A 72,089-nucleotide genomic window follows, 5' to 3' on the forward strand; every position below is an offset into this window, starting at 1 on the left:
ACAAGCTCTCTGCTCCTAAAACACCCAGCAGCAGAGCTCTCGGAGGATAACACAACTATTCTCACAGACGTACTCAGCTCTTATATCACGCTAGGCTCCAGTAAGCCTTTCTGCATCCCCCCTGCTCCATCAGACTGGGATACTGCTTTGTATTCTTTGCAAACTGTGTAAAAAATGAAATATCAAGGCTCTAAGCACATCCAAAAGAAAGGGCTGATTTTTTTTCAATGATTATTTTAGATCATGTCATTTTAATAACAGCTTGTCACTTTGGGTTTTGAGTTTAACCTCTTTTGTCAATCTGAACTCCTGGCTCTGAGCTTGTTCTTTCACACCATTAGCAGTAGATTTAGAAACATTTTCTATCTTCTGGGGAAATAATATTCTTCTTTAAACTTTAGTGGTCTCTGGATGGACAAGGAATACCCGATTTCTAATATGTCTGCCCCATTGAATGCCAGTGATTAAAATCAAATATTTCCCCTTAAATCTTTCTCTGTGTGTATATGTTGTTGTTCTGCAAAACAGGGGCCATCATGTTAAAATAACCATCAAACCAGTGTGGTTCTCTTTTACATAATAGGAAGCATTTTGAAACAACAGTAATACATCAACTAATGATATCAGGCTTCATCTTTTCTTTTTTTATCCATAATATAATTAATTCTTCCATAATATAATTAATTCTTCCATAATATAATTATCATCCATAATATAATTAATTCTTTCTAGCAGTTTATTCTATTTGTGAGGTTTAAAAAAAACTGATTTCAAGAAGCAAAGCAAATGTTGCCCATTTTAAGGTCTTACCATAATGTTTCCCAAAAAGAGTTACATTGCCACGCGGTGTTTACAATCTCTTTGGGAATGCATGCCCTCCGTGATTCAGAATGATTATAAATAAAGTACTTCAGGTTGAAATTTAAGATGACTTTTGTGGATTGACAAATTTATAAAATCCTTAAGTACCCTTGTTTTACTGTGTTTAAATTTCCAAAGCTCATCTTTCTTATATGAGGTAAATATCTTCTAAAAGTATAAGTTATTAATTATTATTATTCTTTGAGCATCTCTCATTTCAAAAGAATTTGTCTTTTTATATGTAGCCTGCCTTATTAATTCATAAGTATAAGTAAAAGATAAAGGCCTTCAGTCCATTCTTTGTTTCCATGATGTTTTTACTCTATTATTTTGTCACTGTTTATCAGGTCTCTTGTTTGATTTGTCTGTGTGGAAGGCATGTGTGCGGGCCATGTTATTTGTCTCTTTTCCTGTGCAGTACATTTTGTATTAAGAGTACTTTATGCGTGTGGCATCAGTCACCTTGGCCTAATAAATGTTTTATTGAACAGAGCTCTCACATTCATAATCCAATTTAGAAAATAGCACTTTTGAGATTAGGCATGAAAGTGGAATTTCACTTTCACTGCTCTGGGTTTAGTATTTTGTTTTGCTTTTTTCCAATTCCTAAATTATAAAATTCAGGCAAAGAGTGTTTTTGTTTGTTTGTTTTACTGAAGAAAGTGTGTGTATGTGTGTGTGTGTGTGTATATTAGAGAGAGAGAACAGTTTTGTAAAACTATGATCAGGGTAAATATTTTTAGAATAACAAATAGTTATTCTAGTAGTTAACAGAACCCCCAAATATTAGAAATGAAAGTTTTGGACTTTGTACCGGTTTATATCATGATGCTACCACTAAATATCTATGTTTTTTCCACAAAATGAAATAATTTCTTATATTAGGTTTTCCCATCAGTAAGTGGGGATATGTCTCATAATATTTTTATGAGTCAGCTTGACATAATCCATAAAATTACTTGTCACAGTGCTCCCCAGGTTAGTCGTTGTTAATAACTAATATTACTTTCATTCATTAAAATATTGTAAGGGAAAAGATGCTGGTAGTTTTAAGTCCATGTGAACTTCTCTTTTTGTTAAGGAAGCACAGTGATGACTAAACTTCATTGCCAAGAATAATACTATACTTTTGATACTTTCCAGTGTTGGATTTAAGTCACATTTCTTACCTGAGCTGAGACAGAAACATTACGTGATCTCTACAGCGCCAGTGCCTCCTGAGCGGCAGGCCTTTGGGTCAGTGTGTTGATAGGAAGGTTGTGTCCCTGAATAGCTCAGTAGAAACCGGTGCAGAGGTGGATCAGCAACGTCTGCCAAGTCAAAGGGTCTGAGGCAACTCCAGTTCTGTGTGTTCACTGACTTTGTTCCAGGCATGGTTCTTTCTTTTTTAGTTTTTTCCCCATTCCAGGCACTCTGATGGAAAAGAGAAAGATGTATAGCAGCTAAGTAATTACAAGTATTCTTGAATTCCTCCTGGAAACAAAAACAAACCAGAGGAACAAAAACAAAATGCAACATCATTTCTACCTTTATCATTTTTAAAATGCTAAATTTTCCACACTCAGATAATTTTTTAGGAACCACAGATATTTCTTTTCTTCACAACTGAGATGCCCACTTCCAGAGTAGAATATTATCTTCTAGTTTACAACCCAGCAACCAGGTTTTTTGATTACTGGGAAGTTACCTTTTCTCTTCTGTCCTTCCTGTTTTGTTGTTGTCATTGTTTGTTTTGTTTTTGATTTTTTTTTAACCTAAGGGGATCTATTTCAGTTCTCTTGTTCTTCCCTCAGTATTTTAAAGGCCTTGATCCTCTGCTGTTTTAAGATGTGTAATGTCTTGAAGGGTTCTCTAGCCCCATTGTCTGTTATGGTTAGTTCAAAGTTGGAAGTGCCTATTTATGCTCAGTTCTTTCCCCTTGCTCATGCCTTCCGGGAGAACATTCTACTCATGTAAACCTGGTGCAGCTTGACAGGGATATCTCTTAGCAGACTCCCACAACCCTCAACTTTAGCCAAAACTACCCTTTTCTACTTTGCTTGGCAAAGACCCATATTTATTAAGAATTTAACACGTAGGTACACACTCACTTTATTAATGAGGATCTTCAGGATTCTAGCCTATCATGGTATTTCCCATGTGGTGGTTCAAACATGGTATTTCAAAGTTCCTCACAGTTTGGGTGTTTGGCCACACCCCGTTTTATGGCCGAGTTCTCTACCCCACAGATCTCCCAGGAGTGAGAACAGTCTCTAAGTCTCTGTCAGATGAAAGGCTCGTTGCATTCTGATGTCTACTTTTGTTATACTTCTTTGCATCAGTAGATCTCTGAAGAGACTTTTTAAATTATCATTTGGGGGGCTTCCAGCCACGATGGAAGCATAGGGAGATATGTTTCACTTCCTTACACAATCAAAAGAAGGATAACAACCAATTTAAAAAGAAAACAAAACAAAAAAAAGACACAACTGCCAGAAAATCTAGCTGTATGGAAGTCTGACAATCAAGGAGTTAAAGAAAAAAGATTCTTCCAGAATGGTAGGAGGGGCAGAGATGGCAGCCAGCATGAAGAGGGCATGTGGCAAGGAGGCAGCTGGTAGACCGGGCAGGCAGGCAGTGGTTGGTAGACCAGGTGATTCCACATTTGCATGCAGATAAAGTGGGAGGAACAAATGGGGAACAAAACAGACCACGCAAACCAGGGTTCCAGTGCCAGGAAAATAAAGCCTCAGCACCTCTGGCTGTAAAAACATGAGAGGGTTGTGGTGGTGGGAGAAGCTGCCAGTCTCACAGGAGAGTTTGTTGGAGGGGCCCACGGGAACCAAGAATGTGCACACGCTCACAGAACTGGGAATCAGCACCAGGGAAGCACCTGAAAGGATGCAGTTCACATGTGGGAAGCAGGGGAGTGATGGAAAGCAGGGTGAAAGCTGAGCAAGCAGCACTGTTCCCCTTGCTGATCCTTTCCCCACATACAACACCACAACACAGCAAAGTAGGTTGCCCCTCCCTAGAAAATACCCAAGGCTCCACTCCTTAAAACATAACAGGTACACTGAGACAAAGAAATATGGTCCAAATGAAAGAACAGATCAAAACTCCAGAAAAAGTACTAAGCGGTGAGAGTACAGACAACCTATCAAATGCAGAGTTCAAAATACTGGTAATCAGGATGCTCACAGAAATAATTGAGTATGGATGCAAAGTAGAGGAAGCAGTGAAGGCTATACAAAGTGAAATAAAGCACAAAATACAGGGAACCAACATTGAAGGGAAGGAAATCAATGATTTGGGACAAAAGGAAGAAATAAACATTCAACCAGAACAGAATGAAGAAAGAAGAATTAAAAAAAAAAAATGAGGAGAGGCTTTGGAACCTCTGGGACAATTTTAAATATTCCAACAACCAAATCATAGGGGTGCCAAAAGGAGAACAGGAAGAGCAAGAAATTGAAAACTTACTTGAAAAAATAATGAAAGAACAAGCTGGTGAAGGAAATAGACATACACGTACAGGAAGCTCAGAGTCCCAAACAAGTTGGACCCAAAGTAGAACACATTAAGACAATCAAAATTAAATAGCCAAAGATTAAAGATAAGGAGAGAATCTTAAAAGCAGCAAGAGAAAAGAAGAGAGTTACTTCCAAAAGAGTTCCCATAAGACTATTAGCTGATTTTTCAAAAGAAACCTTGCAGGCAAGGAGGGGCTGGAAGGAAGTATTCAAAGTGATGAAAAACAAGGACTACAACCTAGATTACTCTATCCAGCAAAGCTATCATTTAGAGTGGAAGGGCAGATAAAGTGCTTCCCAGACAAGGTCGAGTTAAAGGAGTTCATTATCGCCAAGCCCTTATCGTATGATATGTTAAAGGGACTTGTCTAAGAAAAAGAAGATCAAAACTATGAACAATAAAATGACAACAAATTCACAACTTTCAACAACTGAACCTAAAAAAACCCCAAAAACAACGAAAACAAACTAAGCAAACAAAATGGAGATCACATGGAGGGTTACCAGTGGGGTGGGAGAGAGGGGAGAATGGAAGAAAAGATACAGGAAATAAGAAGCATAATTTGTAAGCACAAAATACAGGGCAAATTTAAGAATAGTATAGGAAATGGAGAAGCCAAAGAACTTAATATGTATGACACAGGGACCTGAACTAAGAGGGGAATGGAGGTACTGGGTGGAGGGGGATAAAGGGAAGAAAAAAAATGGGACAACTATAATAGTGTAATCAATAAAATATACTTAAAAGTAAAAACAAATTTGAAAAAAATCATTTTTATCTTGTTTAATTTTTTTAAACTGTTATTAAGATGCATACAGTGATCTCTTCTGAATTCCTATGTCGGACATTAAGGTGTGCTCTACCGCCATATATATTACGGCTGTGCGTCCCCGGGTACCAGGTTCAGCTGAATGAATAAGTAAGTGAATGCATGCATGAAAGAATGAAAGATGCATTACCTCGTGACCTTACTCAACACTTAGGCTATCCAAAATACCTCAGAGTTTATATAATTATCTTCAGTTTTAAAAGCACATTTGTACATCTTAGTATACTGAAGTAATATTAAAACTAATGTTTATTGAATCTCAACTCTGTGTTAGATGCTGGACAAAGCACTTTACACAGATTATCTCACTGGGTCCCCATAATCTGTGTGTCTTCCTAATTCTCACATTATGGAGCAGGAAAATGAAGAACACGGATGTTAAACAGAGGTAACAGAGCTAGGGTTTGCAATTATTAAGTGCTAAAATACTGCACCTCTCTTATCTGTACATTCTTCTCCTCCGAAGAAAATTGTGTGTGTGAAAGATGTATATGTATTTTGAACTAGAAAGTAGGATTTTATATCATTCATTCATAATTCAATTTTTAACAACATACTTCTAACTTCTATGTACCCAAAAAATAGGCTTAAAAAAATTGTATGACACCATTGAGAATAATGACTGTCAAAATATTCTAAAAGTCATGGAAGTCAAATTTAAATCATACCCTGGGACTTTCTTCATTGTAATTACATTTTAACATAATAACGTTTTCTTTCCCCACTGAAAGAAGCAGAGGAGACTGGGATTACAAAATGAAGATTGAATTTCTGTAGGTATAAGCTTTAATATTTAAAATGTCATAGCATAGAATAAAACACTAATATCATTATTGAATATATTTATTAGAGATTATGTTTTTTCATTTTCCCTATCATGTCATTGAGTTAGAAAAGTACAGCATGTGCCCATAGATTTTACTTAAGCGAAAACACTTGGTTTTGATCAATGGAATTAATCACCTCTTAACTGAATGAAACCTTCTGGGAGGCAGGATTTAGGGGAAAAGAAAACTGTATGAGAGAAATACATGATACGTCTGCTAATTTGGAAATTTGGAATGAAAACATGGAGGATTTCCATGTCACATAATACAGGCTCCATACCTATTGCAATATTTTATTTTTACTATAGCTTTTATCTATACCTTATTTGTCACTTGCTATTTTATAAATATATATCTCCCGACCTAAATATATACTACCTGTAGAAGACGGCTTATCTCCCCTGTTTAGCATAGTTTCTGCAGCACAGTCTATCATCTTGCATATGGTAGATGCCCAACAATGTATACAATGAATGAATTATGTGTACAAATGCTGTAACATAATACTATGCATGTAATTAATGTTATGTTAAATAGGAACCACTCCTCTTTTTCTTATAAGATCCAAAGATTGACTTTGGTATGTAAACTATTACTAATCAATTCAAAAATATATAATGTTATAGAATGAAGAGGTTTATGGATTGAGGACTTTAATTCGGTGTGCAAAAATTGTTATGAGTTTGTTGTCATTTTAACATTCATGGTTTTGATCTTCTTTTTCTTAGACAAGTCCCTTTAACATATCATACAATAAGGGCTTGGTGATGATGAACTCCTTTAACTCGACCTTGTCTGGGAAGCACTTTATCTGCCCTTCCATTCTTAATGATAGCTTTGCTGGATAGAGTAATCTAGGTTGTAGTCCTTGTTTTTCATCACTTTGAATACTTCTTTCCAGCCCTTCCTTGCCTGCAAGGTTTCTTTTGAGAAATCAGTTTATAGGCTTATGGGAACTCCTTTGTAGGTAACTCTCTTCTTTTCTCTTGCTACTTTTAAGATTCTCTCTGTATCTTTAATCTTTGACATTTTAATTAGATGTGACTTGGTGTGATCTTCTCTGGGTCCAACTTGTTTGGGACTCTATGTATTACTTTCACTTGCATGTCTATTTCCTTTGTCAAATTAAGAAAATTTACATTATTATTTTTTCAAGTAAGTTTTCAATTTCTTGCTCTTCCTCTTCTCCTTCTGGCATCCCTATGATTTGGATGTTGGCACTTTTGGAGATGGCCCAGAGTTAATTTTTTAGGATTCTTGTTTATTTTCTGTCATTCTGTTCTTTTTGACTCTTTATTTCTTTCTTATGTTCCAAATTGTTGATTTGAACCCCAACTTCCTTCCCTTCACTGTTGGTTCCCTGTGGATTTTTCTTTATTTCACTTAGTAGAGCCTGCATTTCTTCCCTTATGCTTTCGCCATACTCAGTGAGTTCTCTGAGCATCCTGATCACCAGTGTTTTGAACTCCGCATCTGACAGGTTGGCTATCTCCATTTTGTTTAGTTCTTTTTCTGGCGTTTTGTTCTGTCTTTTCATTTGGGCCATATTTCTTTGTCTCCTCAATTTGTCTGCCTCCCTGTGTTTGTCTCTGCGTATTAGGTAGAGCTGCTTTTACTCTCTGTCTTAGTGTACCTGTTAATTTGTATGGGGCAGAGCCTTAGGTAATTGCCAGGATAGGGCAACCCAATTTATTTACTTTGTGGCTCTGTATTTGGGGGAGGAGTCAGAGAGGAGACACTGCTGCTGCATGGATACTGGGGGCTTGCTTGGCACTTGTCCTACTTCCAGTAACTTCACCCACTTCCCTTATGTGACTGGCACACCCTAGCTGTTGCCCTGGTGTTTGTTCCCAGAGTGGGTGGGTTTGTGTACGTTCTAGGACTGTGCAGGCCCTTTAAACAGACTCTCCTGAGAGACTGGCAGTTTCTTCCTCTACCCCAACCCCAACTGGGTTATAGCCAGAACTTAGGAGGTTTTCTTTTCCTGGTGCTGGAACCCGGGGCTGTGTGGTCTGGCCAGGGTCTGGGATCTCTTGCTCTCTAGTTATCCTTCCTGATTTTTATCCACCACACATGAATGTGGGACTGCCCATTCCACTGGCCACTGATGCTGCCGCACCTCCGCCACCTCACCACTGTCACACTGCATCATCTCCACGCAGCTCCCCTACCTGTCTGGATGATGTAGTTTCTTTAAATCCTTGGTTGTCAGGCTTCCATACAGGTTGATTTTCTGGCAGTTCTTGGTGTTCTTTTGTGTTGAGGTTAGTTGTGATCCTTTGTATGGTTGAATAAGGAGATGAAGCATCTCTAGCTATGCCTCCATATTGATCAGAAGTCCTCTAGTATTCAAAAATAAGTCTGCAGCTGGAGGGAGGGCTCATTAGGATAGTTAACTTTGGTTATTTCAACTAAATAATTGGTAGGGGGAAAAGTAAAAACCCAATTGTAAACTTTAAGTGGCAGAGCATTGCCTTATTTGTTTTCTATCACGGAACCTAGGACTGTGTCTGAAATACAGAAAGTAGAAAGTAAATAGTTGTTTACTCTGCAGGGACTGGTGGGTATGTGTGTGTAGTTTGTGCATACATGCTTGTAATATGTAACGAAAAAGAATCAAGTTACCATGAAAACTATGTGTCCTTATCCAGTCATTGTCCAAAACCAGAGAGAGAATCTGTTTAAATCATTGCAAACACCTCTCATGGCCATTCCCTAGACCCTTCCCATCTTACTTCTAACATCGCCCCAACAATATCCTTAAATTCAATACATCATCCAAATGGATTTGAGAAGACAGACTAATTTTAGTCATTTTATTATAATTTTAATCTAAAGCAAACAAGACACCAATACCAAATAATCAGAACGTCCAGAAAAGCACCATGAAACTTGTATATCATTGCCTTTAATTTTGGATATTTAACCTGAAGAATAAAATCGATAGTGTACCTTCTGCTAATTGATACACCAGAGAGTTGCAGATCTCAGACAGTGTCGTTAATAATATCCCGCCAGCAGTTCATGGCACGATCGTTAGTAGCAATGCACTTCACACTGAGGAGCCCTGACAGCATCCGTCAGATTGTGCCAGCATTTCCGTTCAGAGTCCAGTGTCTCCTGTTGAGTGCACAGATCTGGACAGAATGCAAGAGGGATCTGTCACTGTTCAAATTGCTACTACTGGGTAATATGTTAACTGATGGTATTTTCACCGCCCACATTGAAATAGTTCCAGGTGTAGAGAGAGGCCAGATAATACCACAAGTAATTAAGATAACAATTGTTTTGTTTCCTCTTTTTCTACATGGACTGAATTAGGTAGGATAGGCATATTAAGAAAATTTTACAATAGTAGTCTACCTTGTTTTTTACAAAGGCAGATTGTGTGTGAGCTTTTCTAGGAATAGATTGATTTGGTTGACATCTTCATCTTAGTAACAGAGTTAACCAATTGGAGTATTTATAATAGGAGCAATTAACATGTTTTAGAGATATTTACCAGTCATTAAAGATCTTTCTTGGCTGGTAGCTTATGAAATATTTTTTAAAATTAATTTTTGCTTTTATATAAAATAACCATTCAGATAAAATTATATCTCAGCTTCTCAATCTTCTAGTTATTAATATGAAAAGCTACAAGTCTTGGCTATGCTGCTTTATATTCATTTAATTTGCATAAAGTTATACAAATTGGGGGGGGATTTGCATTCTAGTTTAGTATACCAAAGTGAAGTGTGCTGGCTGATGTGAGCTGTATTTTTCCTCTGATAACATTTTATTGTACCTCAATTGTTCTTGTTCCTGAAAATGGAAATGCATAATATGTCACTTTCCAGTTTATAGTGATATTGAATACATGAAAAAAGAGCTATATAAAAGTTTTTTGCTCTTAATAAACCTTTTAATGTTGTTTATTAACAACATTTAATAAACTTTATAAAGATTTATATACCCAACTTAGGAGCACCTAAATATATAAAGCAAATTTTTACGGACAGGCTCCACAGAGTACATTCTAGTGAACTCAGCAATAAATAAGAACATTACAGATACGAGGAATGAGATGCTGTAACTAGGTAGACCTATAAAGCAGTATGAAATTGGTGTCAAGGATAGTAAAACGCAGAAAGATGTACCGTTGGACACAGTTCAAAGAAAACAAATTGAAATTTACAAGTGTCAAACACATGAATAGCAAATGAGCAGGAATTGACTAGCTACTTAATACCAGTGATAAAGGAAAACATGAAATGGACATTGTCAACTCATATTTTTCTCTTATTTGTAAAACTGAGATAAGCTTACGTATTATAAAACACCCATGTGCTAAGGATACGCAGTTCAGAGTTTTCGTAAATGCATATACAGGTTTAAGTACCACAGCAGTTAAGATGTCAAATTCCCACTGCCCCTCCCTTCTTGGCTCACAGAGGCAATCCCTGTTCTGATTGGTGTCTCTTTAGATTACTCAGCTGTCATGTAAATGGCATCAGAATGTATGTAGTCTTTTGCTTTGAATTCTTTCACTGAACATTTAAGAAAAATATTCATGTTGTTGTGAGAGTCAGTAGTTTGTTTCTTATAATTTCTGAACAATATTCCACTACATGAATATGTCATAATCTGTTTATTCTCCTGTGAGGAACATTTGAATTATTTCAAAATATTGCTTTTTTGAATAAAGGTTGAATGGCCATTCCTTTAACTCAGTCCTTTACATGGATATACTTTTTATATTTTTAGAAATAACATGATGGAAGTACTGCATCATACAGAAGTATATAGTAAATTCATTGGCATTTCTCTGATGATTAATGGTATTGACCATCTTTTCCATGCTGATTAGCTTATGTCTTCTTTTACATAGAATATGCTTAAGGTCTTTTTGTTTTTGTTCATTTTTAATTGATTTGTTGAATGTTCCTACATATTCTGTATACAAGTTTATGTCAGAAATGGATATGTGAATATTTTTTTCTCAGTTTGAGTCTTACTTTTTCATTTCCTTGAATAGGATCTTTTGATCAGTGAATTGTTTTTTATGAAGTTCAGTTTAGGAGTATTTACTTTTATATTATTTACTTGACTATCCCTCTATGTCTTTGTTTTGGAGCCATAATTTTAGCTGAAATATTTACACCTATGTTAATTTTTGTGTATAATATAAGGTTAAGCCCCTCTTCTTGCAGAAGAGTTAGTTAATGCGGAATCATTTATTGAGTTTTTCTTTCCAGTTGAGTTGAATGAATGTCATTATTAAATATTTTACCATAGAGTGTGGAATTTTTTTTGTTTAATTGAATTTTTTGACCATTCTATGTCAAGACTACACTCTTTTCTTGTAGCTAATAGTAACACAAACTAATGTAGCATTAATTCTCTCACCTTGATCTATCATTACCAGTTTTCATATATTTCTATATAAATTATAGTATTGGCTTATGAATATCTGAAAAAAGTATGCTGAAATAACTCAATTTTGAAAGAATAGATGTCTTTATAGTAATGAGTCTTCTAACCAAGGAATTTGGTATACTCCTCAAAATATATATACACCTTAATTATTTTCTTTCAACAATGTTTCAAAACTTTTAGTATAGGAATCTTTTAGATTTTTCTTTAATTTGTTCCTATCCATTTGACATTTTTATATTGTTACAAAAACTGTTGTAATTTAATATAATTTTTGTTTCTAATATTAAATAAATATTTTTAAAGAAATATAATTGACTTTTGTATATTGATTTTATATTCTTACACCTTTATAAATTTGCTTTTATACCTAGCCAGATTTTTTTTTGTAGAGTTCTTTAAAGTTTTAACATGTATAGTCATGTAATCTGCAAATAACTCTTGGCTTAATTCTTTGTCTGTTATATTTATGTCTATTATTTCTTCTTTCTTCCCATTTGCCTTGTCGAATTGATAAAATCCTCCAGTAAAAATATTAAATAGAAGTGGTTAGGAACTATAGCCTCACTTCACACATACAGAGCAGGTTGGAGGGAGGGGACCTGAACATGTTAAAAGAGTGGGAAGTTTGTAAAGGGAAACTTACTCAATGTTAACACCTTTCTACACAGACGATGAGACTGAAATCTAGAGAGAAGTGCTTTCCAAATTCCCTCCAGGTGTTTAGTGCAAGACAAGGACAAAGTCTGTTTCTTTACCTCTAGTTTTTTGTTTTTGAATGTGTAAGAATGTTTGTATATGTTAAGTACTCTGTCAAACCTTAGTATCCCATGAAATTAACCATTTGAGGAAATTATACATTTTCTTAATAATGTTGTAGCCTAATGTGTGTTTCCAATTAATTAATCAACTAAAGTACAAAGAACATTATTTTCAATATACTCTAAGTAGGATGTTATAATTATTGATTAAAGAAGAAACATCAATTGATTATTTTGATATGGCTGGTTAGGTGTGGATTAAATTCAGTAATCTTTTCTGAATTACACAGTCTTAGAATAAGCAGTAGAAACGATGCTCAATATCATGTGTCGAGAATTACTATACTCCCATTCACTTAAAAAGTGGAATTGTCTTTTGACTCAGCAATTGCACTGCTGGGATTATATCCTAAGAATCCTGAAACACTAATTCAAAAGAACCTTTGTGACAGCATGGATGGAACTGGAGAGCATTATGCTAAGTGAAATAAGCCAGGTGGTGAGGGACAAATATCATATGATCTCACCTTTAACGGGAATGTAATGAATAAAAGAAAAAAGCAAACAAAATATAACCAGAGTCATTGAAATTAAGAACAATCTAACAATAGCCAGAGGGGAGGGGAGAGGAACCAGTGGGGAGAAGCATTTTCAGGAACTACTATAAAGGACACATGGACAAAACCAAGGGGAGGGTGGAAGCAAGGGAGGAAGGTGGGTTTAGATGGGGTGGGGAGAAAATGCAGACAACTGTAATCGAACAACAATAAAATAATTTAAAAAAACCAAGAAAACAAAAGAACCTATAGTACATAGCTATGAACCAATGTCCATAGCCGCACAACTCACAATAGTAGACAAGTGCTGGAAGCAGCTTAAGTGTCCATCAATAAACGAGTGGATCAATAAACTGTGGTACATTTACATAATGAAATGTTATGCAGCAGAAAGAAAGGAGGAGCTCTTACCCTTTGTGACAATGTGGATGGAACTGGAGAGCATTATGCTAAGTGAAGTAAGCCAGGCAGTGAAAGACAAATACCATATGATCTTACCTTTAACTGGAACCTAATCAACAAAACAAACAAGCAAGCAAAATATAACCAGAGACATTGAAATTAAGAACAAACTGACAGTAACCAGAGAGGAGGTGGGAGGGGATAATGGGGGGAAAAGAGGGGGGTGTTTCAGGAACATGTATAAAGGACACATGGACAACACCAAAGGGGGGTAGGATGGAGTGTGGGAGGTGGGGGTGGCTGGGGTAAGGGGAGGTGGTGGTGGGGAAAATGGAGACAACTTGAACAACAATAAAAAATTAAAAATAAAAATAAATTAAATAAAGAGTGTTTTCATTTAGTTATTGGACATTTTTAAAAATAGCTGTTCTGAAGTATTTGTCAGATAATCTCGGTACCTGTGCCATCTTGGCGTTAGCCTCTATTGATTGTCATCTTTTCCATGTGCTGTGTAATTTTGGCTTAGCCTGGATATGTTGGGTACTGTGTTATGATACTGTAGATCTGGGATAAACCTTGTGGTAGAACACTGATACATTGTCTCCCTTTCTTTTTATTTAGAAGACAATCCATGGGGTTGAGTTCAGCTCAGAAATTCTGAACAGGTCTCAGCGGCTTGTGGGTCCAGTGTGAATTGAGTTTTCAAAGATCTTTAGGGTGCTGTTCAGCTCTTTGCCCTATGTGCTACCCAGGGACCTATCCGAGAGTTAGACTCTGGTTTTTTCATCTCCAGTAGTTGAAATATGCGTATGCTGTTTAGGGTCACATATGCAAATGTGAGCACAACAGTTCATACAAAAAGTTAAATGCCTGGTTTGATTAGCACCTCTCTCTGCATTCTCAATAATATTTTTGGGTTCCCTGAGTTCTTTTTACGGGCCCTCTGTCAAGACAGCTGGTATTTTTAGTTGATGAGTAAAATAACAGATATTGTGGAAAAAAACTATTCCCACAACTCCAACTTAGTAAAAGCCATTGTCACATATCGAAAACAACTATTACAGTATCACCATTTCCAGATTTTTCAGTGCAAACAAACCTTAAATAAATTTCTGGTAAAGAAACATCAATAATAGTGATAAATAAAGCAGCTTTGTATATTATTAGAAAATATTCATTTAAAAAATATGTTTTAAAGGGAAACAAAGCAGTTTTATGCAACAAGTTGACTTATTCTGAGAGGAATAAATTAATCCCTTTAAGTAGAAAAAACGCTGCTGTATTAGCCATCATAAAGATTTGTTTCTGCCTGGGACACAGTGTCACATTAGGTGTCAAAAGTTGGTTAATGGGATGATTCTATGTGTGAAATCCAGAAAAGTGACATTACTCAACCTTGTCTTCTCTAAACACTTTATTTATTACAGTGTAATTCAACTGAGGTAATAGTTTATAGTGTCCTAATAATTAAATAGCAAAAAATGGACAGTTATTTCAATGTTATTTTCTCATGTATCTCTTTCACTATTAGAAAATTGCTGTAGTTGAAAATATAGCTCTGGCTTAACTTCTAGTGTTAAAGTTTAGTATGTTGAAACTAACAGAAACCCACAATTAATGTCTGTGTAATTCAAAATGAGTAACTTATGGAGAATTAACTGCATATTAGTGGTGAAATCATATGGAAGCTAGTTTTTTTTTTAAAGATTTTATTTTTTATGTTTTAGACAGAAGGGAAGGGAGGGAGAAAGAGGAAGAGAAACATCAAGTGTGGTTGCCTCTCATGCACCCCCTACTGGGGACCTGGCCCGCAACCCCGGCATGTGCCCTGACTGGGAATCAAGCCAGCAGCCCTTTGGTTCACAGCCTGCGCTCAATGCACTGAGCTACACCAGCCAGGCTGGAAGCTACTTTTGTTTGTGTTGTGTGATAAAGAAGTTCTCTATTGTGACATAACTATGCACTTTTGATGTGGATTTGTTTTAAAGCATTGCAATCAATGACGATGTCATAATTCCTGGGAAATAGTTCATTTGCCATCATACACAAATGTAACCTATTCATATCCTTTGATTCTGTTTTGATAGAATATTAACGAGCTCTTAGAAAAGGTGGATAGCAACTTTATATGAAGGCTAATAGCTTGGAGGATAGTTGTGAATGATACATAATGAGTAAATTGTTTTCTTTCAACTAGCTTGAAAACTGTGCCTCAGTGGGAAGTATGCTCTTCCCAAATAGAAGTTGGAACCTCCAAGGGTTTTATTTCACATTTCATTTTTAGTCTAGGTGTTCTAGCTATTTTTAAAAAATAGTTTTTATAAAATCTCTAATGTCTTGGTACTGTTTTTTATAAAGTACTTTCAACAGGAGTCTGGGAGATGGGCAGTGGCACTGTTTAAAGTAATTCCTTTGTTTAATTGATGATGATGCTAGAGTGGGCAGGCTGGAATTTGGTGTTCAGTAAGGTGGCATTTTATTGTCTCTTCCGGGTTCACAGGGTAGCATTTTACTTATCTTTAATATTTACTATCTTCAATGGAAATCAATACCAACTGAAACTTTATAAGGTATTAGTTAGAATTCAGGTATAACATACCACAGAAACATTATACTTTTACATGACTCTAGCAATAAGAATGACAAAATAAAATTAAGTGCTTAAGCCCCAAGTCAAGGAAAAATAATTGCTCAAGTAGCATATATTTTGAGACATTTGATGGGAGTTGGGAAAGAAGATCCGTTGTTTCTCTTAAATATGTGGAATTGATTTTATGCATACATAAATAAGAATTTAGACTCGAATACTAGGCTCTCGTCCAACTGGGTTTCTGTAGTTCTCCATTAAATCTGCTTAACCATCTTTTTTTCTGTCCAAAAGAGATGCGCATGACTTTGGCAAAGTAATTAAAACCAATATTCTTTCTTTTTCCACTGCTCTATTGCTAGGGACTAGACTATTGCCTGGCACATAGAAGGAAATTAATGAATATTTGCCTGAGACATTCACTGAAAACGTAAGTTCAGAGGCCTAGGTTAGATTCTGAATTAGTCGCTGAAATTCTTTGAGCATGCCTTAGTCCTAACATGTGAAAAAGGCATATAACGTTAGTGACTGTTTGCCAGCTGTATTTTACAAGTGCCCTGTGTGCACCGCATCGATGTTTTTATTTGAGAGTGTTTGGGGGAAGCTATAACAAGCTATGAATATGAGGTGATACTTTCAGAGATTACACTCACATAACTTGTACATACACAGGAAATTCATTACCTTCGTTACATAGTTTGTTTGTTTCTCCTAACCCAAAGGCATGCTTATTGATCTTAGAGAGAGAGGAATGGAGGGGGAGAGAGGGGGAGAGAACCATCGATGTGAGAAACATCAATCAGCCATCCCTAGTACAGAGCAGAGATCCAATCCACAACCCAGGCATGTGCCCTGACCAGGAATTGAACCCGTGACCTCTCCGCTTACAGGACGATGCTCCAACTAACACCAACCTGGCCAGGGCCTGCGGGTTTTTGTTTTGCTATTCATTCTCAGTTCTACCTTACCCCTCAAAGAGGTGTCAACTGGGTTTAATAAACCAAATGCTTTAGAGAGAAGTATATTTATGATAGTAATGACACAAAGATTACTTATTTAAAATTGTTTTGAGTAATACAATTTTTATGACAGTAAATTTGAAACTGATTCAATACATTGTTACATCCTTGGTATAATTAAACATTTTAATTTAGTTTTATCCCATAGTCAAATCATAGCCATAGACATAACCTAGCTGTGTTTCTTACATGAGCCAATGCTGCGAAGAAAGCACTAGACCAACCGTAAACTTCATGATGGTCAAGAAAAGAATTTAGCAACAGAAACAAAGCCTGCAACGTAGTTTTGGCTTGGCACGTAACTTGGCCTGTGATCCTGTGCAAAATAGTCCTATTTTTATGCTTTGCTTGTATTTCTCAAACGTGCTCAATAACTCTGTCTCTTAGAATTTTACAATACTCTTTTAGAACCTCATGTGTTAATATATATATGAAAATATATAACATACACATGCATCATATGTATATGCATGTATTATATATGTGCGTGTGTGTGTGCATGTTTTTAAGGGAAGAAAAACAAAGGGCGTAGCAGAGAGCAGACCAGTGCCCACGGCGTGCAGTGATCACAGAGACGTCTCTTCAGTGTAGCAATATTTGAACAAAGGAGGGTTGTTTTCCTTGCCACTAATCCCACAGCTCCCTCCTCAGGCCACGGGGTGTTAGGAAACTGCCTGGGTACCCCTCACCTCTGTTCCCACAGCTCACCCCTCAGCGGAGCCAGGGGCAGCTCTTGCTCTCAACACACAAGCCCACAGGCCACCCTGTAGCAGTTACACGGACATCAAAGCAAGAAACTATAGAGGAAAAGATGACAGGTCTGACTTTGATAATTTTTTCACTTAATGAAAGAAAAGCATTTTCAACATTTAAAAAATATAAAATGGCAAATTTGATAAAACACCATAACAGATGAAATACAAAGGGTTACTATTCTTTCATATATAGATTTTATACTCATTAATAAGAAAGAGAGGAGCAATCCAATAGATAGTGAGGAAGGATTTTTCAATCACTAGTGAATTAAAAAGGGTGATTTAAAATAGTGCTATATCTTTTCAATCCTACTTACTTGGCAATAATTCTAAAGATGTAGATTAATTTTTATGGGTAACTATGTGAGATAAAAGGCTTACTTTACACTCAGAATTGCTGTCTAAAAAACTAGTTATGAAAATGCACAAAAATGACCCACCAGTTCAATCAAAAAGTATACATGTTTAGAAAATAGTTGTACAAGTAAGCATAAATCTATTTTCAGCATATTTATAGCAAAACTTTTGTTTAATAGCTATCAAAAATACCAATTGGATGACCTAAAATAGAAGCATAGTAAACTTTTTTTTAAAGAAATAATACAAAGCTGTTGAAAATGATGATATAAATGTATATTGTTAATGTTGAAAGATGATAAGTGTATATGGGTTGGATAAAAAGAAAGATAACTTAAAAGAAGCATGAACTATTAGTTTTATTTCATAGAGATGTTATTTTAAAAATATTTGTAGTTATTTATACATGGACAAAAATATATAAATTTTAGAAGGCTTTATACTATGTTATTAACAGTTCTCTGTGATTTGAAATGATTTTGATTTATTTTATTTTATTTTTATTCAGTTACAATGGTCTGCATTTTCTCCCCATCCCTCCACCCCACCCCAGCCAGTCCTACCTCCCTCCCCCACCTCTACCCTCCCCCTTGATTTTGTCCTTGTGTCCTTTATAGTAACTCCTATAGACCCCTCTCCCCACTATCCCCTCCCCACTCCCCTCTGGCTATTGTTACAATGTTCTTAATTTCAATGTTAAATTTATACCTTCTTATAAAGCCTATAGTATAAGAACAATAATATATTACTTATCCTAATAAACACATTTTTAATTTATAAAAACATAGAGTAAATTTACATCAAACATAAGAAAAAACATAAAAGATCATAAGATTCAGGAAAAAATATACTTTGCTCTTACGCTCAATGGTATTTTGACCTCATTTGCCTGGGATGATTCTCTGTTTCCTAATTGTTCTTCTTTGTTCCCTCCCTTCAATTTACTGTTTCTGTCTGTCAAAGCAGAGCATCAGGTATCATGCCAGCTGGGAAGGAGGAGCCAGTTTAAAGATATCACATGGGTTTTGAAGTAAAGCAGATATGAGTTGAAATTCTAATTACATTACTTTCTTAGTGTAATAAGATGGACTAACTTGTGAGGGTCTCAGTTTCCTCAGCTTTATTATATCAAGCTTTGAAAAATAATATGTGAATTATAACCTGTATAATGTTTTAATATTTGTCATAGTTGGCCACTTTGACAAGTTCTTATTTTTGTTGGGATGAATCTTGTTAACAGTCTTCATTTGAAAAACAAATTTTAATGGCCAGATTTTTAAAAACATAATTAAAATAAAATGTTATATCAATGCAATAATAAAGTAATCTCTTTATTTCAAAATCATCAACATGGAATATATTTACTACTCTAATATTTATAGTGGCAGACTATTGAATGGAAGGAAAATCAATTGGCTTTTAAATCTCCCTATTACATATTAAAAAGAAGAAGATATATAGGTTAGATTAGACAAATATTCACAGATCATTTTCATTTTTTCAATATTTATAGCATTTAATAGAGAACTAAAAATATTCAATGTCAGAAGTAGACTATTACTCTATAACCATATCAAAACATCTAATATATACTCATTTTTTTAATAGAATGTTGTGGAGGTACTTAAACAGGAATAAAATACTGATTTATGCACTATACCTTCTTGCCATACCTTTCAGTATAAAGTATTCATCATGTATATTGAAGCAAATATTAAGTAAAATGCAGCTTTGACATTTTCCAATTGGTATTTAAACACCACACTTATTTTTTAATTCAATTTTCCAAATGCATTTATTTGCAAATGAGTCCAATTTTTCAATGAATTTTAATTAAAAATAGTATTTTAGAATTATAGTGTTAAACATCTTATAACCATTCAATAAGAATTTGAATTTCAGAGTCTTTAACAACTATAGAGAAATTCAAAGAAAAATGAAGCACAAAAGCTAATGTCTGTTGTTCGTATTCATCACTACATGCACTGGTATTTACTTTTGGAGATTAAAAGATTGGAAAAGTGATGGTCATGTAAATGAACTCCTTAGATTATTCGGTATAAAATCTTCTCTGTTAGTCTCCTATACAATATAGTGATTGCCTTTCAAACGCTTCATATCAAGCAAGCTTTGTGTCTTTAATAAAGAGGAAAGTTAGCAATGAGAGTAATTTTCACTTGTATGTCAGATTGTGCAAATATTTAGAGAAAGAAAGAAATGAGGCCGAAGGCTCAGTGCAGAAATTCAATTGTAAGGGGTATAAAATATTCATGGAAGAGTATGGGTCCTTAAATGGAGCACCTGTGTAAAGGCACATTTCAAGACCTATAAAAGAAATATCATCTGTGTCTTTCACGTTATCTTTGGAGTAGAATGAATGCTGGAGTAACATGTTTTTGAAATAATACATTTAGACTAATGGATTGCCTCTCCCAATTCTACACTTAGTTAATTATCCAAACACTAATTCTAGTTGTTGTTTTTTTTTAATCCCTCTTTGGGTTTATTTTTGCCATCTTTTCTTAAATTAAGGTACAGTAGACACATGACATTGTATTAGCTTCAGGTGTACAACATGATGAGTTGATATTTGTATTATCAGAGCAACCCAATAGGTCTAGCTAACATCTGCCACCATACGTAGTTCCACCTTTTTTGAGTGTGCTGATTTTTTTCTTACTAACTGGAGTTACAGTCAGTGCAATCTCAATCAAAATCACATGAAGCTATTTTGCACATATTGCCAAACTCATTTAGGCAAGGCTCCTAAAATAGGCTTCACAATACTCTAATGAAAAAGAACAAAGGGAGACACTTCACACCAGATTTCAAGTCTTACTATAAAGATACAGTAATCAAGACATTCTGATATTGACGAAATACTAAACATGTAGATCAATGCAACAGAGTAGAAGGCGCAGAAATGAGCCCACCCATAGAGTGAACTGATGCTTGAAAAAGGAGCAATTACGACTCAATGGAGACAAGATAATCTTTTCAACAAATGGTGCTGGGAAAATTGGATAGCAATATGCCAAAAAGTGAACCTAGAGAAGGAGCTTAAATCTTTCAGAAAAATTAATTCAAAACTTAGAACTAAATGTAAAAAATGCAAAACTATAAAATTTCTAGAAGTAAACATTGGGAACATCCAAATGACTTTTGACTTTTATGAGTTTTCAAAAACAACATTAAAAGCATAAGTCATAATGTAAATAACATTGAATGTTATTCAGGAATAAAAAGAAGTTTCATATCAAACTACTAAAATTCATGGATAAATCTTAAATGAGTATTTCTAAGGGAAAGAAACCAGCCTGCAAAGGTTGTGACTCTAATTGTATGGCTTCCCTAAAAGGACAAAACAATAGGATGGTAAGATTAGCAGTGGACGGGGTTTGGGAGAGGAGGGGTTGTTTGACTAGATGAAGCGTAGGGAATTTTTCAGGGCAGTGAAACTATTCTGTAAGATACTGTAATAGTAAGTATATTACACTATGCATTTGTGAAACCCGTATAATTTCAGAGCATAAAGGGTAAACTTTAATATGTGCAAATTTAATAAGAAGTCATTTTGGAATTTTGTGGACCTCAAAGATGGAACTCAGAATGTGTTGAGACAATGTAACTACATTAGAAATGTAAGAAAAACTGACTTAGGGCCAAGGGAAAAAGGCACTGCCGTGAGTAACTTTGGAAATGAGTGGAGTCTGTTAGCCTAAAGAGGAAATAAACTGACATGAGAATTGTGTTACAGTTGATAATTTTTTTTTTCTCATGAAGATGGGTTAACTCTTCTGATACCACAAAACAAGTGCTTAATTAAAACATTAAGTAAATGGATGGCAGTTCCTTGGAGCCAGTTTTCTCACTGTTTTGAGTGGAGTTTATAGGTAAGCAGGAGCAGAAGGCTAGAATGGCCCTGTGGTAATGTGCTAGCTTGGACGACTTCTGTCTCCAATACACACTTAATAACCTTGCCAATGCCTCAGTGGCAATATATTGCAATATTATCATGGTATCAATACCTTTTAATTTTGAGACTCTCAAAAGGTCTTGATTAGCAGGAAGTAAAACTAGTCTTAAAGAAATACTTTTATTGTGTGTTTATTATTCTTCACAGTTTTGTTAATAATTCAGTGGTATATAAGCTGGGCGATTGTGTTTCAGGGTCTCAGATGAGTTTGTAGTAAAAATGTTAGCTGGAGCTGGAGTCATTTGAAGATTTAAATGGGCTGGAAGATCTGCTTCTAGGTGACTGATTCAAAATCCCTGGCAAGTTAGTCCTTGCTGTTCATAGGAAGCTTTGGTTCCTTGAAATGTGCACCTTTTTCTAGTACAGTTTGAGTATCCTCATGACTTGGCAGCTGATTTTATATAGAGCAAGAAAGTGATCTTAAGTGACTCAAGAAAGCAAGCCAGAGGCTACAATGACTTTTATAACCCACCCTCAGAACTCAGACCCTGTCATTTTTACCATATCTTTCTGGTGACTCAGGTCGCCTTATTTAGGAATGGAGAGGACGACATGGGAGAAAGTAAGAATCCTTGGGGATCATCTTAAGAAGCTGCCTACCACTGTAATTTTGATCAAAATTCAAATTCAAGTATTCTGATTCCAGAACTTATAAAATCTGGATCTTCAAGTACCACCTATGTGATCTTGGTTAAAATATTTCAATTCTTTGAGTTTTAATTTCTCATTCATAAAATGGAGATGTTAAGAGTAGCTCCCTAATAGAATTATTTGGAGATCTCAAAACTGAAGTTGCTACCAAGAAAACTTGGTGAACATCATAGAACATTAATCTGGAGAATTTAAGCTAGTGTCTACCTCTCCATTCTTCACTAGTACCATGAATTTAAGGAGAGAATGCTAATAAATGAATCAAACATATGGAATGATAACCTAAGTCCATTGGAATCATGCTTCAGCTACCTGGGAATATCAGAGACCTGGAAACACTGAGTAAAGAACACTAGAACAGGAAAATAGATTCTGTGATTTACTGATAAGTGGGATGTGAAGATTCAGCTACTTTGTATGTTTGATCTGCCACGTGGAGCAATTCTCAGTGTAAATTCTGACTCCAAGGGCTACGTGTGGGAATCTCTAAGAGCAGCGTGACATTGAATTCCTAGACTTTTCCTTTCCACGATGGGCTTTTACTTGTTTTGTCATGGCTTAATAAGGACTTTATTCAGATTAGCCCCTTAGAATCACATAGATACTATTATCAGTCTTCCTATTTCAAAGTTTAGTAAGAAAAAAACCCCAGAAGTTAATGAATTTGTCAAAAAATCCACAGAGGATCTCCAAGGACCACTAGTATCCTGAACATTTTAGCACGGCAAGTTGATATGAGGCTTGTCTTTTGAAAATATGAATTTTAATATATACTTTTCTAAAAGATAAAATTATATATAGATTAAATGAAAATGTCAGAGATTTTATGAAGCTTATAGTTAATGAGGGGACCCCTAAGATATGCCAAATATTCAAAAGAATTTGAGAACCCAGGCAGTGCTAGAATATGATTGCTGGCTGGGTACAAAACCGGTTTATCCCAAAATACCATAAACTGTATCGTTAGAATTATTTCTTCCAGTGGACAGAACCTATTGCATCTTTACTAAATAAAAATCCAACATTTAACCTTTTACCGCAAAGTATTGTAAATTATACCAACAATACAAAGTCAATCAATAAAAAACACTCAGGAATTTATTTTTGTTCTTTTTATCTTTTGAATAATTTGAATAGTTATTGTGATAGTCTTTGTAGAAAGACTTTTTGTGAATTTTGTGATAGTCTTTGTAGAAAGTACATTTCCTAAAGATAGACATACCGACCTAATTTAGCCTTAAAGGGTTTTAGAAATTACATGAAGTGAGATATTATAAGTGAAATGGATTTATGCTAAAAATACAGATGCCAGATTCAGTTATTCCTTATAAATTTTTCTTTGTGAAATAAAACTATCTTTTGTTTATTTTGATGACATAAATTATGTTCCCTTATAATAAAACTGTCCCTTAAATCCCAGTCACTGAAGCTCATAGACTGAGCTCCTCTACTCTGCAGAGACAGCCCCACAACCCTGAAGCCTTTATCAAGTAGTGCAGTCTTGTCTTTCCAGTAAAATTAAAGTGTATCATAGCCTTCTCCAAATGTCTTGACATGTATCCATTTTGTACAGTGTGGATTTTTTGAGTTCTCCTTTGCAGTTGAGGAATTGTCACATTTATATATTTTTATAGCTTCCATTCAAGTAAATTATTGATTATTATATGCTGGGAATGTGTTATTAAATACACATTGGAAAAACCCATAGCATTTTTGCCAATTATTTTAGTGCTGTGTACCAAAAGTGACCGTTGCTAACAGAAATACTCTCCATAAGCCCCTGGGTTGACCTTATGCTTTTCTATTTGGTGAATAGAAAGGTCAGGGCCCAAAGGCAATGTCAGCACTTGACCAAACAAAAAAAGAATAAAGAAAGATATGTGTAGTAGACTAACTCCTTGTTGACAGAACTTTTCTATGCCCATGTGAAAGAGACACCGCCAGCCCTCTGCAAATGTCAAGTCCAGGTCTGATGCTTCCTGACAAATGAAGAGTAATACTTAGAATTTTTAAAAAATTTTAAGAAGGTTAAGTTTTTATTTGGACCCTTTGCATATCCTCTTTGCAAATCACCCTTCACTTCTGTATCCTTATTCATTGTGAACTTTCTACATGCCAAATATGAACAACTATAAGCTAAAAGCCTGTAAGGATCGGGCAGGAAGTAAAGTAATGGTGTGTGTGTGTGTGTGTGTGTGTGTGTGTGTGTGTGTGTGTAGGTTGGGCTTTGAGAGAAACTGGAGGGCGCATGCACGGTCCTAAAAAAAGATGTGAAAACTTTCTTTAGATTTTTCTGATTATGGTCATATCTCTTTGTGAGCCAAATGTTGCCATAGATTTCCATTACTCAAGAAAAACTAGAAATCTAAATTCTAATTGCAATAGCCTCATTTTAAAAATTGGCCTAATTTTTATTAAGTAGTTGGCAAACAAAACACGTCTGACCAAATATAGATAGGCCTATATTGATCTTATATCTTGAAACTATTATTTATGGCTATAACATGTGTCAATTTAGAATCATATTTATTTTTAACTATTGCAAAGAGTTGTAAAATTTATTTAATATTCAGATACCAGAAACAGGATTTGAAAATGAGCAAAAATTAATTTATCACAAAAATACAATATTTAAATTATTAAAATAAACTCATCTATAAAAAGTGCCAAATTATGCCATAATTTGTAATTAAAAAGTAAAATAAAAAAATGAAATATGTAATTCATTCATTTTTAATTCATTTAATTAAAAATCCTACTCAATGAGGACGTCGGTTAAGGTATTTGATGATGCTGTCTAGTAGTATAATGTATCCATATGCTTTGACTGATATGTCCCCATCAATTTAGGCAAAAATCAAATAGCCTGGAATCTCTATTAACAAAGCTTTGCCACTCAGAGAATTCACTGAGGTCAGAGTGACCACTTAAAGTGAGTAAGTCATAGGAGAAAGCTAATGAGACCAGATTTCCCGGAATTTCTGAAAGAAAGCGTAAGTTAAAGTGCACAAGCGGCTGTTTTAGCTTGCGCCAGGTTGCAATTACTTCTCATCACCAGTTCCTGTTCCAAGAGTCACAACATCCTATAATATTTTGTAGATTTAGTTTTTCCTGACTCGGATTCTGGGCCAAATCAATTAACCTATCAAGTCTGAACATCCCCATTTTTTTTTAAGTGTCAGAATGTTACAATTTCTAGCTCCCATTCCTGAATAATCATTAAATGTATTTCACAGGAAGTAGGTGATCCTGTTGGTAGACACCTGCCTCCTCTGGGAAAATGAGCGGTTCCTGCTCACAGGAGAAATGTAGTTTGGGCTAGACCTCGAAATGCACTGATATTAAAGTAACAAAAATCTCCTCACTGCCATATCTATACCTCACCCCTCTACCGATAAAGTCAGATTTTGCTTAAAGTGGTCAGGCACCTGAATGACTTCATGGGAAAGGAGTTGGAAAAGGCCCAACTGATAATAAATTCCTAAATAAGTCTGTCTACCGAATGTCCTTAGTCTCCTCTTAAGAATCTTAAAGCACTGTTTATGATTTACTGTGTTAATTAACTAAATACTCAATAGAGAAAAATAATACAGGGTAGGACAAAATAAGCTTATAGTTGTGAGTATGTGAAACAATTTATTCTTGTATTGTTATTATTTTATTATTTTCCCTACAAACGACTGTAAACTTACTCTTGCCCCACCCTATATAGTAAGATATAAAGAAGAAATTATTATGACCACACAACTTACACATAACCTGTGAACAAATTATCAAACGCTAAGTTAAAGCAACATAAATTTATTAAAGTTATGGAAGTCAAAAGACTAAAGTGAGTTTGGAACTTGGTATTCTTTCTGGAGATGTCAGAGGAGAATCTTTGTCCTTGCAAATCTACCTTTAGAGGCAGCCTGCGTAGATTGGGTTCTGACCCCTTTCTCCATCTTCAAAGCCAGCAGCCTAGCATGTTCTCTTCTCTCCGATCCCCTGCCTCCCTCTCCTAAAGCCCTCGTGATTCCATCCAGCCCACCTGGATACAGTAATCCAGGACAGTCTGCTCAAATCAAAATCCTTAACTCAGTCTCACCTAGGAATTCCTTTCTCCATGTGAAGCGGACATAATAAGAGGTTTTGAGATTAGGACACTGACGTTTTGCGAGCCACGCAGTGCACAGCATAACCCCATTTTCAACACCTGCTGTCTTTTTTCCTTGTTATTATAAGTAACAGTGCATTGGACAACTGGATGCGTCTACATTTTTGTTTTTCAAATAACTTTAAAAAAATGTTTGTTTCACTTCCAGAGTAAATCTTTAGAAGTATATTCAGTAAAAAGTGTGAAAAATTATGATCTTTAAATAATATTTTCAAATTTTTTTAAACCTACACCAATTTATATTTCCCACAGCAGTGCATGAGAGTTTCAAAAATGACATGTATAAAGTATAACAGAGGTTTGTGTTAACATTTGAATAGGTGAAGATGTGTTTTGTTAGTGAATCCATTACTGTCCACAACTATTTCGTTTTCCCCTTTCATAAACTAGTCCGTGGTTACTCTGACATGTGCTGTGCTGAACTGATTGTGATTCACGGTGTATCCTAAGTTTTCTTTTACCTCCATACAATTCAGAGGCTGCCTCTCCTGACTGAAATTCCCTTTTACTCTGAAGTGTCAGAAAAAAACCTGATCACTTACCCTTTAGGTCTGTTTGCCTTTCATTCCCATTAATAGCAAAATTAGTACTATTTGGAAGACATCTTCAAATTTACAAAAATCGTTTGCACCCTATTACGTACTTGATTTTGAATACTAAAATTTATAGATCTGCAAGTTTTTAGATGATGCTCCAGATAAACTAACATTTGAATTTAGGAGGAAAATTACAAGGGAATGTTATAAATATTATGCACTATGTTACTTTTTTAAAAGATTTTATTTATTTACTTTTTTAGAGAGGGGAAGGGAGGGATACAGAGAAGTAGAGAAGCATCAGTGTATGAGGGATACATCCATAAGTTGTCTCTTCCCTACCCCCAACCGGGGACCTGGCCAGCAACTCAGGCCTGTGCCCTGACTGGGAATCAAACCAGTGACCTTTTGGCTTGCAGGCTGGCACACAATTCATTGAGACGCACCAGCCAGTGCATACTGTATTACTTTTAACTTTGCCTTTACTCCATGGTGATAAAAACTTTTCCATTAAGGAATGACATAGCTGTTTAATTTTTATTTTGAAATACCAGCAGTTATATATTCACAGAAAGTCACAACAATAGCACAGAGATGTCCTATGTGCCCTTTGTTTTTATTTTCCAGGGGTAATGTCACACGTAACTGTGGTACATAATCAGAACCAAGAACTGACGTTGGTACGTTGTGATCATGATTACGGGGTAAGCTGGGTTGTATATGATATGGTTATTGGGCTTGGAAGTACATTTATGGAAATAAATGTAAATAAATAAGTACAAATGGATGATTACTTCTGACTTTGTTTATTTTCAATGAAGTTCTTATAGTTCTCAAATTGTATTCTGCAGACAAAATTCACTATCATCATATTTTCTCTGGAATTTCTTCATAACTAATTTGCAGTTGTGAGCACTCAATATTAATATTAAAGCACTTCATAGATATTAAAGGAGGTGCTGAGGAAGTAGAGAGCCCTGGGTATATTAATCAATAACCCTTTGAAAATAGTTTTTAAATCTTTTATAATTTATTTTTATTTTATTTTTTGAATTTATTTGGATGATACTGATTAACAAAATTATATAGGTTTCAGGTCCACAATTCCATAATACGTCATCTGTACACTGTGTTGTGTGTTCACCACCCCAAGTCGAGTCTCCTTCCATCCCCATTCATCCCCCCTACCCTCCTTTACCACCCCCAACCATCAATCCCCACACTGTTGTCCATATCCATGACTTTTTTCTCAATCCCTCCACCACTCCCACCCAGCCCCTAAATGACACCTGCCCCCACCACCACAACTGACAGCTGTCAGCCTGCTCTCTATGGGTCTGTCTCTATTTTACTTGATAGATCATTTTGTTCATTAGATTCCACATATGCGTGAAGTCATGACACTTGTCTTTCTCTAACTGGCCTATTTCACTTAGTATAATGCTCTCCAGGTTCATCCATGCTGTCACAAAGTCTAAGATTTCCTTCTTTTTAATGGCTGAGTAGTATTCCATTGTGTAAATGTACCACTGTTTTTTTACCCACTCATCTACTGACGGGCACTTGGGCTGTTTCCAAATCTCGACTATTGTAAATAATGCTGCAATGAACATAGGGGTGCATATATTCTTGCAAATCAGTGTTTCGTGTTTATTGGGATATATTCCCAGAAGTAAAATCACTGCGTGGTAAGGGAATTCCATTTTTAACTTTTTGAGGTAACTCCACACTGCTTTCCACAGTGGCTGCGCAAATCTACATTCCCACCAGCAGTGCCTTAGGGTTCCCTTTTCTCCACATCCTTGCCAACACTTGTTTGTTGATTTATGGATGGTGGCCAAACTGACAGGTGTGAGGTGATATCTCATTAAGGTTTTAATTTGCATTTCTCTGGTGACTAGTGACTGCACATTCAAGATATGAATATTCAATTCCAAAGGGTTCTCATCTGATATGCCTAATTTGATAGTTCTCATTTGAAAATTTGGCAACATCACCATCTCTCCAAGAGAAAAAAATTGTAAGTAAATTTTTTTCTCAATTTAACTAAGAAAAACTAGTAACTCTTATTCAAAATATAATAAAATCATGATTTGAAGAATATCTTTCTGATCAGTGAGGAAGCACATTATTTGATCTGTCCTCACATGTATAATCAGAACAAAAGCTGTATTTATTTGTGGCCATCATATCTTTTGGAGGCACCAGTGACCTCAGGGAGCATCTTGATTTAAATATGAATGTCAAACAGGTATTTTTGCCTCTTCCTGTATATGCTAAATTCTTCATGAAAAAATGTGAAAAAGAGATAAACTAGTTTCTAGTTCTCAGACATTTTACATAAAAGCATGCAAAAAGATAAATCATTGCCATAGGAACAATGATAAGTTAGGAGAAAACATTCTACATTATAATTATCTTTGTAATAAAAGGTCTACTTTTTACTCTTCATAGAAACACTATCTTTCTCTTAAATTTACTTTCCCCTATATTTTTTTAATAACAGTACCTGAACACTTTTAAAAAACCAACATTATAAAAGGACTATGGCTTTTCTGGAAACTTTTTGAGGATACGTGTTAGTACATTATTTTATTTAAAAATACATTTTTAATATCGACTGTATGATAGACACTGTGATTTATAATGTGAAATATCACAATCTGATTTGGATTCTCACTATTCATTCCTCTTTACCCTACAGCTTAACGAGATAACTTGAAGTTCAAATATCTGTCACTTTTCTGTGTAATAATCACTCCTTGCTTTTGTGATGTACACCTCAAATCCAAGCAGATACACACACCCACAAACACGCACACCTACTTCTCCTTCAGCAAAATTGTTAGAAATAAAAACATGTTAATTATAGTATATAAGCGGTGATTATTCCAGATCTATTAATCACTAGTTTTAGATTGGATGTGATTTTTGTGACAAATCACAGCTATTTGTAGTTGATTATTATGTGTTTAATGATATTCTTAAGTATAGAGCTTAGATAACAATAAAAAAATAGAGTTTATCTAAAATAGTATCCAGGATAATTGAAAAAAAGGAAAGATATTACTTTTCTAGAAATAAGAAAATAGATTTTTAAGATTTAATGATGAACAACTTTCTCCAAAATAGAGGCAGACACACACGCGCATGATTTTTATAGGATAATTTAGAAATTAGCACATGTTAATGGTGGAGTACAGGGTAGACATTCATTAGGTTTCTTTAGTTGTTTAATATTTATTTATTTATTTATCCTCACTCGAAGACATTTTTCCATTGCTTTTAGAGAGAGGGGAAGTGAGAGAGAAAAAGAAGCATTGATTGGTTGCCTTCCGAATACACCCCAACCAAGGGTTGGACTTGTAACCTAGGCGTGTGCCCTGACTGGGAGTCAAAACTGCAGTCTTTTGGCGTATGGGACAACACCCCAGCCAACTAAGCTACACAGGCCAGGCATATTTTTTTTTAATTCTTAGCTTGAAAGGGATCTCTGGGATTTCAGAGGTATATTTTAAGTACCTGTTATGTGCTTAATAATATTCTAAAACATATTCAGACAAAAATCATGAAACAGAATTTGCCTGCAACGTATATTTAGTTTATTCTGAGATAAAAATCAAGCCCTGTGAAATGAATAGTGAAAATAAGATTTTATATGGAGTCATAAAACATATTGTTATAACCAATAAAGAACAATCACATATCACCTGCTTCGATCCCCGCCCTTACTCACATATAGTAGACTTTGTCTCTACGGTCATGCGGCAAGATAAATGAGAAAACAGACCATTTAGTCAGCAAACAGAATCTTAGGAGATTTTATTATCTACAGATAATCCCCAGTTCCTGGATTTATGTAAAATTCCCAATCAAATCTCACTCAGTATGGGTGGGGGCTTTTTACCCATGTCATAAACTTTTAATTTACGTAAGCTTCTTCAATACCATTCCAATTCTACATACTTTCTTAACACGGAGCCTTCACCACCTCAGGCTAATTTACATTTAAGCCTGGGGGATACAGGTTGTATAAGGGGAAGGGCATGTTCTTTTCTAGAACTGCATGATGTGTATAGGTCACAGGAATCTTACTGCTCTATGTTATTTTCCCCCTTATTTACGCTAGGTTATATCAATGAAGACAGCTTTGCTCATTCTCAGTTTCTTTTACGTGCTGTAACTTTGCTTTGCACATACTTGTCATTTAATATAATAAATATTAAAAATGAAGGAAATAGGCCTACTTCATTTCTGAGTCCTCTTCAAAATTGTATTATAATCATTGTCTAATTTTAGAACGTCCAGGCTCTCATTAATCATATCATTTACACATTTGGTTGTACTAATTAAAAGTTTAATAATTTGTCAAGGGAAATATAATTAGCTAAGTGAAAACTTTACAACTTACTCCCAAGGAGGCCTTCTATTCTTTTTCGAGACTAAATCTTGATTTCCTCAGGGATCATGGCTGTAATAAGACTTCTAAATCCCACTCACATTAGTTTCTTCTGGTTTAATCTACAATAAATGTTCCGTCTGTATAAGCTTTTAGCAGCCTAACAGGTTGAACATACTTAGCTTTTGGCAATCTAAATATCTTAGGTCATTTTCACTTTGAATAACGCTATATTTCTGTATATTCTAACATGTATTAGTGCTGTTCTCTGAAATCATACTCAAAGTTATTATAAGGCATGCTCTGCTTCATACTGACTTTTGGTTTGATTTGGGGCCTCTGAATGATACACACTGAGGTGAACGTGTTGAAGAGCACACTACTTGTAGAGCTGAAATACTAATTATTGATAGTGAATGCTGACTCCACCAGTGTGCTGTTGCCGATAAAATGACTTTATGTGCTTTAAGTAAAAAGTCGCTAATGGAAAATTTGGGTGATCTTTCTCCATCTAAGGAGGTTAATTTTAACAGTACTGAAATGAAATAAAAATTGTAAAAAAATGACAAATTGGAGTTTATTGAGAATGGCATGATTAAAATCTACCTGGCAATGCCTTACATTTGTGTGTGGGTGCTCGTGCATGTGTGTGACATATATATTTTTTCAAAGTTTGCTTTATAACTGGAATAGATATATACTCTAATAATTTCACTACTTAGGACTCTACATGGAGAATATTTTCAAAGTGTTCTCAGATTTATCAAGTGATATTTATAATCAGTTAATGAGTAACTTTGTAGAAAGAGCCGGCATTTCTCAAAATAAGGTAATATAAGATAATAGTTAAGGAAAATACATCCATCATGAGATCAAATGAAATAATTCAATTAAAGTGTGCGACTTAAAAATTAATAAAAGGCCCTGACTGGTGGGTTTGGGCATCTTTGTGCAAACCAAAAGGTGGCTGATTTGATTCCCGGTCAGGGCACATGCCTGGGTTGCAGGGCCAGGTCGCTAGTTGTCCCTAGCTGAGGGCATGTGAGAGGCAGCCAGTTGATGTTTCTCTTGCCCATAGATGTTTCTGTCCCTCTCTTTCTCCTTCCCTTCTCCTCTCTCTAAAAATAAATAAATAAAATCTTTAAAAAGATTAATAAAAAGACAATGACACTTAGGGAACATTTGTTATATATTAACTTACAACTACTACCACAGTTATCATGAAATACAATTTTTTAAAAAGATTTTATTTATTTTCAGAGAGAGGGGAAGGGAGGGAGAAAAAGAGGCAGAGAAACATCAATGTGTGGTTGCTTCTCGCACACCTCGTACTGGGGTCCTGGCCCACAACCAGTCATGTGCCCTGACTGGGAATCAAACCAGCAACCCCTTGGTTTTCAGGCTGGCATTCAATCCACTGAGCCACACCAGCAGGGACACAAAATACAATTTTAAAGAGAGTTATCAAAGGGTGAAAAATATAACCATACCTATAGCTAAAAAAGACATAAATTCATTTCTGAGAAGTGATATAAATTTGAAAATGGAAGCATATAAAAGTCTGGAAAGAAATTTATTGAAGTCTTACTAGTGGACACATCTGTAAGCTCACATACCCATTGCTATCTTATATATGGTTCACTGTGTTTTTCAATATTTCCGGAGAAAAATAGGCATTATTTTTTAATTAAAGAAAAGCAGTTTTATAATTAGAACCTAAGAACACCATGATGCCTACAATTCAATATTATTTGTTGTGTCTCACACTGTGATAATTTACATTGATTTTATCATTCAGTTCTTACAAATTATGGCATTTACAACATATTTAAAACATATTTTTCTCCTTATAAAAACCTTATAAAATGAATGTTAAAGAAGATAACTTGTTAAGATAACATTGTAGTGAATTTAGGGTAGAAATTAAATTCTGGCAGCATTAAATTTGCCATACATATGATGGAAATGTAAAATAGTATAACCACTCTGATAAAAAGTGAAAATGCAGACAACTGTAATTGAACAACAATAAAGTAATTAAAAAAAATAAAATAACAACAACAACAAAAAGGTGAAGCAATTTCTGATATTGTTAAATAGTTAAACATATACCTAGCCTCTATTACAACCTTTTCACTCTTAAGTGTTCATTTAAGAAAAATAAAAACATATGTTGATGCAAACACTTGTATGTGGATATATAGCAAGTTTATATTTAAAAGCCAAAACCTGGAAATAATTCAAGTGTCTATCAAAAGGTGAATTGATAAACAAATTGTGGTTATTCATGCAATAAAATACATTCAGCATTAACAAGGAATGAATGGACTGTTGATATACACAGTAAGTAGATGAATCTCAAAGTAATTTTACTGAAAGAAGACAAAAATTCTCCTAAATGTACAAAATCCATAATTTTATTTACATAAAATTCTACAAACTCTAAACTAATTTTTAGTGATAGAAAGCTGATCAGTAAAAAAAAAAAAAAAACACAACTGCGTTCAAAAATTGGAAATATTAGGTTCCACTTGTAGGTGAGATTATATGATATTTGTCCTTTGCCATCTAGCTTATTTCACTTAGCATAATGCTCTCCAGTTCCATCCATGCTGCTGTGAAGGGTAGGAGCTCCTTTCTTTCTGCTGCATACTATTCCATTGTATAAATGTACCACAGTTTTTTATCCACTCATTTACTGATAGGCACTTAGGTTGCTTCCAGCACTTGGCTATTGTAATAAGTGGAACCTAATCAACAAAACAAACTAACAAGCAAAATGTAATCAGAGACATTGAAATAAAGAACAAACTGAGAGTAACCAGAGGAGAGGGAAGAGAGGGATAATGGGGGAAAACAGGGGAAGAGCCATCAAAGAACATATATAAAGGTCACATGGACAAAGCCGAAGGGAATAGGTTTGAGGGTGGGAGGTGGGGGGAGTTGTAGGGAGAAAATGGAGACAACTATACTTGAACAACAATTTTAAAAAAATTATAAAAACTAAAAAATAAAAAAATAAAATAAAACCAAACTAAAACAAGATTCAATGAACAGAAAAAAAAAGAATTGGAAATATTAATTTTTTTGTTTTCACTTTATTTAATAGGACATCAATTTCAATTAAACAACATTTATATACCTACCAAATTATCTTCATTTAACTATGAATAATTAGTTTTCTTCTACACTGTTACGGGAAAATGCAAACTATATTTTGACTTTAATTTTGTTCCCATTCAATATAGCATAAAGAAAAATGTGACAGGAAAATATTTTGAAAATATTTGTCTATTAAATTATTTTAACTGATTAGTAATAATGAAAACTATTTAAAATCAATAAGCAGATTTTAGAAAGGGGTAAGAAGAAAATGAGGGTGAGTGTTCAAAGACTGTCTGTTGCTCATCCAACCCAGTACTCAGCGCATTTTTTAATGCATTGTATATTATTTTATTTAAATGATATAAAGATTTCTAGAGTAAATAATGCTTTTCCCCACCGTTGACCATGATGCAAATGAGGAACAAAGTACATATTTTTAAATGCAATGGAAATAACTGGTTTCAAGTCATATACCAAAGCCAAATAGAAACTACAGGGTAGAAAAGGGATAGTACGGCAATAAGAAAAGAGAGAAAACTGAAGTTTTCTTTATGATAAGGATGATAAGGAAATTTCAGAAATGCCCTTCTGAAACCTTGTCTTTTGGTATTTACACATTTATGAAATCCTTCTCAGTTTGTGTTTGGGCTGTACCTGACCACTTGCTTTTATCAAAAAGAAGAAATTAAAAGTCAAGGGATATCACCTTTCTAATTGGTAACAAAAGTCTATTATATTCCCCTTACTAGAATTCCCTCTCAAACTTACTTGCATTCTCCCTTGCTCTCTTGCTTGCTTGCTTAAATGAGGCTATCTGCCATCTTTTGAAATGGTCCATGGACAGTCTCAAGTGGCAAAAAGCTTAAAATGACCTCTGTCCCATGGATTCTGAGCAATTAAGGACTTAATCCAGCCAAACACTGGAAACTGAATCCTGACAACCACCATGTGGGCAAACTTGAAGTAAAACTTCCCCAGTGGAGACTTCAGATGCAACTGCATCCTTGGTTAACATAGGCATCCAGAGGCACTGTGCCCAGTTTCCTGACCCACAGAAACTTTGAGGTAATAGATGTTTGTTCTTTTAAGCCACTTTGGGCATATGTATATGTTATGCATTAATAGATACACTAGATAACTATTACAATAAGGAATTAAAAAATATGAAAATATACCTTAAATATGTAATCATCTAATTTTAGTTGAGGTTATGATATGTGATATGTTTTATTCAACCCTGTTTTTACTCTATGGTCTTAAATTGAAACTTTGCCCTCTTGTAGTACTATTGAACCAATTTTTGTTTTCATACCTTGAGCAATCAGCCTTGTCTTGCAAGGCAGTGGCCTCAGTGGAAGTTATTATATTTTCCTAGGGAAGAACAGGGTTAATCTACTAAATTGGGAGTGGAAAGGCTGCTTTTGCTTAAAAAGAAGACCTACTAGAACATAGGTGCTCAGTGCCTCACCTTCATCAAAGTCTTCCCACGAATCCCCATTCAACTTTCAGGATTCCATTGCTGTCTAATTCATGCCTTCATTTTAAGGTTAGACACCCTGAAAGGTTGGGTATTTAAGTTGTGTTCTAATTCAGTCACTCCTAGAATGAAATTCTGGGTTTCATTTTTATCAGTCTCAGCCCTATAGCTATAGGAGATAAAGTTTTCTGTCTACACAGAGGTAGAAGGAAGCTTTTAGATCATTTACGTCAGGGGACCCCAATTTCTGGGCCACGGACCAGTACTGGTGTGGGCCTGTTAGGAACCAGACCAGACAGCAGGAGGTGAGTTTGAATATAATGCTCTTGAATCATCCCCCACCCCCTAGTCCGTGGAAAAATTGTCTTCCATGAAACTGGTCCCTGGTGCCAAATAGGTTGGGGACTGCTGATTTGTGTGGCTCTTGAACTGGGAATTAGAATTCCTTAGCTCATCTTTTCCTTTCTCCACTCTGTTTAACAACATTAGGAGCAATCAGTCTATCTTATTTTTTTAAATCCTCACCCAAGGATATTTTTATTGATTTTAGGTGGACAGGAAAGAGAGGGAAAGAAGAGGGAGGGAGACAGTGAGAGAGATAAACATCAATGTGAGAATCATCGGGCAGTTGCCTCCCATACGTGCCCTGGCCGGGGATCAAGTCCACAACCTGGTATGTGCCCTGACTGAGAATCAAACCTGCAGCCTTTCTGTGTGCTGGATGACACTCCAACCAACTGAGCCAACCAGCCAGGGTCAGTCTTATTATACTTGTTAATTGGACAGAAGTATTCAAAAGTACAAGATACACAGCCACCCAAGTCCTTGTTTCTTGTAAGTGTTTGAATAGAAGTATTTGATGGTACTATTTTGTGTATCTCTATTTCCAGGTCATATTTTTGCAGAGAAACACAATGAAGAGATTCTGTTATAATAAGGAAATTTTTTCTTTAAACCATTGGGTTAGAGTTATGGTGGATGGCAAGTCCAATGTCCAAAATCTGCGTGGCGGGCCAGCAGAATGGAGACCCAAGACAGCCGATACTCCAGTTTGAGTGTGAAGTCTGTGCTATGGAAAGAATAAGCACACGTTGCAGGTGAATTCTGAAGGCAGTCCGCTGGAGCATTCTGTCTTGCTCAGGAGTAGCTGGACTTTTTGTTTCATTGATACTTCCAGCTGATTGTACGAAGCCCAAATTATGGAAGGCAGTAAGCTTTACTTTAAGATTACCAATTTAAATGTTAACCTCATCCGAAAACACCCTCACAGAAACATCCAGAATAATGCTTTACCAAATATATGGTTACCTCACGGCCCAGCTAAGTTGACACAAAAATCAGCCACACAAATATGTATAGCAGACGAGAAAAACAAATAATGAATTTTCTTGAATTGAACCTTTTATCGGGGCCTACTTCAGGCTAATGTGTAAATTGCACTGTTAACCTGAGGTGAACCCAAGATTAAACTGGATCATAAAGGTACTACTTTTCAAAGACAAGTAAAACTTTCATTGGTACATAGTCAGGAGCTTTTATTATAGCTTTTTTCAAAGATAGTTATAGATTGAATCTAACAAGAAAGATTTAAGTACTAAAGTTTAGGTTTTAAAAGTTAAGCCCTAAAGTTGAAAGAAGTCTGCTGAAAGTTTGAAGATAAAAGAACAAAACTAAACTTCTGATAAATTATATTGTACATGTTACTAAGAGCCATCAAAGGAATTTATATTCAGATTTTTACATTTTAAAGAGCTAAGAATTTTATTGCTTGGAAACGCCCTGGGATATGAAGAAAGTAGAGCAAAATTCAATATATCAATATATCTATATTCATCTATTTACTTCTGTCTATAATGGATTCATTTAGACTAACTCAGATACTTAGTTTATATGTGTGACTCCCTCATTATAATTTTCTCAAAGGTCAGTATCTTCACTAATTGACCCCTAGCCTTCTAGACATGTCACCCACTATACTGATAAAATTTTCCAATCAATATTGACAAATTCACTTGAAAAAATTTGCTACACTTACCACATAAAACCAGAAATCTTCCTATTTTAGTTACCTAATAGATAACATATTTTTCAACTGCATTTCTGTTAGAAATATATAATTTCTCTTTTTACAAATCAAGTATTGATTTTTCGAAGGAGGATTCTTACAGACCACAGATCAACCCTTGATAATACAAAAAAAGGCTACCAAGGCTAGGAGCTGCGCAACATTTGGCCTAGCAGGGGTGTCCAACCTGCAGCCCATGGGCTGCGTGCATCCCAGGATGTCTGTGAATGGGGCCAAACATGAAATTGTAAATTTACTTAGAACATTATGAGATTTTTTGTGTGATTACGTGTCATAATGTATTTAATGTGTGACCCAAGACAACTCTTCTTTGTGTAGCCCAGAGATACCAAGAAATTGGACAACCCCATGGCTCCTACATTAAAACTTGCATGGTTGAAGTCTAATCCTAATGCTTTTTAAACTAACCTAAAATGTTTCTGCTTGTGAATTTCCTTGAATATATTGCAGGTTACCATAATTATTCTATTGACATTTTACAAAGATAAAAGCTTGCCTATAAACTTTAGTTAAATATTTTTAAATCTTAAATTACAATGTAATAGATTTTGGAATCTAAAAATAGTGCAATGTTTTGGTGAAACATTGTTGAATGAAGTTGCTGTCCATTGTTATTATACCAAATTATCCAAAAGTAATGTAATACAGTCTGGCTTTTATTTTGAAGCCCAATCAATTATTAGCATTTAATAACAACCTTTAATATTTACCAGTGAGGATTCTAAATATAAAACGGTTTTGCTTTGCTAAAAAAATGCCTGCATTTTATCAGAATTAAAAAATTAATGCATGACTTTAAATAAATACCTTACTATCAGATTTTCACCACAATCAGACTTCCTGGTACTTCTGTTAAACTAATGGCAATTGCTCTGACCAAGCTGGTGTGTTGACCACAAGTGCGGCCCGTAGCCCAGGGTCCCTGTTCCTGGGCGCCAGATGATGCGGATCCTGGCCAGCAGGATCCTGTGTTGTGGCAGCAATAGACAAATACACAGGGACTACAGAAATCCTGTGGAGAAAAAGGGACTGTGCGGCTGCTCTCTAAGTCAGAGAGAGGGCCCCGAGACCCCTGCCTGGACAGGCTTTTATTGTTTTTCTGGGCACATTACATCAAGGATGGTCCTCATTTACTATGCATAGGTTTGTTTTGGGTGGTTATCTTTTACAGACAACAAAGGAGAGGATGTTGCTAAATATGTTAAAGAAGGATATTTGCAAATGTAAAGGAAAATGTGGTCGAACTGGTTATACTCCATACTTGGGAGGTCTAGCTCAGATTTTAGGAAGTTAAAGATATTCAGTAAACATTTGCTGCCTCAATTCAGGGTGAGGGAGTTTTAGCAAGAGCCAGTCTCACAGCAGCCTAGATACAATGCAGGCCTGATTCCCCGCGGGAGAACCTGTCTGTGGGCGTGGGTCCTGTCCGCCAACCTCGCTCCCCCCTGGCTTTTCTGAGTGGGGGCTGGGCCACATTCCCCATGTGTGGAACGGTTCCCCATTATTTACGTTGCTGCTATATTTGCCTGCAAATTCTCTGGTCTCTAACGTGTGTTCTACAGAGGGGTGCTGAGCATCAAAACTAAGGCAGCAATAAAGACAGCCGATTGTAAGAGTCTAACTATACTGCTATACGTGACTTGCTAAAGCAAATATGAAAATGGGAGACCAAGAATGTTTACTGCCAACTGGAAAATCACCACTATTTTCCTCTAGAGCACTAAATATCAGTTTTAATTAGATTTAAAGAGGCAAATTGTGTTAACTGTCTTAAATTACAAGGTCATTGTTCTAGCTAACTGAGGCAGTAATCGCCTGTTAATCTAATTGAACTGTTGGAAAGAATGACCTATAGTAATTTCAAGATGTGCTTTTTCCCTCTGAAAGTTCCCAGGATTATTGGTTTAGTTATTATCAAATGATATGAGAAAATAATAGCCAGCTTTTTGTTTGTTTTTTTTTAAGAACAATGGGACACATCATTAGGTGCTGGCTCAATGGCTGGATGTAACCTTGAGAAAAGATTACAAAGGAAAATATCTCTTTCATACATAGTTATATGAACACATAATAACCGTCTTGAAATTATACTCCATTGGGCCATTGATCTCCTATTGATGAGAGAGTTAAAATCAAAGCGACTATTGTATTTACTACTGAAAGCTTCCACTTAATCTTCCATATTTATATGATTGAATAAATTGAATAAGAACATAACACAATTGCTGCATCAGATTGTTGAGTGAAATATTCATAACCATCTTTATTGAAAGGAGGTTAAGAGTTGCCACATAATCCAATACAATATTTTTTAAAAATTATTATAGGGAAAAGGGCACCAGATTATAACACCGGAAAACTATAACTTATTCCAACCTCACATTTTTAGAATACAACTGAGTGAATGCACTAACTCAGGATAAAGAAAATGAAACCTTATTGGTGGGGGGTAGAGTTAAAACAAAAATAATTCAAGCTATAAACTTCATTACTTTGTTCATCTCAAACCTGCATATACCTGCAAATAGTTATGCATCCATGTAAATGGAAAATGAGTAGTAATCAAAAGAAACCAGAATTGGTCTCAGCATAAATATTAGGAAGAAAAAGAAGGAAGTGGAAACAAATAATTAGATAACGAACATGCATCCTAAGAGGAATTACTGAAAGAAGCAAAGGTAGGCTTTTGGAGAAAAAATGAAGTGTTTTTCTATGTTCTCAAAAAATAAAATCAAATATAATCATTTAAAAATATCTGAAAAAAGAGAAACAGGATTCTAAAATATAAAAGTAGGGAAGATGAAACAAAAGTTGTAGTTTAACTCAGATATAAATGGTAGATAAATAAATATCTTCCCTTACCTTATGAACACATATTTTGAATATAAATCTGTGTGTTTACTCCTAATTTTCTAGTTTATGAAGTGTTAGAGAAAATGAGGGAGAGAAAGAGGTGATGGGGTTTTTGAAAGATGACATTTGAACTAAGAAACAAGAATTCATTAAATGCAGAATTTATGAAATCATAAACATCAATTTGAAATAAGTTTCAGAATCTGATAAAAAGATAAAGATTATATCTATAGAGCCTTCATTAGTTTAAAATTATATTTCTATCCTCACCAATGCACACCTCCACCTGAAATGTAAACTCCTTCAGGAGAGGAGGTGGTGACTTGTGGTAAGAGCTTATTAAGCGTTTGATGAGGACGAGTGGATGATAAATACCACAGGGTATGCCTACGTTTGTGTTGGGTAATGGAAACCAAGTTGGATAAAGAGTTAGTGCTGAATCCATAAATATTTAAAGTAAAATATTTTATTGATAGAACTTAAGTCAACTCTTCTATGACATTACTTAGTACAGAAAGCAAATCTGTATTCCATTTTGAATTTGAATCACCACAGGGAAAGATGGCAGATAACCATGTGTATTGGACATGAAGCCATCGAAGGGCCATAACCAAAGATGTATATGGATCACTAGTGGGGGGGTCTTTAAAAAGAGGTTCTATTTACATTCAGAAGTAGCACATAAAGCAGACTGACGAGAAATGTAAATGCAGTGAAACCATGAACTCAAAACCTATAAAATGGTATTTTATTTGATAATTGTTATTACACCTAAAAACCAAGGAGTGTGTAACTGTAGAACCATGTAGTATTTACTAAAAGAAGTCCACCATCGATGCCGCAGTGAGAAAACTTTGTCTCTGGGCTAGTCTTAGCCATATAATCAGTGCTTCAGTATTTTGGGCAAATCATTTTACTTACTGGACATTATATTTCTATCAGTCCATTGATGGTTCTAATGTCAAATATTACAATATTTATGAAAATGTTTTATAAACTACATAATATATACTGCATATCACAAATTCTAAGATGCACATTCATTTTCATGTATTTAGTAACTCTGAAATTGAGTTGTGTATTACAAGTGCTAGTTTGTCAGTGAAATGGACAACTCTTTTTGTTAATGTACATTTAAAAATGGAAAAAGATGAAAAGGGTCAAAGGTAGAAAGAAAAAAAAATAAAACCCTTCTGAATGCAAACCCACAATAAAGTTAGAAAGCAAGTAAGAAACTGCATAACAATATGTCTACATGACAGGTTCAATGTTAATTTGCTAAATGTAAGGAGCACTATTATAAATAAATAAGGAAAAGGTAACATTTTTAAAAAAGTGAAGCAACCCTTTCCAATGCTTTTCTTCATGGTACTGAAATTTGACTTAGAACTAAAACAAATGATTTGATGAGTTGTCCTGGGAATAAGTCTGCTCTTCAATAGGACTTTGTTGTACGACATGGTACCATCTAATGACAAAACAACAACAAAAGTCTTTGACTTGAGGAAGACACTGCACATAGCAAGTGTGGTCCATCTTATGTCTAAAAATTGTTTTAAGTTAATATGGTGCGCCTTATGGTGTTGGGATCAGGCTAACAGAGATTATGCCAGCTTTGACATATGTCCTTTAAGAATGCTTATGAGGTTACCTCTATCCCATCCAAGCTAAATGGACAATGGATACAGAGAAGCACCCTGTGGGACATATATTTGGACCAGGACATTTTAGATTAGATGCACTTGGCCATATTTTTATCATGTGGACTCATAAAACTACAACTTAGGCTAGGCTTAATAGTTATATAAACTATATAATAATTACATAATGTTACATAAACAGTTGGTTTTCAGAAAGACTCACAGGAAAGGGGGGTAGAATATGTGGGGCAACTAATCCCACCCACAACTCCGAGCCTGAGATACCTCATTAAAGGGTTTAGGCAGCGCCTCCGGAAAGATGCCATCACTAACCTTCCTTTCTATTTTAGATTGAGCTTGTTATTATTCTCTCTTGGAATATACACCTGTTTCCTTCACTGCAGTTATCATTTTTCTTTTAATCAACTTAATCACTTGTTTACTTTCTTCAATTTGCACCCACGGCTATAAATAGTATGGGTTTTTTCCCCCTTTCTCTGACGTATCTCTACATCTTTAGTACTAAGAGTCGATCGATACTTGTTAATTGACAAAAGTCAAGTGTAAATTAGGGGATTGACCTAGAAAGTGCCACATGTTTCTTTTATTTAGTTTCTGTTGTTGTTGTTACACTATTTACTTGAAATAATTATAATTAAGATGCAGCTGCAAGAAATAATACAGAGAGATACTACACACTCTTTTTTATCCAGATTCCCCAAATGGTAATGTGTAAAATTACATGGGATATTCATTACAACCAATATTACAGTAGGGATACTACTATTGACACAGCCCAGACAAAGAACGTTCCCATCATGAGAAGGACTCCCCGTTTTGCTCTTCTATAGGTACCTTGCTTCTCTCCAACCCTTATCCTTCTCTTAAACACTGGCAATCAGTAATGTCTTCTTCCTTTCTATAATTGTGCCATTTCGAGGATGTTCTGTAAATAGAATACAAAGTGTGCAGCCTTTTGGGTTTTCTTCACTCAGCATAATTCTGGAGATTCATACAGGTTGTTGCGCGCATCAGTAGTTGTTTCTTTTAATTACAGAGTACTATTCTATTGTTTTAATATACGCATTTTGTTTAAACTTGCACCTGTTTTACAGCACCTGAGTTGTTTTCAGGTTTTGGAATTTTGCTAATAAGGGTCGTATAAACAAAAGAAACCTTGTATACAGCTTTCCTTTCTTTCCTCCTGAACCTGACTTTTCATTTCTGTGAAGTACATGTTGAGTACAACTGCCGGGCAGACTGGGAGTTGCAGACTGAGTTTTGTAACAAACTGCCAAACCGGTAAGAGGGACTGAACCACTTTACCAGCAATGTATGAAAGACCTGTTTTCTCTCCATTCTCACCAGCATTTGGTATTTTCATTATTTTTTTTTTAGGTTAGCCATTTGTTAAGTAGGCTGTGATGTCTTATTGTAGTTTTTATTTGCATTTCTTTGATGACTTATGATGTTAAACATCCTTTTAGGTGCTTATTTGGCATCTATAGAAGCTCTTCAGTAAATGCCTCCCCCCACCCATTATCTAATTTGCTTGTTTGAGGCTTTTTATACTGTTAATTTTTCAGAATCATTTATATAGTCTAGATAAGAGTCCTTGGTCAGATACCTGGTTTGCATATGTGTTCTCGCAGCCTGTAGCTTGCTTTCCATCCTTTGAGAGACTTAATTTTGATGAAGTCAACTTTCACTGTTTTCTTTTATGGGCTGTGATTTTGGTGTCGTGGTTAGGACCGCTCTCCTTAACCCTAGCTCCCAAAGATTTTATAATACATTATGTTCTAAAAGTTTTGTAGTTTTATATTTGACACTTAATTCCATGATCCATTTCAAGTAACTTTTTCGTGGAAAGTATGAGATTCTAGTCCATTTGTTACTTTTGTCTGTGGATTTCCACTCGCTCCAGGATCATTTGTTCAAAAGGCTGTCATTCCTCTGTGACATTGTTTTGACACCGTTGTCAAAAACTAGTTGACATATTTGTATGGGTTTATTTCCAGTAAAATTTGTGTTCCATTTATCTCTGTGTCTATCCCTCCACTAATAACCACACACTCTTGGTCATCTAGCCTGTGTTGGTGTGGATGAAAGTGGAGCCCAGATGTTTTTCTGGGTTAGAAAAAGTATTTTTTAAATGTTTGCCATATTGCTAAGCATCTCCTTTCTGTGGTCTTTTCATGGGGCTTTTCCTGTTTGTTCCCATTGGCATTTGGATTACCACCTTCTTTAGTTACAAGTCTATGAGTCAGAAAGAATATCACCCCTTTGTCCTTCCTTGGATCTTGATGCCTCCTACTAGACAGTGTGACTTTTTGCCTATACCTTTTAGATATCGTGTGTCTGTGTGTGTGTGTGTTCCCAGCATTGTTTGTTGTATTTAGTGGGAGGAAGAGGGAATAGTATGTCTACTTGATTTTCCTGGAAGTGCTTTATAACCTATTTTTTTGTTTGCTTTTTTAAAGTAAATTTATTGGGGCGACATCGATTAATAAAATTATATAGGTCTCAAGTATATAATTTTATGGTACATCATCTGTATATTGCATGGTGTGGTTTTTAAAAGAACCGGCTTTGGAATAAGTAATTGTGGGTTCAAATTCTAGTTTTACTACACCATTAAACAAGCTCTTAACCAGTATCTCTTACTCCAGTAATTTGGTTTCCAGAAGCCCTCACACATAACTAGCTCTCGTATTTCTCAACCACTTCTGGATAGCACATGTACTGTGATTGTCATTGTCCTGTTGATGTCACTGCTATCTGGATGTTAAATGTCCGCTAATCAATAATTAGGACAGAAATTGTAAACTGTATTACAGAGTGTGGTTCTGGACTATTTCCTCTCACTGCCTTAGTTTAATTTGACATTCTAGTTGCATAAGTTCAGCGTACAGCTAGTGCTGTCGGATCCAAATTTTATCCTATATTCTACCTAAGCAAACAACAGTTACTTTCAGTCAGAGGACAAAGTCTGTGTGCAGAAACCCGTGGAAGTCTACTTGTGTCTTTCTCAAAAAACCTGTATTTCTTCACTAAAAAGAATAGTAGTTTATTCTGAAAGTATCTTCAGACAAGAACTAAGTTATTCAACTTTTGAATACTGACATTTTACAAACTCCTTTAATGTTTTGCTTTAATGAATTATTAGGGTTGTCAGTTTTTAAAACTGAATGGTTGAAGAAATTGGGTAAAACCTGGATGTTGTAAAATCATGAACGTAATATCACTTTCCCCCCAGCATTTCATATGTGTCTTTGCCTACGCTTAGGGTCTTCCCGAACCTAATGTACTTTACTCTCAAAAAACTCATTCCCATTTAAAAAAGCAGATGCTGTAATTCAATGCTGGAAGCTGGTACTATTCAGTAATGTTACTTTTGTTTCTTTCTGCATCTTACACACTATTTGTTCGGGCAATTATCGCTTTGGCTCTCAGGCCAGTAGGAGGCATCGTTATGCTGCACTGAATGAGACCTCAGCCATATGCAAGAAGGTATTATACCCCAGCACTGCCAACAGGAAGCCATAGTAATGAGCTTACATTTTCTCTCTAGAGCTCAATACAACAAGCCTAATCGGTGACAAGTATTCTAAATGCAAAAGCCCAGAGGGTTTTGTTCAGTGAAGTTAAATTTGGTAAACACTTTGAGATACCACAAATTACAATGCCACACCAGCCATAGGTTTAGCATTGTGATTTTATGCCAGTTTGTTCTAATTCCTATTGCACTAAAAGAATTGATTTAAAAATCTTCACATAAATGCTTGAAACTGTTTTAAAACCAGCATGGTTATGCTGATTAAACAGAGAAAAATAATGATGTTTTAAACAATATGTTTTCTGAAGTAATAGGTACATGTTAGCCACACATTAAAAAAATCACTTCCTACTTTTATATCACCACCATTGAAACTGGAAGGAACTTAAAACTATAATCTGAAATATAAATCATGGAGATAACCCTAATTTTAAATAATGTTAAAGCTGTAATAAAGATGCCCTTAAAAGGCAAGGTTACATTAACTAATTTTTGTGAAGACGAGATGGAAGTATTATTTAACATTAACATTTAAATGCTGATTTAAATTATATGTATAATTTTTTTATATTTATGATTAATTTATGGCCATTGAGTAACTTGAGTAATTGCAAGCCATATTTTAAAATATATGTACTATTTAATGTGCTTAAATATTACTGTAACAAATTATATTTATAGCATCTTCAAAATAGAATATTTAGGCTGTACAGATATGTGAATCTGCAAAAGACAAGTTACAGATTGATTGCATTGTGGAATATTTAAAGACTAAAACACATTGTCATCTTACAAATTGATCATGTGGGCAAAAGTGTACTTTGCCATTAATTGTAACACTTAGATTAAATGAGAATGTTTTGCTTTATTATTCACCTTTTATCTTTGAAACAAATGATCTTCATACTACTGCCTGTTAGATAATTTTGAACAAAGAAAAAATAAAAATGTATGTGATTACTCTGTACCTAATACACAAGGTATAAACCAATGTTTTACCTTTTTCAAGTAACAGAGCTTGGAAGACAGATTCCCCATCCCATCCCACCCCCCCCCAAAAATGAGTCTTAATGCATGACTGAAAAAGGCTTTTATAGCCACCAAAGTAAATTGTGAATGGTCTAGCAAATTGATTTGTAAATAGAATTCTTTTTAGTAGTTTAATTAATTCGCCAAGTAAGAAAATATACTGTCAAAACAGACTACTCATATTACATCCAATTTTTATAATTTATTAGTTTTGTGAGTCAATTTGAAGAAATTATTGACTTGTCCTGGGACCCTGTTTTGTTGTTGTTATTGTCATTTTAATATATAAAATGTGAATGATAATATTTAGCTATCTCGGTGGGTTTCTTGGGTAATAAAATAATATAGTTTATATAAATTGAGCTGAATATAAGATATTTTACCTGGTAATACTCAACTCATATTAATTAATATTTTATTAACATTTCATATAATTGCAGTGTGATCTATACTGATATTTAGAGAGTCTTAATTAGAACCCAGGCTAGAGCTTATCTAACAATATTTTTGTGTTATAGAGATTTTCGGATATTGCTTGTGGCTACACGCAGGACCTCCCTCCGTACCACACCCCCACGGGAGCAGCACATTTGTTGCAATTCACGAGCTTACGCTGACACATCATTATCACCCAAAGGCCACAGTTAGCATTAGGATTCGCTCTTGGTGTTGTACATTGCATGGGTTTGGACAAATGTATAATTATATGTATCCATCATTATTAAAAATAATACAACATGTTATGGGTAAAAAATAGATGGCAAATAAAAATAGAATTCTGAATATACTCATATCATATAAAAGAAGACAGGCAAGAGAAAGAATGGAATGCAAGTCCAGGGAGTGGAAGCAGAAAACACATAATAAAATGTGAGACCTGAATCCAATATGACTCCTTGGGTTGAATGTTAATGGGGTAGCTGTGTGATTCCACATTCAGTGGAAATCACAGAGCCCCACCCCTCTCACCTTCCAGTCTCTCTCTGCACGCAAGTGATGCTTTCCTGGCATCTAATAGCATTCATATTTTTTATCTGTTTTAAACCTTCATACGATTAGCGTCTTACAATATGTACTTTTTTGTGTGTATTTTATTTCCCCGAGCATTTTGCTTGTTATATATATCCATATTGTTGCTGGAATTTACCATTTGTTTTTACTATGAACAAACCAAATGCATTGATCCTTTCTTGTACTAGGAGGCATTTATGAAGTTTACAGTTTGAACTGAGATGAATAGTGATCATATGGACATTCATAATATATATGCACACACATTTTAAATGTATATAAACATTATAGTAGAACATATGTGCCTAGGAGTTACATGGGTACATCAAAGGCTATGAATATTTCACCTCTGTAGTAACTTGCAGATTTCCAACTTGGCTTTGTCAGTGTAACTTTTTGTCTGTAGAAAAGGGTTCTTCGTGTTTTTGTCAAAATTTATTATTTACTGATTACCTTAGCCATTCCGTTTTGCATGTCGTGGCACCTCACTGCAGCTTTATTGGTGTCTTCCTGATGGCGATGACGATGAGAACTTACGTATTTATTCATGTCGATATCTGGTTAACCCAACACCATTTGTTACTAAAATAGTAATTTCCATTGCATTGCAGTGTTCTTTTTGTCAGAAATGGAGTGACAATATATGTAGTCCAGTTGTGAATTTTGTACGTGCTTTTATTGATTTAATTTTACTACCCTTAACATCAATAACACTGGTCAGGGTTAGCATAATTTTAAAATTGGACTTGATACCTAATAGTATGAGTTATTAAATTTCCTTCTATTTAGTTCTATTTTCTTGCACTATCATAGAAAGAACTTATATGTTCATATACATACAAAGACACACCGCAGCATTTTATTTGGATTTCTCAAAATTTATAGATAATTTCAAGGAAGGAAATAATATCCCTATATAAGGGAATTTTTTAATCCATGATCTTAGTATCTGCCTCTTTTGTTTTTTTCAAAAAATTCTTTACATTTTGTGTATAGAGATAGTCATCTTTGTTAGATTTATTCCTAAATATGAGATAGTTTTAATGCTATTATAAGTAATATTCTCTTTAAATTTTTTTCTTTGAAATCACGATAAGCATTATTATTTCTCAGGAGGAATTTCTTCACTATTTAACCAGCCAGTTTATGTTTTCTCTAGATGTTCATAAATAATTTTATTATACTAGTGATATTTTTTTTCTTAGTTTGTCAGTTAAACTTTTCGTCAAATTTATTTTTGGATTCTATCAAGATGCCTAATTAAGTTTTTTCTTTTTACTAACATGTTGAGTCACAAAGACTAATTTTCTAATTCTAAACCACTTGTTCAATACAATGCACTTGGGCATGATTTGTTGCCATTTTTATGTCTGGAATCAATTTTTATACTTCGTATAGAATAGGATTTTCCATCTGTATTCATGAGAAATATTGTTCTGTAGTTTATTACTTTTACAATCTTTGTCATGTACTTGTACTGTTTTATTGGATTTCTCTTCCTAAAAATCAATATTTTAACACAAAAAACTTCATTAAATTAATAGCAGGCAAAAAACTGGGACACTTTATAAAAAAATGTTGTCTACAAATAGACGATAAGAATCTGAAGATGTGTTGAACATAATTTTCATCACAGCACTGCAAATTAAACTGCAATGAGATAGCATGTCCTACTCACTGTATTTAGATTGCTAAGTGACCAGACAGAAAGGTGGCTAAAAATCCAGTTTCAATTTACCCCCCCATCTAGGGCTTTACAATCTTATTGGGTATTCTCAAACCGAACCTGCAGTGAGGATTCCTAACCCCAAACACCTTGAGGCCTTCAAGCATGCTACCCTTGTTTTTCAGAAGTTTGGAGTTAACTCTAACTTGCAGTTCAGCTCAATTTTCCCAATTCATTAAATGACTCGATGAGCAAACTGACTCTGAACCTAAGCCCGTAACCAAGTGACCAGGCTGGATTCCCGCCTCCCAGGTCAGCTGTGGGTTCTCGGCTCTGAGAGCTTTTTGACTCTTTGGAGTTCTTCTCCTCGTAAACACTGTCATTTCTGAAACTCTCTGGTGATGCTTTCACAAATGTTGGTTATTGAACGGGAGCTGTGACCTGCCAGGCAATATCTGATTCCACCAAGTGCTATCCAGAGTCACCATTCTTTCACAGTATATATTCACTATGAGAAGTCACTGTAGTGTGATAAAATGAGAAAGTTAAAAAATTTAAATGCCTACTCCTTACCTGACCCTGTGTCAAGCAATTGAGGTGCAGTGACAATGCTAAGTTCTGATCTTTATAAAGCTCTTCTATTACGAAAGGCATAGACATAACCAAGTCGATCACAAAACACGTTTCATAAAAATAAAATAAATATTTTGACCTTGAACATATTTTCCTACATTCAGTAGGAGTACATATAATATTTTGTTAACAAAATTGTGCCTCATCTATGTCTTTTTCCCAAAGAAAATTTCAGACATAGGAATTCTAAAGTCTAAGTGATTTTTGTAGAAGTAATAAAAGTTCTTTAAGAATTGTCTCCTGATAATATTATTGACTGCAAAAACTAACCCAGGCAGGAACATTTAACTAGTTTGTATGTGTTTCTAGTGTATACTGTGATGACGTCTCCTGCATGAAGAATTACTCTTTCTTTCTAATAATATTACGAGAAGTAGATGGCACAATCCAGTTATTAGCAGTTGGCACTACAGGTAAGAAATGAGAAAAATTCAAGGCTTTCGAACCCTACAGAACAATGTACACACTGGCACATAGGGAATTAACCATAAATCCCTCATTAGTTTTAATGAGCCTATGTGTCCAGCCTGGAATTTTCATATTGAATCAGCACAAAGTTACATAGCACAGGTGTTTAACTGTCAATGGATCTAACATCTGGTCTGAATAGATTAAAAGGCCACAGAACGAAAAACTATCATTTGTAAAGATAGAAGGGTCTGGAAAACAATATCGTTACATTAAATTGGAAGAATTTAATCAAACTTAAAGCTATTTAGCAAAACTTTAGCTTTACCTCATTTAATAAATTTATGTGTAGATATGTATTTCATATGCTTAGCAGTAATATGTTAAAATATATAAAATTTATGTCTGTATTTTTATTGTGATTCAGTTTTCAGTTCTATCAATTTATTCAAATATATTCAACAGTATAAAACTCATTTTTTAAAATTAAGCGCTAATTAATTTTTCATTATTTTGTGTGTAGTAGAATGTCCCAAATATACTAGTTGGTGTCTCAATGAGTGAATGTGTTTCTGATGTTGATCTTGTTGAAGTGAGATAGCAACTCCCTAATCTTGTTATTTAATTCCATGTAGTGCTGAACACTGCACTGAACCTATCCCGTCTGCCTTTTGCTGGTTACATTTACCTACATGTTTTGCTATTTTCGTATACAAGATTCGTATTTCAAGACTCCCAGTGGAGGCCTGAAAGTGAGGATAGTACTGAACTCTATACATGCTATTTTTTCCATACATACCTACCTACCTACTATGAAGTCTAATTTATAAAAAAATATTATAAACATAACTTATAAAAGAGTAAGAGATTAATACCATAATAATAGAATAGAATGGTTATAATCATATGCTGTAATAAATGTTATGTGAAGTGCTGTCTCTTTCTCTCTTTCCCCGAGTATGTAACATTTAAATTTCCAGTCTGTGGTTGACCGCGGGTAACAGAAACTGTAGAAAGCAAGACACGGATACTGGGGGAGGATCGTAATGGAATTTCTGTCTAAGTTTCACTTTTGGATTATTCATTGTTTTTGTGTAGAAATATGACTGATTTTTTGCATGTTCATGTGCCCTGCAACTTCCCTACAACTTTACTGAAGTTGCTTATTAGATATAGTAGTTATCTTGTGGATTTCTTGAGATTTCTATATGTAGAATCATGTGATCTGTGAATAGAGATAGAATTATTTCGCTTCCAAATTGAAGGCCTTTTATCTTTTTCTGATCTTATCACTCTACCCAGAACTTCCTGCTGACTAGCAGGGGCAAAGTGGATGTTCTTGCCTTGTTCTTGATCTCAGAGGGAAAGCTGTCAGACTTTCACCATTGAGCATGATACTCGCTGTGGTTTTTTTATAAATGCCTTTCCCCATGTAAAGGAAGCTTTCTTCTATTCTCAGTTTTCTTTCTTTTTTTAAGCTCCTTGAGCATTTAATATGCTAAATTGCCTTGTGGTGAAGCCATGGTTGACAGGGCTCTCTACCCTATTGGCTCCCTCTTTTTTAAAAAATTAAATTATGGTTGACATACAACATATTAGTTCAGGTATGCAACAATGTGACTTGACACCTATATACCTTATAAAGTGCTCACCACAATACGTACAGTAACCATCTATCACCCTACAAGTTATTAAAATATTCCCTGCATACCCTAAGCTGTGCATTATGTGCTCGTGACTTATTTTGTAACTAGAAGATTGTATCACTTAATCCCCTTCACCTTTTTTGCCCTTTCCCCACTCTCACCTCTGGCAACCAGCAGTTTGTTCTCTGTAGCTATGAGGCTGTTTTTTCTTTTGTTTGGATTTTTTTTATATTCCAAATACAAGTGAAATTATATGGTATTATTTTACTCTTTTGTAATTTCACTGAGCATAATCCCCTATAGGTCATCCATGTTGTTACAAATACCAAGATTTTATTCTTTTTTTTATGCCTGAATATGGGCTTAGATTCCTGAGAGTCCTTGGTCAAAATATTTTTGTCATCTCATCTGCATGCAAGCTGTTTTATGTACGTTTCTTTTTAAAGATGTCTTTACTATGCATTGCCTACTCATTAACTTTGAGCTCACCATCAACAGTGGTGTGACTCATGCCCAGTGAAGCTGAGCTGATGCACTTGTTTTGTCTTAAGGCCCACCACAGTGTTTCTGCCCACTTGTCTGTTGCTGTGCCCTAGCGTTGCTTCCGTATCATGGCTGTTGTAAATAATACTGCAGTGAAATGGGGGTACAGATAATCTTTTGAATTAGTGTTTTGGATTTCTTTGAATATATACCCACAAGTGGAATCATTGGGTCATAAGGCATTTCAATTTTTAATGTTTTGAGGAAACTCCATACTGTTTTCTATAGTAATTGCACCATCTGCATTCCCACCAACCGTGCACTAGGGTTCCTTTTATTCCACATCTTCCCCATCACTTGCATGAAGATATAAGGTTAAGCGTAGGGAATGTAGTAGCAATATTATAATAACTATCTGTGGTGCCAGGTGGGCTCTTGAATTATCAGAGAATGCTTTGGAAACCTGTGTAAATGTCTATCTGTTGTGCTGTACATCTGAAAATAAAACAAAATAGTGTTGAATCTAATCTGTGGTCAAGGAATAGAAAAATATTACTCTTAAAAGGCAAATGCTTTATAGATGTTTTTTGACTTGAACTGACCATGAAATTGACGAGTTCTCCTTTCACCCTGACCACAGACCAGCTTCCAGAAACATGCTGCTGATGATAGGTAGTGATTTTCTTCATATTCTTAATGCTGACTTGTCACAGATGAAAGGAAGGCTAAAATGAGTTTTCATGTAGCTATTCAAAAGGTAGTTTTAAAATGTCTTTTAGGGTGTATAATTTTTAATGTTATACCAAGTAACATTGGTATAATGTTATACCAGTATAATGAATTGGGAACATACCAGGTAAAATTATTTTCAAATTGTGCCTTAGCTATAGATATAAAACTTAAAAATTTTATTTTTCCACATCTCATATGAATTATTTCACTTCTTTCTTTCTGACATTGATTTCCATGTCTACATTACACTTTTAAATTATGCTACAGAGGGGAATTCTTATGCGTGAAGTAAGATGTAGCACACAATGTATGAGAGTTCACAAGGCTTTCTTGTTAGACTCTGAGAGTTATGTCCGTTTTAAAAGCAGAAACAACCGCTCCCTTGGTATCAAAGAAGAGAAGTAATTGCTTAGCAATACATGATTAGAGATTTCATTACATTGGAATCATAAGAGAAGAAGGGAAAAGCAGTTGCCTCTACCTGAGAGGTCTTTGGTTTGGACAGAGTATCTGTGTAAGGTGAAGATAAGCCTTCGAACAAGTATTACACAGTGAAAGGCAGGAAAGCGTGGATGGGCGGCGACAAGAGATTCTGACAGCAGGAACAAAAGAGAAAAGAACTCAGATAAATGACGAAAAACAAACTCAAATTTTACTTACGGTAAATACTAAAAAGTTCAAAGTCCTTTTCATTTTCTCCTTTCAAAATCCTGCCACGTGTTTTATGACTTATGATATCTATGTAGGCATAGTTATACATGTTTGGCTTTACCATATCTTCTTAGATAAATTTGAAAATTTCAATCTATGAGATATCATAACGGTTTCAAAGTCAAACATTATATACTATTGTCAGAGGTGAATTGTCAGTGCAAGTATGACTTATATGGAAAAAGTTGCACACTATACATGGTGGAGTAATAATTTCATTTTTATGTATGATGGACTATCACATATATGTATATATAGTATGCTGCTATCATATGTTTGGTAAGGCAGAAGTGACAATCATATATAGATAAAATATATAATTATTTATTTTAATTAATGTAACGTAAGGAGGCTGCATGTGAAATTTTGTTTAAAATTCTTTTCTAGAATTCGATGGACTTAGTATAACTTACAAAAAAAGCAAATGAATTGATATCTTTGTACACCTTAATTAACACGTACCTATTTTTTCCATAACAGTAGTATTTGAATTAGGTGACATTATCTGTAAATACCCAGCTTGAAAACTCTCCCACAGGAAAGATTCATAAAAGTGTACTGCATATAAATAATAAATTAATATAATATAGTTAATATGTTTAACCAGGCATTGAGGCTATTCAGTTATCTTTTAAAATTAGGGACTTTATATAATTAACATTTGGGGATGAGGATTGCAACAATGTTAATATATTTAATATGTTAGTCACAATTTGAAAATGGAAAAGCTAAGGCAGGGTGAGTATTTAATGTAAGTAAGGCGATGGGAATTCAACTAGATATTATTGGTCATGAAAAAGTTTAACCTTCATATTTATCAAGTTCCATCTCCTATGAAAATGGACACTTTACATTAAGTATAAAAGTATGTTCAGATAATTCAGGAGGACACCGAAGTTAGGGACATCAGGCTACGTTCACCTCTGATCTGCAATTGAGTGAAATAATCGAAAGGAAGGAGAAATAGTTATTGGAGCAGGGAACATAGTAATCTCATTGCACATTCACAGTTTTATTTTGTGTAAGACTATGAAATAATGTTATAATCATCTGATCTACCGATAAAACAATGCTTTACAGTTGAAATACCCACTTAAACATAAAACTAGCAGCCTCAACTTTGAATTTATGGCAGTGTGGTGTATCCATTAAAATCTCCAACACTGTATTTGAAATATCTCATTACAATAGGTGACCAAGGGACCCTGTATGGTTATAACGATAGGGAGTATCAAATCACCTTGTACTACCTAAAGTACTGTCCTTGAAAGGATTAGTTGCAACAGGAAAGGTTACACCAAGAAAACACATATAATGAAAAGAAAACGAAGCTACATTGGGCAGATATTTTAAACTCTGTATTTTGTCCAGATTCTACATGAACATACAGGAAATGTTATCCTGGTGAAGAGTTTATCTGAGGTAACTTTCCATAGAAAATTGGAAAAGATACATTTAACCGATAGGGTAAATGATGTTACTATTTTTCTTCAGGTAAATGTGGCTCAGAACAGGACACTCATGAGACAACCGCAATCAGTTTACTTTAGATACCAAGCATCTCTGATTTTGTATTAAAACTCTGCACAAACTTTTATTGTTAGGCTTGTGGGGCTGCTTTTTGGTGCTGTAGCCTTTGCGAATTATTTAATACTGGAAGAGTATGGTATGTGTAAAGGTTTTATGGAGATAAGCTCATTTAATCCAATCCAATAGCAAACCTATGAGGCAGAAATTTACCTCATACCTTATTCTACTATGAAATCAGTTGCATTTTTATATACTAATAAAGTACTGTGATGAAGAGAAACTAAGAAAACAATCTTATTTACAATTGTGTCAAAAAAATAAAATAACCAGGAATAAATTTAGCCAAGATTGTAAAAGATCTGTATTTGGAAAATTATAAGACACTGAATAAGGAAATTAAAGAAGATACAAATAAGTGGAAGCACATACTGTGTTCATGGATAGGAAGAATTAACATCATTAAAATGTCCATACTGCATAACGAATCTATAGATTCGAACAATTCTATCAATATATCAATGGCTTATTTCACAGAAGTACTTAAATAATCCAAACATTTATATGGAACCAAAAAGACCCAGAGAGCCATAGCAATCTCAAGAAAGAAAACAGAGTTGGGGGAATCATGCTACCTGATATCAAACTATTTTGCAAGGTCACAGTTAATCAAAGCAGCGTGATGCTTATATAAAAACAGACTTAATAGATCAAAGGAACTGAATAGAGAGCCCAGAAATAAATCCATGCCTTTATAGTTAATTAATATTTGACAAAGGAGGCAAAGTCATACAATGGTCTATTCAATAGATAAAGCTGGGACTGTTGGACAGGTACATGCAAAAACTGAAATTATACCGACTTCTTACATCATACACAAGAAGAAAGTCAAGGATTAAATACTTAAATGTTAGACAATAAAAATCCTAGAAAAAGACAGGCACTAAAAATTCAGACATTACATACATCAGTATTTTTTCTGATATATCTCCTCAGGTGAGGGAAACCAAAGAAATAAACAAATAGGACTCCATTAAACTAAAAAGTTTACATAGCAAAGGATACTATCAACTAAATGAAAAGACAACCCTCTGAATCGAGAACATATTTATGACATATCTGATAAGGGGTTAATACCCAAAATTTATAAAGATCTTATAAAACTCAACACCAAAGAAACAAATAATCCAATTAAAAATAGGCAAAGGGCTTGAATAGATACTTCTCCTAAGAGAACATACAGATGGCCAATAGACATATGCAAAGATGCACATCACTAATCACTAGAGAAATCCAATTAAAACCACAATAAAATATCACCTCACATGGGTCAGAATGACTATCATCAATAAATCAACAAACAAGTGCTGGTCTGGTGAGGACGTGGAGACAGGAAACCCTTTTTGCACTGTTGATGGGAATGCAGATTGGTGTAGCCACTGTGGAAAGCAGTATGGAGTTACCAGGTGGGTGCAGGGATGGGGAGAGGTGGAAGGAAGTTTGGGGGGATAAATGGCGAGGGACAAAGACTTGACTTTGGATGGTGAACACACAACACAGTGTGCAGATGATGTGTTGTAGAATTATGCACCTGAAACCTGCATAATTTTGTTGACCAGTGTCACCCTAATAAATTCAGTAAAAAAATACCTCCTAACAATTTTAATTATGTATGATTTTCCCTTTTCCTGGTACAATTCTGGCATTTCAAAATGAGCAAGAAAGGTAACAGAATATCAAGGTTAAACCTCAAGTAGAAAAATTTCATTGAGCCGGGGGTAAACAGTGTGGCTGGCAGGTGGTTCTATGTTGCATACAAGGCTAGTTAGAGAAATCGCAGCAGCACACAGCTCTTCTTGACTCATGAGATAATCCCTACTCTGCAAAGAACTACACAAGGTAATGAGGAGAAGTATATAAGCTAGTTTCATGTGTTAAAGAAATGGGGGTAGGGACAATGCGATATAAAACGCTGCGAAGGTAGCCATTATTTCTAAGGCAATATGAAAAGATCTTTAAAAGGACAGCATTTGAACAAAATTTGAAGGAGTATTTAAGGAGAGATAGGATGTGATCCAAACTTCAGTGTAAATGGTGTATGTCTGTTAAAGGTAATAAACTCTAGAGTGGAAAGTATTAAGATGATTTAAAAAATAATATTCCATACAAGGTCAGCAGGAGCATTGGGGATGATGTGTCCATCAGTAGGACTGATGCTTTGCACGTTCTGGGTGCTACACGATGGAGGGCAGGTGGTTCCACGTGGAGAAGAGCCACACGAGACTAGTGGTGGAGGGCAGAGTGGAAGCACGTTTGTTCTCAGGGGATGAAACAGGATTTAGGGTTGGAGGGTATTGCACTCTGAGTGACTCCGGGCATCTGAGAAGGAACTTTTTAGGAAGGAACTGAAACTGTTGATTTTTAGTTAAAAAAATGGGTGACATTTGAAATACATACTGTTTAAGAGAATGAATGTCATGTACAGGATGGCCCAGAAAAAGAATGCAGAATCAGGAGAGAAAAATATAGAAAAGAAAATTTGAAAGAACACCAAAGTACACAGAGCAGGTAGCAGGCAATATTATCAGAGAAGACTTAAAAAGAATGTTCTAAGGGAGGTAGAACGTAACTTGTTATAATGAGGAAATAAACTACTGAATTAGAGCCTTGAAGATTAGTAATTTTCTTAGCAGGAACCTATTTATCAGACTAGTATGTCAATATTGTAGGCATGATAATATAAAGAACTAAAGTAAAGATTCTAGTTCAAGAATTTTGGTGTTTAAAGGAAGAAAAATACCAGTGAAACAAGCTAGAAGAAAGGGAGTTGTAGGATGGGACAACCTGATTTTTTTGTAACTGTAATATAAGGAATCAGTGTCATTGTATCTGAACATTAACATGTAGAGATTGCAAATATAAATGATAAAGCTTATATTTGAAGAAATAACGTATTGAGGACATAAAAAGTTAGTACTCTTTCTGTTGCAAAGTAAACATTTTGTAAATAACTTGCTCTAACCCTCCTAAACTTTTCTTTCTATAGAAGTAATAAGGATTTATTCACTTAATAAGATGCAAGGCTTAACCTGCTAGGGAAGCATAAATGACAGCTAAAGGAATTACAACAAGAGCTGGGTGCAGACTACAAATAGAAAGAGCTGGGGTAGAAAAATATGAGGTCAGTTCCACCCATGACTCCTATCAGCCCACATGCCCTGCAACAGCTGTACCAGTTAGTTGCTAAATTATTAAAATGTATCCATACTGGCTAGGAAGTGATCATATGCACAATGTCCTGATCATATCCACAATCTCCCAACTGTATCTTTGCTATGGATAGCACTCTTTTCCCTAAGAAACCCAAAAGGTTCGACATCCAGGGAAAACACATATAATTTCTGGAAAGCTGGGGGACTCTTAAGACTTGGCTTCAGATTTAGGATCTGTGCCATTTTGATAGCAAGTGCTGTACCATTCTTGCAGCTGGCGAATGTTGTCCATGGTTTCAACATCAATGTAGGAAGCAAGAATGCAGGAGGAAATATGGGCATGCGATTTGGCAGATTAACCAGCTCAACAGGGAATCTATAAATTTACAGGAAAAAAGTCAGTTGTTGAACAAAGTGAAAATCATGAAAATGACCCAGGTTATCAAAGATGTTTCTGAGAAAGTTTATGGCCTGGACCCAGCTAGTCCTTTTGTAATCGATAAGGGAGGCTGAGTCCTGTGGTGTTACTCATTTATATATCACCTGGTGCCTCTCCTGGACCGATTGTATCTTCTGAAATGGATTGAAAATTATTTTACCTATTAAGCATCACTTAACTAGTAATTGCATCTGACTTTTTTCTCTTCCCCATGTTCTCTAGAAGCACATATATCTGCTTTGTACAAATTACAAAAAAGTACTCCCTATGGATAGACAACTGATAAAAGTCAGTCACTCCAGGAATACTAAGGCAAAAATCCCCCATGCTCTGAATTGACCCCACCCCATAAGGGTTTCTGGCTTGTGAGCAGAGTATGGGATGGGTTTCAAGTTCCACCTGTGTCCCTTAGGCAATTACCTTCAGTAAGGCACTGTCTGTCTGTCCGTCTGGGCGAGGTAGGGCTGTTACACTTCCCCATGTGCTCTCATAGCTTTGATGGTTCTTTGGCTGAGTTGTTTATAAACGGAATGTTTATTTTGGGTCAGAATGTTTACAAGTTATACACCCGAGTAGTTATGGCGTAGCCAGATGGATTTCACCACCTTTACATTCCGTATTCCGCTTCTGTTGTTGAACTTGCACAGTGACTCCTCACGTACTCCTTTGTTCTGTTCTGTTCGTAATCACTTAAATGTGTGGTGTTGACAACACCGGCTTTCAAACTTCGGGGAAAAAGATTTAGAACTTATCTGAAAGAGTTTTCACCGTATTATCTTTGTGTATGGTAATTCTGAGTCTATTTTACTTACTCTCCACACAAACAGCCTCTATTCATCTCAGGGCCTATAATCACGCTCACTCTTGTAGACAGTTGTTTAGTGTCTGTCCTTTACCTTAAGCTTTTTTCCTCGGGAAGTGAGCTAGTTTTGCACATAGGTACAATACATAGAGAATGCATTATTTATGAGTTTGGATTGCTTGAGCTCCCAACTGTCATACATATGCATTCCAATTTTGATATATTAAGATTAAAAATAAATTTGAAAAACTTTGATTGTATTTCTCAAATATTCCCACGGACTGCAGTTGGAAAGGGATGGATGCGTAGATCTCTGGGACCCTGTGACAGAGCACTGTTTTCCTGGGGGAGGGACTCTGGTGGCGCTCTGTTCTGATGCATCACAAGTACAGTGGTGCTTTGAGAATATACTACCTGGTTTCATCTGTCAGTGAAGCTCTGGGAGAGGAGAGGAGCAAGTTTAATTATTTGTGAGTGCAATATGTCATCCCAGTGTCACCAGCTGGGGCTCAAGCACATGGCCCCAGATTGGAGATGCTCGTATTTCAATAAGGCACATCCTTGAATCCAGAGTGAATAAACTTAGGATCATTACAAGGTTTGTCCAGGGGAAAGTGTTATAATTGCAGAATGGATACAAACATTGCCTAAAATGTCAATTAGCAAATAGGGATCATAATTTAAATTTTCTTTATAAAGCTGCCATCTAAAACCTTTAATCACAAATTGCAATTAATTTTATATTTTTCATAGCACATTTGGTTTTAAAACATGATTCTCCTTTTAAGAAAAGTCAGTTTGGAGTTTACTCTTACTTTTGATGAGGAATCCACTATTTTTATATTAGATAAATCTATTAATGAGTCCATGATGATAGAAGGGATGGATATTCAATAAATACAGGGTCTGGCACAAGTAACACCCACTTTTTATTACAACATCTTTTATTACAAAATCACAAGCATGTAATTCTGTAATATAACAATTTCACACTCAAGCACACCATAGGACATTTTTGATAAAATGTTCAGTTTAAAACTGTAAATTAGTATACCCTTATTATTACCCTACCAACCACACTCAAGCACGTGTTACTTCTGCTGGACCCTGTATATTAATGTTTCCTTTACATGCCTATTAAAAAAACTAGTAACAGTTTTTGTTACATAAAATATTAATTCAACAAATATTCATTGTGTCCTAATACATGTCTATTGCTATGGCAAGTTTTAGGGTTGTAATAATGAATAATCCTTTAATCCCAGAGGTATATAATTTTAGCGGGAAAGAGACATATAATAATGTGAGGTCAGAAAAAGACAAGCAGGCCTTGGTATTACTTTAAGCCGGAATACTCACAGTCAGGTTTTGGTGCCTTCTGTTGAACATCAAGGATTTCATAGCACATCAACATCAGACAAAGTTACTCTGATCATGATGGTTTTAGACAAAAAAAGACCAATGTGTAATCATGTCTGAACATTAACATAAACCTCGTCCAACATACAAAACACCAAACACCCCACTCTTCTGACTGAAATGACTGACTGCTCCTTTGCTTTTCTTGAATTTAGCTTTTCTCCAGAATGTCCTTCCTACACATCATATTTATTATGATACCCAGCCCAATAGCTGTGGTCTGAATGTTTGTGTCCCCTGCCCCCAACTCCATATGTTGAAATCTTAACACCCAAAGCTGGTGGCAGTAGGAGGTGGAAGCGTTTGTGAAGTCCCAGGATAGGACAGCGGTGCCCTCACGTATGAGATCAATGCTTTTAAGAAAGGGACCCTGCAGCACTCCCGTGCCCTTTTTCTCATGTGAGGATACAAGGAGAAGTTTGAAGAAGAGGGCCCTCACCAACTATGCTGGCATCCTGATATTAGACTTTCAGCTTCTAGAACTGTGAGCAATAAATTTCTACTCTTGATTAGCCACCCAGAGCACGGTATTTTGTTGTAGCAGCCTGGACAGACTAAGACATCAATCCTATAAGTACGCCACTTCCTGACTACCCCGATCCATAATAAAACCCCATTTCCTTAAACCTCCCCAAATCACATAACAGACACTGAAACCCTCTGCTAAGTCTTCTGTAAATCCTGTTACTGAGGCACCTCACAATTCCCCACTGTGTGTGTTTTCTCTTGCTACAACAAATCATATACCCGACTTATTAAACAACGAGTGTGTTCCTAGTGATTTTTATGCAGATGGTACTGACAAAGAAAATATAATCAGAGAGGTAATAGAGAAAAGTGTTTTCATAGTGCAAAGAAGTAATAAATAAAGTATGTGTGTGGGGTGGGGGTGCAAAGGATAATCGAAGCAGTGATTGGGCAAGAAGTGATATGAGGAGCTGATTCTAGGAGAACAGAAGATTTATAGGTAACTGTTATATGAGAAGAAGTGAGGAGATTGTAGTCAGGAAGAATAATAGGAGCTTATTAAAAGCAAAGGAAATCCATAAGAAAATAATAATAATAATGGTTACTTATTAAGAGCTTTACAAGTGCCAAGCTCCGTTCTATATGCTTTATGTTTAGTAAGTAATTTAAGTCTGGCTACAGCACTATTGTTATCTACATGTTTTATGTGAGAAATCTGAGTCAGAAAGAGGTTGTGAAACTTCCCCCAAGCCACACAGCTATTAGTGTCAGAACCTCGACGCACACAACTCTAACTCATATTCCATGCTTTTAGCTGTGATCTGTACATAAGAGCACAGCTGTATATTATGCACCATTTGCTTAAAAGCAAAAATGTTCAGTATCGCTAGATTTGAAATAATATTTTATTGTTATATTCCAGTAATTGTAAGGGAATAGTGTCCAAATGAATATTGGCTATTCCACAATTAAGTTTTTCCGGGAGCATATATTCAAGAAGTAGACAGTACAGGAATGTTTCCAAAGAATCTACAGGAGAGGTCTGTGTGAGAGAGCTAGGACCCCTGGGCATGACACAAAGACACCACCATGCCAGTGTATACCAGCTCTAGGTCACTGAGACATTCTCAGATCTCTCCTCCTCATGGCCTCGAACCTAGAAAAGTCAGTCATTTCAGTAACAGTGCGAAGAAGACGAATGGAGCGCAGTGAAATAACAGACTAAAATACCTTCTGCACCTAAAGTTTAAATTCTGCATTTAAAGGGTTACAAAATGGCCTGAGCAGGAGGGTGCATGTTGAGAGAACATTTGAATAGATGATAAATTGAACTTTTTATTGAGATTAATATGGTAGGCAGAATAATAAATGGTCTCCCAAAGATGCCATTGCCTGATTCCAAAACGTGTGAAGTTGAGATACTGTGTAGATTCAGTGGAGAAAAGATTTCCCTGGATTATCAAGAAAGTGCGATCTAATCACATAAATCCTTAAACTCAGAGAACTTTCTTTAAGTTGAGGCAGAAGCCAACTGCAGTAGAAAGAGAATCCAGAGAGACTGCAAGGATAAGAAGGATTTGATATGCTGCTCTGACCCTGGTTTGAGCGAGGCTCATGTCCAAGGACCAAGGAGAGAACTCTAAGAGCTAAGAATGACCTTCAGCTGCTGATCAGCAAGAAAATGGGGACTCAGTCCTACAAGGAACTGGATTCAGCCAGTAACTTGAACCAGCTTGAAAGAAGATTATTTTAGCATCGTGAAACCCAGGCCATAGAAACCAGCAGAGAGCCAATCAGGACTTCTGACATATTAGCTTTGTGATCATTTGTTGCAATAGAAAACTAATACAGTTAGTTTGAACTATTTAAGATTTCAAAGTAAGACATTTATTATCCATAAGTAACCCAAAAGTTACAGAATTTTCCCAAGTTATCCATAGGCACGTAGAAGGGGAATCTTAAAATGTGTTTAAGATAGTTACATGAAAAAAAATCCCCCACGAAAACTGCTTGCCCATACCCATGTAATTCAACCTATTCAATAACTGTCACATAAATTGTAGCATTTGTCTTAAAAGTTACTCAGAGGCATACATTTCAGATACAAATCTCCTGGGCAGAATCCAAATTTCTAAGAAACACAATCTTGTCGAGAAAGATACCAAGAAGGTGTCAGATGAGGGCAAACCAGCACTTGGCACTTTGGCTCAGTCCACTGCGGAACAACATGTTGTCTAAGTAATGTTATCCAGGCCTGAAATCATATTCACTAGACTTGCCCTCATAAGTCTAAAATAACGTGATGATCACATTGGAAAACTACCCAACCTGAGGCCAACCATGCCAATTTCTTCAGAGCTGCCAAACCCTGTAACCCTAAAGCAAACCTTAGTTCTAACTTTTAACCAAAGCCTTCTTAGGTTAAGGTCTGAAAACCCTGCACCGAGGAGCAGGCATTCTCAATTTGGCTTCTTGTTCATCTCCTCAATATCTCTGTTTGAATCTGTCTTTTTTAACCTTTTTCTCCCTCTTTCCTCATCTCCTGTTCCCCCTCGTATTTCATTCTGATCTTTTCCTTTTCCCTGACAAGCACATTTTTAAGGCTACTTTCTAGTTTTCAAAAAATATCTGAAATTTAATGAAATGATCTTGATGCAGAAAAAAATGTTAGGATCAGGTAAAATATATCTACATATTGAACTAATACCATTCTCTAAGTCTATTAATATATCACAGTTGCCTAAGACTTTGTAAACACATATATAAAGCCATAATCATTGAGCACAATATTTATAAGTGGATTTGTTATTAAATTATAACATTACTAATATCATGACCTTTTATGTATTTAAGTCTATGCCAAGCTCTCTGATGCATATTTTAGGTATATTATCTCCTTTAATCTTTACAACTCTCCAAGATACGCTTGAATTCCCATTTTATTATAAAGGAATTGAGAAGTAACATCTACTAGGAGTATAGTTATGGTCAAATGACCAAACAGCTAATATAGATGTAGCATTTGAGAGAAAGAAAACACTTTAGTTAAATTCTCTGGCTACTGGTAGAAAAGTTGGTCAAATTGACCTGAGAAAACAACTGAAATAACAAGGTAATTAACATCTTATCCCTTGTCATCTCCATACACAGTTGAGTTAGACATTTTGACTCAACTAAAAAGTGTACAAAACTAATCTCTGAAGAAGTCTCCATTTGTAACATTCATGGTGTTATAACCATCCTAAAAAGGCAAAAAATCTCATTTCATTAGCATAGATTTTTCTAATTTCATTTCATTTCTTAATATTCTTCTTTGCCTTGGTAATATTTGTATATCATAATTCTAATTAATATTTTATCTTATAATTATTTAAAAGTAGAGCATACATACATGTTTGATCAGCTGTCTATTCAAAGTCAATCTTTATAAACTTTATAGAAGTTTACTCAATGTGTTCTAGATAAACTTTAGGTTTACAGTCAATTTACTACCCCTCTTTCTCTTAAAAATTTTAAGACAAGTCTTCTTTATTAGCTTTCAAAAACAATGGCCAGGCAGTAAATATTTTTCCTTAGAAAGTTCATTTCATTGAGGTGTGATATTTTCTGAAAGTCTTTATCTATTTATATATACATATATGTAAATATATGTAAATATATGTATATTTTATATATACAGTGTGTATTATTTCTAAAATACTCTATTTCAAGGACAATAATTGAATTATGCAATTATGTAAGTATTAGCCTTATGAAGGAAAGGAGAGACTACCGCATGAAGTCTTCCACTGTGAAGATAGCTTGTAATACTTTGGTTGCCATTTTCTCAGATGAGTATAATTATTATAATTATAATACAAAAGGTTTATGGAGAATATATACATTCAGAAATAAAGAATGAATTCTGTCAAATAGGAAAAAAATTTAAAGGAGAAGAAAATTTCACTGTTCTGAAGTTAGAAATCTAAAGAACAGCATGTTCACTCAGATCGAAGCAGGGTGCAGCCAAGAAGGGATTTGTGATGGGGTCCAGGACTCGGGGTGTCCAGGAAATATTAGCAAAATGTGTGTAGGATGTCCTCACCCCCACAGGCCTGAGCCAGGAGGGATGGGACACATGGAACAGGGCCATTCAGAGCTGTTTTGGGTAGCAAGAGCTTTGCAGCTAACCCCTGGCACAGTCATTTAACATATCTATAACCTTTAACTGGTTTCATGGATGTGTTAAGTAGCTGTGGCCATGCTTTGAGCCAGGGGGATGGGACCAAATTCCACCCAAGATGGGACTGGGAAGCAACTCCCCCTGGTTACAGGGTCTGTGGGAGAGCTTGGAGATGATTGGCTCTATGCCATGGGGCCACACCTGCCCAGACTTACTATGGCAGCCCAGTAAAGCTGGAAGAATACAAGGATGCTGGCAGGTGTAACTGACTGTAGGAGGAGTCAGAAATGGGGCTGCAAAGGAAGATTGGCACTGGGATTTAAAACCTAGGCCCGGCAGCCATAGAGATGAGTAGACCATGCGGCTCCGAAGTAAATACAGAGTAGACTATGTGGCTCTGAAGTAAATGGGGGAACCACGAGGTTCTGGAGTAAGTAGATAGATAGAGGTCCATGTGGTTCTGAAGTAAAAGAGGAGAGTACCACGAGGTTCTGAGGGGAAAGGAAGAGGGCCAGGATCAGGCAGCTTTGGTGAAGTAAAGAGAGGACCATGCGGTTCTGAAGGAGAGTAGAGAGGACCACGAGGTTTTGGGGTGCTTCTTTTTGCCACGCGGCTTAGGCAGCAGGAGAGACTTTGCAGCCATAGAGAAAGGGGAGAGAGGACTCTTGCTGCTGGGCCATGAGAAGGTGCCACATGGCTTTGGATTAACTGGAGATTGCAGCAGCCACACAGTTGATGGTGCCAGGAGCCTGAATCACAGACTTCTACTTCCTTTCCTGAGACAGGGTACCCCGGACTGGGCACAGGGAGAGGGAAGGACTGTGCATCTGTGGGTATTCTAACGGACTTTAGTATCTTATTGAAGACATTAAGCCATTACTCTAAGTCTGTGTAACTTTTAAATAAACAATTCCTTTCCTTTTCACCAGTCTCTGGCATTGAGAGACGTCTTTCCTCTGGCAGCGGGCATTGCGAACCTAGCAGATGGGCGTGGGGGGGGAGGAACCTCCAGAGACAGAAAGGGGGAATCCTTTCTGTAATAATTTATCGTGAACCACCCCCTGCCCTGCTCTGTAACAAGATTACATTAATATATTTCAAAATATTTTAGAAAAGATGATGATGATATGATGATGATGATGATGATGATAACAAACAGTGTTAGTTACCTTTTCCCTTTTAAATTGTTTAATTAACTTTTCTACTGGGAAACAGTATGGCAGAATTTCTCAAACTGATTACCATGGGCATATTTGAAACGCTCTTAATTTTCTCTAAGATTGTTACATTTTCTGTTTACTGCAATTTTCTTTAAAAAATACTAAACTCACGTTCAACATCATTTTAATCATTATGAGGCTGAAGATTGCTAACATTTCATGGCCAATGTATCTGTATTTACAATCATATTTTTGACAAGTAAAAGCCAAATGATCCAGAGCTTTTGGCAAAGATATACAGTAGTCTAAATGCTGCAAAGAATCAGGAGAAATGGGTTGTCACACTGCGCGCTCTAACGTAGGCAGCAGAATTCAAACCAAGGATTGGTATTTGCACGCAACAACCTGCCATGTGCTGTTTATCAAGTAGAAATAACTAAGCCAATAGTATTTTTCTGTTCTAACAGTGATTGGATTGCATTATCATTCAAATCAGAGCTTATTTTAAACTGCAGGGTTAACCTTTAATTTTAGGTAATGAGGTAGCATTATAATAATCAAATGGCACACCAGTTAATGGCAAATGCTTGTTAGTGGAGTGTTGGATAAATAGGAAGTTTGATTATCTAATAACAAAGCCTTAGTATGTTTAAGTCCACATTTTACAATATAGTTTATAAGCAGTGTGTTCTGTATCAGTGTCACTGAAAGAAAAAAGAAAAAAACATTATATATAGAACAAGACCTGACACTTCATAATTCTCAATCAAAATCAAGATCAGAGATTTATTTCTAACCCAGTATCACCCATCATAGTTAATTCTGGTTGTTGATTAGAATTTTACTACTTCGATAGTTTTGCATGTGAATAGTTTGTAAATTTGTCTCTGACTTATAGTTGAATATGCACAGATGCAAAAGGAGTTTAAACATGGTTGTGTGTTTGCACAAATAGAGACACGAAATTATATTTTATTAAAAATAGCATGTATAATTAAAGTTTAAAAATACTTTGTAACATGACAAATACTGTAGTAAGAATATTTAAATTTGTAATATCGTACACTTCACAAAACAGTGCCTGTGTATCATGTTATTGGTTTCCCCAAATCAACTTGGGATCTCAAAATCAAAAAAGGGATTTTTTTTTCTTTGTGTGTTTATTGTCACTAAAATTGGTATGATCTTGAGCTGGAACAATTTTTCCACATTGACTCACTAGTAACATGAAAATGATGCCTGGTTCCACACATTTACAGGTTTATTTCATAAGCCAAATGATTTAGAATGATATTAAACAGGTAAAAACACTACATTCAAGAACACCTGTGGAAAATATGGAATGCCAAGATTCATAATGGTCCATCTGACAGAAGCCTTAAGTTACTGAATGGGAAACACAGTAAAGGAAAAAGAAAAATACAGAGGAGAAATAAAATAGCCTATCTTCCTTCTTCGACTGGTGGTTTTGTTTTGTAATTTTGCCCTTCTGACATTCTTGATGTAGTATTGATTTTTTCCCCTCAGGTAACTGATAAGGAGAGATGCAAAAAGAAGAAAAGCATTTCAAAAGGATTTACTCAATTTGCATACTACTAAACTCATCCTGGCTCTTTGTGGTTGGGGGCAGACAGCCCATCTCCTGGAGAAAATAGCTTTCTTTTTGTTATCAGTGACAATAGTGAATTCTCCATCTCTAAAAGGATCTCTCTCAAATTTTGACATTCTAAATGACAATATTAGCTTATAGTATATATAAGAAAATGAGCTTGCTACTTAGCTAAAATGCATTTATATTTCAAAGGAAGCATTTTTAAAAAATTTTGTCATTGATATTCCAAGTATTCCCAAGGGGTTGTTTCTACTAAAGCTCATTTTAATTTGTGAACTCATGGGTAAAATGTACTTTTCCCCTATTATCAAAATTAGCATTGAGACTTTTTTCCTTTTTTTAAATCTATTTTTTTGTGTGATGTAAACAGACCATGTCAGTAATTTCTTCCTTCTGAATGGTGACATCTCATTTATAAAGTAGCAGAAATATGCCATGTACCTGAACATAAGCCATTAAGCACTTCACTCTTACAAGTTGTCACCAAAATGCAACGAAAGTATACATACTCTTGTAGTTGCTGATACAATGATTTGATTGTCTTTTATACTTTCTGGTGTAGTTTAATGATAAGTAAATTCCTTCTCGAAAATCTCACATTCAAAAGACTTCTTAATTAAATTTTGTGACTGATTAATGTGAGAAAGGGTGGATATTTTTTAAGTAATAGGATAATTCGTGAATGCCCTCACACACATCTCTTCAGGTTTATTTTGTGATAAATTGTGGACAGATAGTATTGATGCACTATCTGAGGTAAATATATTGAAAGTTAATTTATGGATTCATTCTTTCTAGGAAAACAGAGAAAACATTTGAGAATGGATTCTTACGTGCATTAGAGATTTTGTAGTACAAAGTGGAGGCGACAAGTAAAATGATAAGAAAACTGAAGGAAAAATGGCAAGAACAGAATCTGTCTCTAAATAAAACACTAGGCTTTGATAGAAGATACACTGACCAAATATGTGATAGGGATTACAAATTATTTTATATGTGTGCATACATTATTTGTAAACATATATTACTCTATATAACTTTCCATGGGATAGGGAATCATTCCTATATTAAACAAAATAATAATAAAAAATAAATTTCCTTTTTGTTGTTCTCACCTAAAGTTCTATAAGGAAAATGAAAATAAAAAACAAAATAATATTTTTGATTAGATATTGAAGACTTAACAGAAAGACATGCATATAAAATGGATCATAACATTAATACAAGGTCTGTCCCAAAGGTATCCAGTCATGTACTATGAAAAATAGAGACATTCATTGAAGAAGATACAAGATACAAGAAACATTGTACACAGGACAATGATGCCTCAGTCCCCTTCAAAGTAGGCACCTTGGGACCTCACACAGTTCTCCCAGTTGCCATCAGCTGCTCTGTTGTACTTTTCTGAATCTCATTGACAGTTTGAAATCTCTTCCCTTTCAAAGGCAATTTTAATTTCGGGAAAAGCCAGAAGTCACAGGGTGCCAAATCTGGGCAGTAGGGGGACTGAGTCATGGGATGATTTGAAGTTTTGCTAAAAAATTCTGCAGGAGACGTGATGCATGAGCGGGCACATTGTCATGATGCAGCTGCCAGTCAGCAGTTGCCCACAGCTGTGACCTTCTGAATCATCCAACTAGTGTCCGCAGAGGAATGTTTAAACTTAATGCAGAATTTGATGCAGATTCATTGTTCTACTCACTCAGTCATTTTGGATGTGACAGCCACACAGTACACATGCTCACTCAACTGCATCTACCGCCCCAACTGACTAGTACAGTGAAGTCATCATTGCTCACACATGCGCATTCCAGTCCACTCTCCTTGGCTGCTGGGTTACATCGATGTCTCGCAAACTGTTCTCCTTATACTAACAATAGCTAGACTTTTTCTGGATAGATCTCACATATAATTTTTTTTCGAAAAAAGTTAAAAGAATTTAAGAAAACAGTAGAATTTGTGATGGCAATGTTTAAATTAGATTTAAAATGTCTACAATGAAGTAATTGAATTAAAAAAATGTATCACTTGAAAAGAGAAATGACAGAATGGAGTAAAATAAAGAAAATAAATGAAAAAATGGCTTTTTTAAAATGAAGAGTCAATTGGTAGTAATATAAGAGAAATAAAACACCCAAGATACTATTTTAAGAGCAATATAATATGAACAGAAATAAAATGCAATAAAAGGAAAGTAAAATGGAGAAATAATATTGTGAAAATTTTACAGAAAACAGCTTTACATGAAAGACAAAGGAGATTTAAGATACAGGAAACAGTGGATACAAAGGAGAAAAACTATGAAAGAGACCAAGTTAAAAACCATAATTCAAGAAAGTTTCTATGACAGAAAAGTAACCTTGACGCTTTATATTGAAAAAGGACACCATATACACACCAGACTACCATTTGAAAATTCTAAGAATGTAATGGGACAGGAACAGAAGCAATCAGATACTCGGTAACTCTGAAATCAGTTCTGTCCTGAGCTGTTTCATGGCGCGTCACCACTAGAGAACTATAACCTACCTAAACTTTCTGTAACTTTATACGGTAAGGACATAGTGTGAACAACAAATCTGAAAAACTTGACCTGCTTATCCTGCATAGAACTATACTCAAACATTTACGAGACAAACATCTGTTCTGTA

The sequence above is a fragment of the Desmodus rotundus genome, chromosome 4 (assembly GCF_022682495.2).
Source record: "Desmodus rotundus isolate HL8 chromosome 4, HLdesRot8A.1, whole genome shotgun sequence".
NCBI lineage: Eukaryota > Metazoa > Chordata > Mammalia > Chiroptera > Phyllostomidae > Desmodus > Desmodus rotundus.